At 48.2% G+C, this 72,089-nt stretch overlaps 1 long non-coding RNA gene across 1 annotated transcript; it reads right to left on the reverse strand.

The window, feature by feature from the left end:
- Positions 1–19,769: 19,769 nt before the first annotated feature.
- LOC140916838 (uncharacterized) lies at positions 19,770–41,251 on the reverse strand. Its single transcript, XR_012160667.1, has 3 exons — positions 41,110–41,251; positions 21,095–21,470; positions 19,770–19,971 (listed from the first exon to the last, which is right to left on the reverse strand). It is a non-coding gene; the product is annotated as an uncharacterized lncRNA (long non-coding RNA).
- Between the last annotated feature and the right edge of the window lie 30,838 nt (positions 41,252–72,089).

The following is a 72,089-nucleotide window of genomic DNA, read 5'->3' on the forward strand; positions in this document are numbered from 1 at the left end:
TTGGTTTTTTTGAATAAGGCCGTTCTCTGCCTCCTAGTCACCCCCCGTCACGCAGAGTCAGAACAGTCAAAAGGGACTGTAGAGGGGATTAGTATCCAGATCACCCCCAGATTCGCCCCGCTAACACCTCTGACACCGGATAAGCACCTCCAGGGCAGAGTAAAACTGAAAAGCCAGACCAGAAACGTGATTCCAAGCCCTTCCCCCTCCCTCTCAGGCTCCAAGGCACAAGAGCAAAACCACAGAGCATGTGCTGCACACACAACAATCCCAGCGCGCACACAGCCTAGTGCGGACACAACAATCCCAGCGCGCACACAGCCTAGTGCGGACACAACAATCCCAGTGCGCACACCGCTTAGTGCGGACACAACAATCCCAGCACACAAACTAACAACCCTCCCAAAAACGGAGGCTGTATCTGAGGAGAGGGACTCTCCAGAGCTTTCCCCAGAAAGATCATTGCAGCAGCAAAGGACAGTGTAAAAAGAACGAGGAGGACTTGAGACACCTTAGAGACTAACAAATTTATTTGAGCATAAGCTTTCATGGGCTAAAGCCCACTTCATCAGATGCATGCAGTGGAAAATACAGTAGGAAGATATATATATATACACACACACACACAGAACATAAAACAATGGGGGTTTCTCTAACTCTAACAAGACTAATTGGTTAAGGTGGGCTACTATCAGCAGGAGAAAAAAAACCTTTTGCAGTGATAATCATGATGGCCCATTTCCAACAGTTGACAAGAAGGTGTGAGTAACAGTAGGGGGAAAATTAGCATGAGGAAATAGTTTTTACTTTGTGTAATGATTCATCCGCTCCCAGTCTTTATTCAAGCCTAATTTAATGGTGTCCAGTTTGCAACTTAATTCCAGTTCTGCAGTTTCTCCTTGGAGTCTTTTTTTGAAGTTTTTTTGTTGTAGTATTGCGACTTTTAGGTCTGTAATCGAGTGACCCGAGAGATTGAAGTGTTCTCCGACTGGTTTTTGAATGTTACAATTCTTGACGTCTGATTTGTATGCATGGATTCTTTTGCGTAGAGTCTGTCCGGTTTGGCCAATGCACATGGCCGAGGGGCCTTGCTGGCACATTTACCAATGTGATATGGGCCATCATGTGCCCTGTTGCTGCACGTTAGGATGAGGGCAGCAGGCACTGCACACCCACCCATGGTATGCCGCCCCTGGACAACACCCGCTACCAGGAACGACTCCTCCCCGACGTACCCCGCAGCACAGCTCCCGAGGCCATTCCTCTCCCAGGCGCCGAGAACAGCAGGGCTCAAACACATTGTGGCACGGAGCCTTGGTGGGTCCATGCTGGCCGACAGCAATTCGAAAATGGCGCTAGCCCACCCGGAGAGGAAGCCCAGGGCAGAAACAAATAAATTGTGGGATTTTTAAAAAAACGTGAACTAGCCTGTCTTCCATTATGCGTCCCAGAATGCATGGCGAGAAAAATTCCAGAATGCACACTGCTCAGCAGTGACGCCAAGGAGCAGGGGATACCCCCTGAGAATCCCATGCTCTCGTTTCGCAGCATATCACCACTGTGTACACAGTGATGGACATAGCGAGTCGGCACACCATCCCGGATACACGCTGTCACTGTGGCATGTGTAATGCGCATTACCTGATGCAGAACACCCTGTGTAGACAAACCCTAAGCCTCAGAAGAGGACTCAGCTTTTTACCTAAGCAGTTTTTGCATGGAAGACAAGTGTTGATTACTGTGTATCTGGAACTATGACGGTTATGTCTGATGTCCCAGGCAATGCTGTAGGACAGTAACTGTGCTGGAATACATCCTGCTGCAGCCAAACCTCCACCTCCAATCTAACAGAGCTGCAGACGGCCAGGGGCAGGGCAAAGGGCAGGGGCAGGATGCATATGGAGTGGTAGTTAACATTATGATGTGGTTAGGAGTTATACAACAGGCCCAGGGGGAAACGTCCTCAGTAAAAACCTGATAAGAAGAAGGGAGAGCAGAAGAATGCAGAGAATCAGAACCTCAGACCAATGCTCACTCACTCACTGGAACGAACCCCAGGAAAGGGAATCAGTGCAGAGCACTGTCATGGCTCCAAGCCAATGCTAAGTGACAGACTGAGGCAGTTTTAACCATTGATACTAAACTGGGAGGAGTGGTAGATACGCTGGAGGGGAGGGATAGGATACAGAAGGACCTAGACAAATTGGAGGATTGGGCCAAAAGAAATCTGATGAGGTTCAATAAGGATAGGTGCAGGGTCCTGCACTTAGGACGGAAGAACCCAATGCACAGCTACAGACTAGGGACCGAATGGCTAGGCAGCAGTTCTGCGGAAAAGGACCTAGGGGTGACAGTGGACGAGAAGCTGGATATGAGTCAGCAGTGTGCCCTTGTTGCCAAGAAGGCCAATGGCATTTTGGGATGTATAAGTAGGGGCATAGCGAGCAGATCGAGGGACGTGATCGTTCCCCTCTATTCGACATTGGTGAGGCCTCATCTGGAGTACTGTGTCCAGTTTTGGGCCCCACACTTCAAGAAGGATGTGGATAAATTGGAGAGAGTCCAGCGAAGGGCAACAAAAATGATTAGGGGACTGGAACACATGAGTTATGAGGAGAGGCTGAGGGAGCTGGGATTGTTTAGCCTGCAGAAGAGAAGAATGAGGGGGGATTTGATAGCTGCTTTCAACTACCTGAAAGGGGGTTCCAAGGAGGATGGCTCTAGACTGTTCTCAATGGTAGCAGATGACAGAACGAGGAGTAATGGTCTCAAGTTGCAGTGGGGGAGGTTTAGATTGGATATTAGGAAAAACTTTTTCACTAAGAGGGTGGTGAAACACTGGAATGCGTTACCTAGGGAGGTGGTAGAATCTCCTTCCTTAGAGGTTTTTAAGGTCAGGCTTGACAAAGCCCTGGCTGGGATGATTTAACTGGGAATTGGTCCTGCTTCGAGCAGGGGGTTGGACTAGATGACCTTCTGGGGTCCCTTCCAACCCTGATATTCTATGATTCTATGATCCACCCTGCAAGGAGCGTGCCGTGTAACTGCTTGGCCTCTGGTGTAGCGTACTTTAGCATTATTTATATTGTGACATTGCCTATGGACCCCAGTGTGCTCGGCGCTGCACAAACACGGAAAACAAAGGCCATCTGTGCCCCAAAGCACTTACAGTTGAAGTCTACAGACAACGTGAGGGTGCAACAGGCCGACGGGGTAGCACAATGAGTTCAGCTGGTGGTGGCTTTGCAAGAGCTCTGGAGCTCACTGTAGGCTGCTTTCCTGTGCTAAAAGGAGTTGATATCACATCATTTCATAAAGTTTACATAATTTACAAGATAAAAATTGTAGGCTGTCCCACTCCACCTCAGCCTCTCAGTATTTCCATCGCACAGAGATCTGAGTCTGTGTTCCATCAACAGTATAGAAAACACAGAGCCAGGCCCTCGGCTGGTGTAAGCCAGCAGCGTCCTCACTGGACCTGCGCTAATTCACACCAGCCAAGGACAGGGACTGTAAAGTTCCCCATCAGAAACTGAGCTTAATTTTGCTGCCAGTTCATTCCGTTCCTTTGTCTGGGTGATCTCCATCTTTTCCCAATCATTTGTGCAACGTCGGCTACATGCAGAAAGAAATGGATGCCAGGCTATGAAGAGCAGTGACTTTTCTTCAACCATTGCAGGGATCCAAGTCGCATCCCTAAGAAATGATTCACGTGGAAAATGGTGGTGACCGCTGGGCTCTCCTCCCTGCTCTAGTCTAGCGGGATTCAGTAATGCTTGGCTTGTAGCGCAGGAATAACTTCATCGTCAAATATCTCATCAAACGCCTCACAGGACAAGCGTGGTGAGAGCTGGAACTCTCCACGTTAGAGTTCAGTCTTGGACTGGCAGCTAATATTGACAATTCACCTTGAAGTTTACCCACAAGCTCCTCCGTTTTAATTTCTCTTAATTAACTACCCCTAGGGCTTGATCCCAGCAAGGAGCTGAGCCCTCTGAACCCAACCCAACAAAGCCCTTAGCTGCATGCTTAACCGTAAGCACACGAATGGTACAATTGCCTTCAACGGGATAAGCACATGCTGAACTTGAGCATGGGCTTACATGCTTCGCAGGATCAGGGCCAGAGAGCACAGCTCCCGAGCATTCATTTTAATAGCCCCTAGAACAGCCCTGCGTCTGGGGTCCTGAGTCTGGGGGCTGCTGCCATACAGGGAATATCCCCAGGTAATGGGCCTCCCCCAGTGCGCAGAGCTGGCAGACGGGCCTTGGACCCCTGCTCAGAGCCCAGCGCAGGCACAAATGGCTCTGAGGTCCTCCAGCCAGGTCCTGCCCCCTCGTGGAAAGCAGGGCACAGCCAGGCTGCCTCGGGGCTCTGACCGTGGAGCAGTGAGAGGCCCAACGAGGAGCAGGGCTGGGCAATCGGAGAGTCAGGCAGGTGACTTACGGTCACCCCTTTACCTGACCAGAAAGGGGCTCGGCTGCAGGACACAAGGCGTCCCCTCCTTTCCCCTGAGCTTCTGGGCATGCTAACGCCACAGCACGCCCTGACCCAACCGGCCTGGGAGATGGAGAGGCCCGGGCGGGGCTGGGCTGGGCAATCGGAGACATGTCTCCAGCATGGCAGTGCCCATGCAGAGCGTGGCAGGGAGTTAGATTGTAAAATGAACCTCACGGAGCACTGAGACCAGCGTCCTTGTGGTCCCCCGGGTCAGCCGGCAGGTTGTGATGGTGGTGACACGACCTGTGCACCGTGGTGTTGGGTGATGTGACACGAAAGGGGAACAAGAGACGTTTCACGCGGCACATTTGTAACCTGGGAAGATCAAACAATAACTGCGGGGCAACAGTCCCAGCCCTGCCATGGAGTTTTCCATCCGACGCTGTCAAGCCCAGGAGGTGGGTGAGCAGTAGTCACATTTTTCAGATGGGAGAACGGAGGCCTGCAGAGACTAAGTGACTCACCTCAAAGCTTACAGTGACGCTGTGGCAGAGTCAGGCATAGAGCTGAGGAGTCCTAATGCCCTGTGCGCTAACCACTAGCCCCTACGGGCATGAGGAAATGCCAGCTCCCAGGGGAACACTGCAGCGTTTTGGACAGATACAGGAGCAGACTTAGTGCTGATTCAAAACCCAGCCGCCAGCAGAGATGAGGGCTACCCACAGAACCCAGCCGTTTGGATCTACAGCTCTTCAGACTTTTCTCTCGTTTTCAGGAAGCCTTGGGCAAATTGCACCCATGCGTTGAATTTCGGAGAGGGAGCTTTCTTGCCCACCGTTCTATTGATCTGGCAAAGTGGCTGCCCGCCCTGAAATCTGGAAGTACATTAAGGAGCCCAAACAATTCAAACCAGTGTCTGCAAAACCATGCCTGCTGCCAGCATCCACTGCACTAGCTGAGCAGCGGAGAAGGTTCTTTCATTTCTGAGAGTGAGTGTCAGAAAGTAGGGAGCACTGGCAACACATTAAAAGCGAATTCAGTCATTTACAGTAAAATCAAAAAGGGCAGAACAATGACTATGAAGTAAGGTTAAAACACCTCGTTACAGGAACAAATTGTTCAACTGACATAAAAATAATGGAATTTATGTCTGTGCAGGTTTGAGCCAAGTTATCTGCAGTGCCATTTTCCTGTCTGTAGGCTCAGGCAGCTGCATTAAATAGCACGGTCTGATTTAACTTTGCATAATGTTTGGGCATGATCCTGAAACCTTGATTCACAGAGGGCCCAGTTTTGTCCCCACGGCACTGAGTACGGCCTAAGGCCTTGATCCAGCAAAGCACTTCAGCAGCAGCTTGACTTTAAGCCCTTGAAAGCCAAGGAACTACTCACATGCCGCAGTGATTTGCTAGGCCACTTTCCTTTGCAAGAACACGCGCTGAAATCAATGGGAGCAGGTGTGTGAGCAAGGTACTACTCAAAAGGAGTAAGAGTAGCAGAACTGGGTTGTCAGGTAGCCCTGCTGGAGTCCCAGGGATTCTTTGCAGCGGGGAGGATTACTCGTGTGAGTCAAGGGTTCAGGGTCAAGCCCTTTAGGACTATCTAGCTTCATCTCTGGCCTGGCCTGCCAGCTGTTTGAGGGCATGTTGCTGCAGGGTGGCAGAATCTGGCCCTTAGACTGTATGGTCTTTGGGACAGGGAGCTGCATTTTCTGCTTTATCTGTGAAGCACCTGGCATGGCTGTGTGCGCTGCAAAGTGGTGAAAAGGAAAACTCCAAAACAACCCCAAATCCGGCACTGGCATCACAGACTGGCAGAGCCAGCCCTGCCTAGGCTGCATGCCCCCAGGCCTCCCGTGGGCCACCATGGCCCAAATCAAACGTGACTTTGCACCACTAGGCCTCCCCTTCTGAGCCTTGCTCCTCTAGCTGCTCTGGCTGGATCCATGTCCTGAGACTAGATTCTTTGCCATACTCTGCGCAATTAGCAAGGGAGCTTATGGGTGCCTCCTACTCCTTTTCCTAGCACCCGCGCCGTGTCCCCGTCTCCTCTTGGCTCTCCAGCCGCACTCTCCTCATGGAATGATAGATGGCAAGAGGCACATCACATCAGACCTGGCCTGGGCAAGGCTCTCCATGCTCCAGTGCTTTGCCCAGGTTAAAACGGCTCAAGCCATGGGGCTGCCATCACTCCCCAGGCGAGACAGACAATTCCAGTGGGTCCTATGCTGCCCCATGGGGTGAGCCGCTCACCCCCTCTCCTCCGGGCAGCCTTTGGCTGACATCTCCTTATCTGTGCTGGTTTTAAAAATACATTGTGAGGCACTAAATTACCACGGTGACGAGCACAATATAACTTCATGAACAAATAAATATTTAGCTCTTTTTAATCGGGCCTTGTAAGTCAGACCCTTCTGTCCCGTCATCATTTCTGTCCTGCTCCCTGCTCCCAGAATACTGGCGATGTCTCTCCTGGTCCCAGTACTGCCCCATCACCATTGCATGCTTAATAATCCCCAGCACCACACCAGCCATCCCAGGCTGTCTCCCAGTGCCACCCATGTTCCCCCGACTTCACTTCTGCTGTCAGTTACTGTCTCTCCTGTAGCTAGCCACTTGTTTGGCTCACGTCACTGCAGTGTCTGAGCACCTCTCAAACTTCCATCTCTCTGGCCTCACCCCCTAGGCCCCCTGGTGCAGAGCAGGGCTGTGATCCCCATGGTACAGAGGGGAACAGAGACACAGAGACTTTCCCCGGGTCACCCAGGGAGTCTGGCGAAGCAGGGAATTGGATGCCGCTCTCTCAAATCCCAGTCCAGTGCCCTCCCCACTAGACTATCCTCCCTCGCGCCTGTGCGACCCATGCCCTCTGCAGTCCCCTTCTCCTCACCTTCCCTCCCCACCCACGACCAGCCAGAGGGGAAACCTGCAAAGAGTTTTCCAAACTTCCAAGAGAAGCCTGAGAGGAGGGAGCGCAGTCTAGTGGGAGGAGCATGGGGAACAGGAATCCCTGAGTGTCCATCCCAGCTCTGATGCATAGGGGCACAGGTGCCGAACTCTTGGGAGCCCCTGGAGAGTTATATCATGCAGCTGTGAGGGGAGCGAGCCAGATTTCCTTAGGGGCCCAGGGAAAGAGGAGTCTTTCCTCCGCAACCTCTCATGTGTTTCCCTCTCCCAAAATGCTGCTCCCGCAATTCCCCTGCTCCGCAGGCCTTTCTCCCCTGTTGTGTTGTCCCAACACACACCTCCCCAGGCACCTGTATCACAATTCTTTGGGCATCCCCAAGCGGGGATCACTCTTAAGGAGTCCTGGGGCGACCCAGTGAGCAGGGCGAGAGCTGGGGGTGGAGAAGCCAAACTGCTATGGAGGCCTAAGCTCTGTGCCCCTTGCGGATGTGCCAGATCTCAGGATACCTGCAGGGTTTGCGTCGCGGGCTAGATCCCTGCTTTCCTCCTGGGGGCTGACGCCCAGACTCTGATGACAGAGAGCAGAGGAAATGCTGCCAGGGGACGGTCCCAGAATCCCTGCAGTCTGTGCTGATCTCACCGCACCAGGGTTCGACTGGCCCTGTCTGCGGATATGCCAGGCTCCTCAACACCCAACACAAGGCAGAGCTCACGGGGCTCTGGGCCAAGGGGCCCTCCCGAGGGAGGAAAGGTGTGCCAGCAACACCACAACGTAACAATAGTCTTCTTTTTAGAAACAGCCCAACCACCAAGGGCCAGAGCGTTTGGGCCTCTCAGCCGTGACCTCTTCATTCACCAGCTCTGCCAGCGGGGAACTGGTCCCTCTGGAGATAGGGCTGACCCAGCTAAGTCAAACCACGGACCTGGGGCTTAGCAGGCCTTACAAGCCAGCCTGACACGAAGGGGACGTCTACACAGCGAGCGGGAGCCGTGGCAGAGAGGCTCAGAGCTGGGGACTCAGGCTCCTGCTAGGGTGCTAAAACCAGCTGTGTAGACGTCTGGGCTCAGGCGGGAGCTCGGGCTCTGAAGCCTGGGGAGGGCAACGGGCTTCAGAGCCTGATTGCCAGCCCGAGCCACGAGGTCTGCACGAGCCGGAGTCTGTGGGGAGCCAGCTCGGGGCAGGGCGCAGGTCGGCCAGAATGGGTTCCTCCACCCAGGGCTGGTGAGAGGAGGTGAAGGGCGGACAATTGTAGCAGGGCCCCAAGCTCAGGGTGGCCCCTAAACATCGGTAGCATCTGTGTAAATAAAATGAGCTGGGAGGGGTGGGGAACAACCGAACATGATGTAGCAGGGCCCCAAATTTCTCTCGAGGGGCCTGACTACACACACAGTGGTTCTTGGCTGACCCCATCCTATCCCCTTATCCTATGATCCAAGGCTGCTCCCGGCTGCTCTGTGCAGGAGCGTGCAGGGTTGCCACAGGTCCAGGTTTCTCCAGGATCGTCCCTTTTTTGCGGTGGCTGGCCTGGGAAATCTGTCAGGGACTCAGTGCACACAGCCAGCTGCCCAGTTTTACAGGCTCAGGACCATCCTGGATGGCCCAGGTGTTGTGCCTCAGAGGTGGCAGCCCCAGAGGAGTGGGAAGGGACAGCCCGAGGAACCTGCCCCTGGTGCAGCCCCCATAAGGGCCCAGGCACGATTGCAGTCAGGGGAGGACCCAGGGTCTGCTCCCTCCCTAATCCGTCAGGGGGCAAGATGCTCCCCGAGTGGGGTGGCTAGGAGGCCGGGCCATGGCTAGCAGAACAGCCCTGGCACAGCAGGGGGTACAAGCTCCCCACAAGGCCTGGGCCCGAGCAGCACGACTCAGCCCAAAACCAACTGCAGGGGGGCCCCACGGAAGCCTGAGCCGAACTCCCACCTTCCTCTCCTTACTGGGAAATGTCCCCTTGGCTGTGATCGGGGCTCCTCTCGGGCCCCAGACGGAGGGGTGTAACCCCGCTGCTGCCTCCGCCTGGCAGCGAGCGAAGAGCCAGGGACTGACCGGGCTGGAGGCCCAGACAGACTCTCCCTCTGTCCGCGGCTGGGCTCAGGCAGGCTGCCAGGCAGGCTGCGGGGGAAGCTGCGCTCTGCACCCCCGGGAGTGACACAGCCTTCGGGAAAGAGGAGGGGAGAGAGAAAGAAAAGATTGTTCTGGCATGGGCCAGTGGAAAAAGGAACAGAACAGGGGCGCGAAGGGGAAACGCCAGGACTGCCGGTGGCAGTTTAGCCTGAGTAAGGACCCAAGGTGAAGAGGAGCTTTGCTGGGGCACTCACCTAGGGATCCTGGGGACTGCTGCTATTAAAGATCCTGGGGAAGTGAGAAGCAGTCACCCTGTGCTCCCCTTTACCCTATGCCTTAAAGCCACAGAGCTCTCCATCCTAAACTAACGGGAGCCTCTCAGGGATGATTTATGGCAGACACCTGGCTCCTTCGACCCCCTTTGCCATATCTTTCCTCAAGCCTTGCTACAAAACAGCAGCACCCGAGCCTGGGAGGCTGCCGGGAGGCTGCCTGGGAGAGCATTTCCTTCAGCCCTCCCAGAAACCACAGGGGAGAGGACAATGGGCCTCTCTTCTGGCTGGGGGGATCCCCTCCCCTGAGAGGGGCTGCGGGGAAGTTGGCCATCGCATAGACAAAGTATCTCTATTTTAAAGCCTCTGTGCGCGATGCCCCAAATTCCTTATTTTATTGGGGCGGGGTGCAGGAATGGACACAAATGGGGCTGCTTCGCTAATAAATCTTAAGAGCCGTGGAAAGTTTGATGCAGCGAGAGCACCCAGACAGAAAATTAAAAAACTAATAAAGCCCCCTCCGCATGAGGGCATTGGCATCAGGTCAGCTCTCCTTCTCCAGACACCTAATAAAGAGACATTCCAGGACACGAACTCATAAGGGAAATCTGCGGGGGTCGTAGAGAACAGGAAAACCAACCATGGTAACAGATCAGTATCTCCAGTACACTGGAAAGGAAGGGGGAAAAAAGTGAGAAGTTTTCTCCTCCCCCCATCAGGACTGGAGAGGCTTGGGGGAGGCGGGGAACACTGCATGCCACAGCAGAAAGACAGACAGGATGCTGACTGAAAGGGCTGCAAACAGATTCATTCAGGCACCACTGAAGACGCAGGCCTGGCTAGAATAAAAGGGATGATGCGACGCTAGCAACTGAATCCTTTGGGTCTTAGGACCTTGTGCTGCCAGCTATCTATTAATGATGAGGGAACATCACAAGGCTCAGGGGTTACAGGAGGGCTTTGAAAGGCTCAGCCCCATGCCTCTGGCTTGGAGATCCCCTGGGAACAAGCTTTTCAGAGCCCTGCCCCAGGTCCCTGCCCTCCAGATCTTACCGTTACATGGGTTCAATTCTGCGGCCTTTATTCATGCTGATCAGCACTTCCACCCTAGCCCATGGGGACTCACCGCACGAGGAAGTGCAGCTCGGCTTGAGTCCGAGTTGAGAATCAGGCCCAAGCTACACAAGTCACTTCACATCTCTGTGTGCCCGTACCCACATCTCGAACACGGAGTGACCCAGCACTCACCACCCTCTCAGCTGCTGCATGGATCCCTTCACTCTCCTTTGGAAAACAGGATGAAATTATTTGGTGCAGTGCTGGAGACTGGCCTTGCAAAGACACCTTTTCACCTTGGAAGGGCTCTTCCCCCTCTGCTACAGACACGCTTCTCTCCAGTCTAACCAGATCTCTCTCTCCAGGTGTTTATGCCACGCTCATCACAGTGGGATGCGGAGATGTGAAGGCCAGAAGGGGCCGATATGATCCTGTGGTCTGACCTCCCGCATCACATGGGCCAGAGAATCCATCCTGCTCCTGCACGGAGCCTGTAGCAGCACCGTGGCGATGGTACCGATCCTCCCTTACTCTAACTCTCCACAGCAGTGAATCACTTCTTCATCCGGAAGAAGCAGAATAATCACACAAAAATGTACAACTCTCTCCTAGGACATAGAAGAATTCGCAGCACCTGAGCTTCTTTACCTAGATTTTCAGAAGCACTCAGCACCCAGCAGCCGAAAACCATCTGGGGCAAAAATTGGGGATTGGTCCTGCTTTGAGCAGGGGGTTGGACTAGATGACCTCCTGAGGTCCCTTCCAACCCAAATATTCTATGATTCTATACACTAGATTTGATTTGATTCTATCTCTAGTCCTGCTGAGCTGCAGCGGGGTGAATGCTCAGTGCAATGGGAGAGCGGTAGATGGAGGGTTCCCCTTCGCAGTAATGGTGCTGAGGTGCAGCAGCCGTCAGAAAACACTCCTCCTTGGCCACGTCCCGTGAGCCGATGGCTGTGAGACGGGGTGGTGTAGGGCGGCGTAGGGCTACTTATACTAGCTCTAGGCCATGTGCGGATTCTCCTACACTGAGGGATTCTTCCACCGTCCAGAGAGGCAGACCTGGCCTCAGTGGAGTTAAGGGAGGAAAAATAATAAATCCCAAAGAGATGGTGATGCAGAGGGAAGCCATAGGACTGGTCCATATGGCAGGAGATGCAGGGGAAGGGCCATGTAGAACATCTGTCAAGTGCAGCACAGTTACACGTCAGCATCAGTGACTCACAAGTGCTAGGAACAGTCACTTTCTGGCCACCCACCCCAGCCTAGTGGGTGCGGGCTGCTGGGGGGGCGGCCACTATACAAAGCAGGGCTAGGCCTTGAGGAGTGAAAACCAGGGAAGCTGAACCATTGTGCCAGAGCTAGCCCCGCGTCCTGGAGTCCTGTCCTTCCCCAGCACAAGTCGCAGCAGAGAGTTCACAGGCCTGAGAAGTGGGGTCCCCGGAGGAGCCTCCTTCACCAGCGCTGCGTTGTGGTGCACCTGGAAAATACAGCTGTTAGTACACACCGACACGCACGTCTCTCCCTGGCCGCTCAGATGGAGGCCCCACTAATCCCTTCCTCACTCCTAGCGCGGGGGGACGGCGATCCCTTTCCTATTACTCGAGTGACTCCCTGCCCGCCTCATTTCCTGCCTTCTTGCCTGAATCTTCCTCCCTGATCTGCCCCTGCTGCTCCTTCTCCTGCCCGCTGCATTGTCAGAAACCAGACACACAGAATCGTGACGTTATTTTCGAAAACATGAGATGTATTTCCTTACCCACCTCAAGTCTGTTAGAAATACAAACCCTACCCTGATGGCATTCCCCACAGGTGTTACTCGCGTGAGTATGAAGAGCCAGGTGATGCCTCCGTGAGCTGCTCCGCTTGGGGGAAGATCCCTCCCACATTCCCTGGATCACAAAGGCCATCCTGGCTCCTGGGGCTTTATACCCAAGCCTCAAAAAACCAGCTTCCTCTCCAAACTACCCTTGGAGCGGCTCCTCTGCTATCTGAGAGTGGTCCCGTCTGAGCCGCCAGGACTCCGGCGCCAGTGCGGGGCCCACACCTCAGCGCCTTGCGCAGCGTCACCTCCTCTGGCCATTATCTGAAATCTGGCTAGGGCAGAGGGCAGGGAAGGGGGGCTGGGCTAGTGCATTCGTTAGCTCTAAAGCAGTCGCAGAGGACCCCATGGCTGCTGCCCTCCCGTTAATGAGGAGTGCTGTATGACTCATCTCGACTTGGGTCAGGGTCCTGGCTAAAGAAAGCCATGTAAATCATTTTATATAGTTTACTTAATTGAGCTCTGCACAGGGGGTGCCTTCTTAATGGGATTTTGGCACCAATTACCTCATTAGGAGAGAGGAGCTGCTTTTATGACAGGTTTGGGAAATTAAAGTGCCTGAGCGACATCCTTCAGGGCCATTACTTGTCGCAGGGAGCGGCAGTGACGGGGTGCAGCAGCCACGGCTGCAGACTGGGGGCACAAGCCCAGACACGGCGGTTCCAAGAGCGAGGCCAACAAGGGAGCCTGAGAGTAACTGCAGGTGGGCATGTCAGGACTCCCAGCACGGCCTGGGCGAACGCTCTGAAAGGGAAGCTGGACTCCCCATCAGCCCAAGCACCGTGGGTCTGTCTACACTGCAGCGTAGAGCCGTGGGGCGTTCACCCCCGGCTAGCTGGGCAAAGTGCAGGTGCAGGCAGGAATCCATAAAGGTGCAGCGGGGGCGTGTGCAAAGCTCAGGGGGCCTGGGAAGGTCCACAGGTAGGGCCTATGGGCAGAGGGAGACAGCTGGGGGTGAGGGAGGGAAGGGTAGATTAGTCAAGGGGCAGTTTCTGGGTGCGCAGTGAGCCCAGCACTGCCAAGGGCCCTGTGCATTCTGGAGACTTTCTGGTCATTTTCTCTGCTTTTTGCACCCTTCTGAAATAAAATAACCTCTGGGTAGGAAATAGCTTATGGAGTAGCGATGCCCTGTGGCCCCCTCGGGGGCTTGGGGAAAAATTGGGCCGGGAACGGTGCTGTGAAAAACGGGGAACCATAGGCAAGTGTTGCCTGCAGCTGCACGATGATGCGAGGAGACTTGGCCGTATGCTCAGCATTCAGCCAGCGAACGCAGCCAGTGCCCGCGGGGTGAGAGCGGCTGCAGGGCAGGACGCGCCAGCCAACACGCCGCGTGCACTCAGCCAATTTAGTTTATTACAGGCAATTCAGCAGGTGCGTAAATAACTCCCCCGGAGCGCTCCTCCCACTCCATCCCCAGGACCTGGCGGCTCCATTTCATCACCCCCGCCTGGACGCTGTGTTCTCCGTGGGCTGAGCTCACAGCCAGGGAAAGCAACTGCAGGTATCCAAGGCTTAATGGGGCAGGCCCCAGAGCAGCAGGGTGAGCAGCAAACCAGCCTTGAATAGGATGAATGAATTGGCTTCGGTTCGGGATGGGATGGGGGCGTGCGAGCTGCATGGCTTTCTCCTTTCTGGAGCAAACCCTGGTGCCTCCTGCGGGCAGAGGGCGCCTCTTGTGAAGGGGAACATGGGAGACAGGGCTGAATTCTGAGACACCAGGCTGTGTTGTGAAACCTGCATGATCCAGACTCATTCCTGAGGGCCCCCGTGCCCCAGTGGGGAGCGAGGGGGTGATGGGGAGATTTACTCACCACTGGAACGCCTCCTTGGGGATTAGCTCTGTCAGTCTGGCGCCCCTTCCTGGGGGTGCGCCGTCTGTCTCTCTCTCTTGAGACTCAATGGCTCCCTCTTCATGCCATGGCCCTCCAGCCAGGTCACTGTAGTTTACCCTTTCTGGGGGCGCTGTCAAAGTCTTCCACCCCGGCCCAGACAGTTCTTAAATCTCCTGCCCTGTCTGAGCCATACCCCAAGTGACTAGAACGAACAGTCCCGGACAGGCTTCGAGGTCACTGTCCAGATTCTGCCCCTCATTCCGAGGCGGGCAGGGGAACCCAGGCCCGCCCTCTACACCGGGGTCCAGTCCTGGGCTCTATCTCCAGCAGCCAAGGTCTGCACTACCATGAACCTTCCTATCCCACCCCTGGACTACGACCTGCCTTGCCTGTGCCCGGGTCGCATTCCCCACCCTTCTAGCCATACCCTTATCTCCTGGGTCCGCTAGACAAACCCTCCCTCCTGGCGCCGACCCCTCTCTCCCTTGTCCCCGGGCAAGGGATGGCAGCGCTCCCCCTGCAGCCAGCTCCCTGGCTTTGTAAAAGCCCTTCCTGCTCCTGCACAGGTGAGGTGCCTAAATTAGGGCTCTGTTCTCAGCCTAAATGTTCCCAGGTTTGCAGTTTAATAGGGTAATTGGCCCCTTGGGCCTACGTAAACCCCTTCGGGGTGCGTGTGGGCAGCACAGTCCATCACGGCGGGCTTGGTATTGGCTTGAGGGGTTCGCTGATGGAGCTTTCTCCGTGTGGGCCCGCTGACTGTTCCTCCCATACGTGTGGGAAGTGGGGGCACAGAGGGGATGGGCCCTGTTCCAACACTGAAGCCTGGCTACACCGTTCCTCCACTGCCCGCCCTCCGTGCCCGCTTCTGCTGATCCCCCAGCAGCCCGCCCAGTCATCGGGCCGGGCACTGGGCAGAGCATGGTGAGAACGGTCATTAAAACATGGCACGAGAGGCCCCTGCAGCCTGGTCGCTGTGAGCTGTCCAGGCTGAGAGCCAGCTCTGAGGAGCTGGGGGAGCACGCCGGCACTGCGGGTTTGTCTGAGCGCGGCCCCTCACTGGCTTTACCAAGAGCGCAGCCATTCGCTTCCATAAAGAGCAGGTGAGTTCTCATTGTCCGTTATTCTGAGCTGTGCATCATCATCTCTCACAGGACTGGCCCCGTGTCAGCAAATAGAGACACAAGGTGGGGGAGGTAATATCTGTTACTGGGCCAACTTCAGGTCCCGACTGAAGAGGAGCTCGGTGTGGCTCGAAAGCTTGTCTCTCAGAAGTTGGTCTAATAAAAGCTATTACCTTCCTTACATTGCCTCTCTAATACCCTGGGGCCGACATGGCTACAACACTGCAAACAATATGTACGAGGAGTCGCATTAAGGCTACATAGCGTAAAAACCCCATATGGGAAAAAACCCTTGAGGAACAGAAATTACTGTACATCCCATTCCATCACCATAGGTAGTGTGTCTAGTGGTTAAAGCAGGGGACTGGGAGCAAGGACTCCAGTTGGGGGATGGGGGGGAAGAGGGTCTGTATCGAGTGGTGCTAGCAGTAATTCAAGAGTCCTAAGTTTTAACCTGAACTCTACCACTGATTTATGTGTGGCCATGGGTAAGTCACTTAACCACCTTTGCCTCAGTTTACCCATTTGCAAATGGCATATTATTATTTTTGTATGTATTATTGCAGGAGCCCTAGTTCCAGACCTGGACCCCACTGTGTTAGGTGCTGTACAAACACAGAATAAAGAGACAGGTTTCTGCCTAAAAAGAACTGCTTCTTTTCCTCACAGGCATGTTCTGACTATTCATAGAGAGCCCTGAGCTACTTCAATGAAAGGTGCAAATTGTGACTACCAAGTTTTATACTGAATTATTCACTCATTACTTGTAAAAATGCAAAAAGAATTTTTTTTTTTTAAAAAAAAGCATCTTAAACAGATGTTTAACCCCCCTGTTGAACTGAATATTTAAAAAGTAAAAGCTTGACTTCTCTGCTGAGGCCTGGCCTGCCAGAGCCCAGCCTGGAGTTTTATAGCCAATTTATAACACCCTGAAAATAGCGGTGGATAACAGAAATGCTGCCATAACCTGAAGCTGAAAGAGCAACTCACAGTATTCTTGCATTTTCACTGCTGCTCCCCCAGCCCCTGTGAGTCTCCCAGTAAAGAACCCATACGGCTGGCTCAGCATCCCCGGGAAATGGCAGGGGCCGAGGAGAGGTGAAAGAGGTTTGCACATATCGTATTACCTGCCCCCACACGCTCCCTAGGCTGTCATGGCCCCAGCGCATCCAGTGGTGTTTGCTGTCACAGACAGCCTGATAATGAGAGGAGGTCTGGTCACAGGGAGACCCCTATGTTCCAAATTGGCCGTCCTCCTCCACACGCCAAAAAAGAGGCAGAACTGTTCAGTTGGTTGTAAAAATTAATGAGTTCAGATACAGACTTGCTTTATTCCGGTCCAGCTGCGTAACCACGGCGATGCTGTCCGGCACACTAGACAGTGACATCAGCTCCACACCCCTGTACAATGCGACTCTGTTTGATCTCAGAAACAAGATCAGACTCCTGGGCTTTTGCACATCCTGCTTCCTACATATGTAAAATCATTTTGTTACCAGCCAGGAGAGTTCATGTGAACCCGTCTCGCTGTGCAGCTGAAGCAAACAGAACATGCCCCCGTCGGCACTTCTTTTACCAGATGGAGGTCTGGGGAGAGAATTCTGAGCTGCTACTTTGGCACAGACGGCGAACTCTTCAGGGCAGGAAGGAACTAGGTCTTCCTATGCATTTGTACAGCACCTAGTGCAATCGGGCCCTCAGCATGATGACTGGGGCCTCTGGGCACTACGGGAATATTAATGTTAAATAAGAATCATTGGTATTTCTTCATGCTTTATCCTCTGCTGCCCCTGGTGCTAACTGCTACAATGCCATGCCAGTCTCCCTTCAGATCCCTCTTTAGAGCTTCCCTCCGCTGGGAGGCCCACGAAACAGGAGCTAATAGCCGGTGTCTGGTGTGCGGCGACGGTTGCCGCAGATGCTGATCTGTTCACACATGAGCCGTGAGCAGCCCCACAGCCAGTGGGATAAAGTGGAGCCCGCTAAGTCTTGGCAGAATCGGGGCCTCAGCTCATAGGTCAGGGACGGTCATTCCATGCTCATAGAGTACCGAGCTCATCAGGGCCATGAGGATCTACACAACAGCAATAGCAATAATTACAGTTAATTAGCCCCAGTGACTGGCACGTTGCCAGCAGCCCAGCAGACTGTAATGTTTTTCTTTATGCCCAGGACACACCCTGCCCCCTGCTCATGTCTCTGTTGGTCTCCCAGAGGGAGCCCGGAAGGGTCAGAAAAAATTTAACCTCCCACCTCCAATAAATAACACACATATTTCAGTTCAAGTTTCCTCCATAGAGACTTCAGCAAGGGGAGTGGGTGAGGAATTACGGCCACACAGGTGCTGGACTGAGAACACCAGCTCATTTCCCATAGGACACCTACAGCTGTCACATGGTAACTGCTGGTTACTCTTCAACTGCAGCTGGATTTAAAGCAGCAATGTGGAGGGAAAAAGCTCCCCCCATCCCATCCCCAATCCCTTGAGTCATCCCAGCTCACTTGAGCCGTTATTTAGAATATATCACAGTGCTGACCAGGAGCATCATCCCTTTGAGTCCCTTCTCTCAGATTCCATTCTCCCCTTTTTTGATTAACCTCCTACAATGCAGGTTTATTGATTTTTTTTTATGTATGTATGGAAGTGTTGTTTACTACTTATCATAACACAGGAACTAGGGGTCACCAAATGAAATTAATAGGCAGCAGGTTTAAAACAAATAAAAGGAAGTATTTCTTCACACAACACACAGTCAACCTGTGGAACTCCTTGCCAGAGGATATGGTGAAGGCCAAGACCATAATAGGGTTGAAAAAGAACTAGATAAATTAATGGAGGATGGGCAGGGTTGGTGTCTCTAGCCCCTGTTTGCCAGAAGCTGGGACATGAGCGACAGGGGATGGATCACTTGATGATTACCTGTTCTGTTCATTCCCTCTGGGTCACCTGGCACAGGCCACTGTCGGAAGACAGGATACTGGGGCGAGATGGATCCTTGATCTGACCCAGTAGGGCCATTCTTATGTTCTTATGTTTAAAGTTTAACTAACCCCCCCCACCATCTAACTGTGCTGTCCCCACTACACCATTCACCCCTCTTCTTCTACCATAGTATTCAGGCTCAGAACCTGACAAACTGCAGGCGCTGCCATGTGAAACAATCTCAAAGTTCTGCAGCCATGCTATGTCTGTAAAGAAAGGAAACGGTACCTTGGCTGCTTTGTTCCAAACACTACAAAGCTGTGTGGGCACAGGGGCTGCCCTCATCCATTCCAGATTTCCAGGCCTTTTACATAGACCCCATGTGGGGCTCTTTCTTCTTTCCAAGGCACCCAACAGGAGTCTTAGTTACAAACCTAAAAGATGGATCCAAATATCTCCAGCAATTTGGGACATTAGACATTCAGATCCAGAACCAAATTGTGCAGTGCGAGCCCGTGTCTATGTGAATGGCAAGCCCAAGGAATTCTCACTCATACAGGGTTTGTTACTGTTATGAAAACCAGCCCAAGTCAGTAGGGAGCTTTTCTGAGGTGCCACAGAGCTCCCATGGGAATGTCATTGATGAACCTGCCAGGACGCATTGGTTCTCAATGAATTATTGTGAGACTTTGGGTGTTGTTGGAAATTGACCTGCAGGACAGTGACATGTGAACGTGCCTGAACCGAAACTGAATAAATGGTGCTGTTGGGCCCTGTCTCCGGAAACTAGTTGAGTTTGGTGCAATGCTGAAAACATGCTCTGGCTCAGAGTTCGGGGCAGTCTCCTGTGGGAAGTCCCTTCAAGACACACTCTGGCTGGATCCTATGGTACATCTTTAATGGGCTGTCTCATCCCCCTCAACTGCACAGACCCACACTGCAGCGGAATGCAATTTCAGACATAAACTTTGCATCTTGAGCTCCTTCATTAGGACTGGATGGGGCATCCATTGCACACATAGGTGAGCACATTCTCACGGTAATCAGTGGGACTGTTACCCGCACAAAATTCTCTGTCACTTGCACACTCTAGGGCACGCACCTCTACCTAGTTCCTAGGGCTCAAGGTGTAACCCTCTTAATTTAGACACTCTAACTTTACCTGGAGCCTGGAGGAGTAGAGCCCGGAGCCAACGGAGGGGTAAACCCCCATTCTTTCTGGACTCAGAGCAAACACCCATTCCCTCTGGACTCAGGTCTTAATCTTTTGAGGGTTTACAGGGTCTTTTACCAGTGAAAGAGCCTTACACAGTAATATCCTTAATATCCGTTTATTAACAATCACCAGAACAGAATGCACAGGTTACACATACAATGCTCACCACTCCCAATAAGGCAGATGAACTTTTCTTGATGGCCAGTCAGAATCAGGTCCATCTGGGGGACTCCAGGTTCTGCACGGTGTCATTGGCAGAGTGTTGAGGTCTGGCAGCTCTGATCTTGGGGCTGTGTCCTGGAGTTGGTTCCAAAGAACTTCCTTAAATTTGGACCCCAATTTATAAAGTGAAACTCGAGTCTTGCTTAGCGGTACTTTAACCAATCATTTTACTAAAATATTACTAACCAGTCCTAACATTGCAACAAAATTCTCTAACCAATCATACCCCACCACCTTAATTAATTTACACCCAGCAAAATTAATGATGTAACAGACAGAAACAATTGAGGAACCAGGGATCATACAGACAAACAATAGAGAAGTGAGGACCATAAAGATAAAACATTAAAGAAATGAGGATTTCACAATCACAACTATTGATAAGTGATTTCTTGTCAGACAGATGCTATCAAACTAAGTTTTCTTTAACCATCTTAAGATCTGTTTACTTATCTGGTGATGGCAGGTGCTATTAGGACGGGGTCTCCTTCTTAGCAGCCTGATATGAGATTTTAATGTAATTTAGATGGACTGTGAGGATGTGACTTCCTGCTTCTTGGTTTATGGCTGGTGCTCTCCCAATCTGGCTGCAGACAAAGGCCGTAGGCCTTACCATATGGCTACAGGAAAAGGCCTCATCCTTACAGGACTCCTTGTACAGGTAAATGCTTACCTCTGAGAGTGACAGTTGTATGATTCTGGCCTATCTGTATCGCTCCCAGGACTAGAGGGAGAAATGTACCAGACAGTTTTATTCTGTTCTAAACTACTTATTTAACTCATAGCTGCTAGGAGAATTACCCATAATGTTGCCCATAGAAATGACTATGACACTCTGTTGCTTGCTGTCAGCTCTGTTCATAGATTCATTATGGGTAGGGAACCACTTACAGAAACGGCAAATGTTTCCGTGCTGCAGGCCGCTCTGACTTCTCTAAAATCTGTTTTCTTTTGAAGCAAATTTTGACTTGGGTTTTGTGTTTTCTTAAAAAAAACAAACAAACCTCCAAAGTAACCACCCTCCAGACATTTGACTGTGAACAAGGCAAGCTGCCTTCCATTTTGAATGGATTTTCCGTTTGTTGGTTAGTAATGACCACAGCATTCCATTCTCTGGATTACTTTGAGAACAGGGATTTAAGGCCTAGCAAAGAAAACAGCCTCCCACGTCACAATTTTCCAATCCTGCCAAGTTTACAGCTAGCACACAAGGCGATCTTACCATCCATCATTTTGTGTCAGATCGGCCACTGGACCTGCAGCACCAATAATCCAAATGAGCATATCTGAGGAGAGCCCTTCGCTGCTCCGCCCTCACTTGTTTGAAAACCTCGCCTGAATAAACAAAATCTGAAAGGGCCAAGGCTGCCCAAAAGGAAACTGTAAACGATCCCATCTGTGAGTCTTGGCTAATATCTCCTCAGACGGAGAGACAAGGAGATTACAGGAAGAAGAGTCTCTCTTCGCTCAGGAGGAAATACTACTGCATTCTAGCATCCACGCTGCTCCACCTTCCATTCCTCCAGCGCCGAGCTTTCTTCAAGGAAGGTTCATTACGGGGGAACTGCAACATGAGCCTTCAAAGAGAGGGACACCATCTGAAAGGAGAAAAAACAACAACAACAAAAAATGACGCCAAACCAAACTGAACAAATTCAAGCTGAGGATACAAACATGGAGGCATCCAAAATTAGAGGCTAGTTTTGAAATTTTGGCTTAAAGGGAGTTGGCCAACTCGACAGTCAGGAATAGCAGCACTCAGGCCTCCAGACTCACCTTCCCTCACCCTTGCCCATTTCTAGAACAGCCCCTCCCTGGTGGTTCTGAGATGTGCATTGATCATCCCTCGCAGTGACATTTCAGAGCCAGAGCTGCCGTCGCACTTCCACCTTCCAGTTGCGGTGGCAAGAAATCTTGGCGCACGGTGACAGAGATGCTCTGGTGCTAATTACAGCTGTGCCAGACGTCAGAAGCAGTGGAAATTGTGAGGGCGCTTGTTCCTGTTAGATTTCCAGTTACATTCTACAGACATCAAAACTGGGGCTAATTAGTCATAGCACTTCAAAGAGCTTTAATGGCCTCAGGATGGGCCCCGCAACCCGACGCTGGAACTGAACAACAGACCTCTGGGCAGTTCGAAACACAGATCTGAGTTTTGGAGCTTGAGTCCAGCTATGTAATAACCAGAGCTGGATGAGCATCAGAAAATGTATTAATCAAATAAATTATCCTGGGACTAATTCTGTCAGCCAGTTAATTTATTCAGTGAATAATATTCAGCCAGCAATCTGCAGATGGGACACATACTGTACGTGACAGAAGCAACATTCATTGAAGAATTATTCTCTCAATGATTTTTAGCTAGCTCCAGTTAAAATGAATTAAACTCCCACATGCCCTAGAGAAAGTATAGTGTTAGTATTTACAGTATTTTTCTACAGATGGGGAAACTGAGGCACAGCGGGGGGAAATAACTTGCCTAAGGACATAGAGAGACACAGCTGCTGGGATTGGAATTCAGGAACTCCTGGCTTCTGCTCCCTAACCTACTCTCAGCAAAACCACTGGTGAAATCCTGGCCCCATTGAACTCTATGGGAATTCTGTCATTGACGTCAATGGGGTCAGAATTTCACTCATTGTTTTTCGCTGGTTATAGTAAATTCCAGGGAGACACAGTATAACAAGTCACACCTCCACAAGTGTGTGTGAAATGGTGGAGCAGGGCTAAAGTTCTTTGTGGGGTGCCCATCACTAACTTTCATGGCTGGGATTTTCAAAAGGGAGTTAGGCCCCTGAGATTTGAGCACCTTGACTCCCCTAGGCTCCTTTGGAAATCACTTCCTACAGCTCTTAAGGTCAGAAGTGAACTGTGCTTGAACCAGCCCCTTGCTATGAAACAGGGCTACGGACGTTCGCTAGGACACTCTTTTTGTACCGTTTGGAGTTCCGTGGAGGAAAAGCTGCTACTGTAAATAAGTTGAAGTATTTTTTACCATAATCATCACCACCACAAACTGGAGATGAAGAGACTTAGGGCCAGATTCGGCTGTTGACTTCACCAGTGTAAAACCAGAATAACTCCACTGAAGTCAGTGGAGTGACTGGATTTACACTCCTGTAACTCAGAAAAGAATTTGTTTCCTACAATCTTAATCTAGTACAACCACTGTCCAACATGGGACTGACCCCCCAGTGTTACCTCTTGCGTTCTGTCTAGTTCAGGCCATGGTTTGCAGGGCTAAGGACAATAAGAAGGCATTTTTAAAGTATATTAGGAACAAAAGAAATCCTAGCAATGGATAGGTCCATTATTGGACAGAGGTAGAAAATTGTTAATAATGACGCAGCAAAGGAAGAAATATTCAATAAATATTTCTGTTCTATATTTGGAAAGAATCAGGACGTGAAGTATTTCCAGCTTATTAGTAACTAAGGAGGATGTCAAACAACATCTACAAGGGATAAATATTTTTAAATCAGCATGTCTAGATAACTTGCACCCAAAGGTCTAAAAGAGTTGGCTGAGGAGATCCCTTGTCCACTGATGTTAATTTTGAATATATCTTAGAATACCAGGGAAATTGCAGAAGACTGGAAGAATGTTATTGTTGTGATAATATTCAGAAAGGGAAAGCAGGATGACACAGGTAACAATTGGTGCCAGGAAAAATAGAAAAGCTGATATGAGACTCAATTAATAACGAATTAAAGGATAGGAATATAATTTTTGCCAGTCAACATGGTTTTAATGAAAATAGTTCTTGTCAAACAAGCCTGATTTCAGTCCATGATGAGATTCGATGTCACTGACAAAGGAAACTGAATAGATGTAATAGACTTAGTCGAATGCCTTACAAAAGTCTAAGTACTGCAGGACATTCTGGTTAAAAAGGCAGCACTGTGCAATATCAACAGACCCCATTAAATGGATTAAGACCTGCTAATTTACAGATCTCAAAAAGTAGTCGTCAATGGGGATCAGCCTGGAACGGGGGTGTTTCGAGGAGAGTTCTGCAGGTTCATCAGGTCTAGGAGTAAATATCAAATCACAATGGAAGTTTGTGCATGACCCAAAGATTGGCTGATGGGTAAACAATGATGAGGACAGGGCAGTGATGCAGAATGAGGGTGATTAACTATTGGAGCAAACTCTTCAGGGAACTGGTGGATTCTACATCTCTTGATGTCTTCAAATCAGGCCTGGATGCCTTTTTTGGAAGATATTCTTTAGCCAGTCACAAGTTATTGGGCTCAATATTGGGGCACTGATGCAACCGATGCTGGGATACTGTGTCCAGTTGTGGCATCTGTAATTCAAGAAGGATGTTGATAAATTGGAGATGGTTCAGAGAAGAGCCCGAGAGTGATTAAAGCATTAGAAAGCCTGCTTTACAGTGATAGATGGAAGCAGCTCAATCTATTAGTGAGAAGGTTAAAGGGTGACTTGTTCACAGTCTGTAAGTACCTATGTGGGGACCAAATATTTAATAACGGGCTCTTCAGTCTAGCAGAGGAAAGTCTAACAAGATCCAATGGCTGGAAGTGGAAGCTAAATACATTCTGACTGGAAATACGATGTAAAATGTTAACAGGGAGGATAATTAACCCTTGGAACAAACTTACCAAGGGTCATGGTGGATTTTCCATCATTGAGCATTTTTCTATCAGGACTGGCTGTTTGTCTAAAAGATCTGCTGTGGGAATTTTTGGGGAAAGTTCCATGCCTTGTGATGCACAGAATGCCAGACTAGATCTAACGGTCCCTTCTGGCCTTAGACTTTATGAATTATGAGCTGCTAGTACCAGTGCACTCTCCTCAGTGGTAGGACAGCAAAAGCAGGGGATCTTCCCGTGTTAATTACAGTGCATAACAGAAGCTGGTCTCAAGGTCAAGCAGAAGGAAACGAGCGCTGCTAATGGTCACTGGACAGCATTGGCTGTATGATGGCATTGGAGCGGGGTTTTCTGCTCCGTGTGTTTAGCTTGAACTAGAATATATTTACACCCCCCACCCAAAAAAAAAAAAAAAGCCCCACAGCACACCACGCTATATCTGGTGGGGACACACAGGGGAAGTCCAGCAGCAGTGCAGACAACGAACAAACTTTTCTATGCAGTGGCCACACTAACTATCAAAGGGCTGCGAGGGAAGGCCGTGCCTGCTCTGTGCTGGAGAAAAGCCCTTTTGTGCCAGAGATAAAAGGGAGATTGTTTGAGATTGGCTCATCCTGTTGGCTTATATCCCCTAATCTCCATAATGTGCCCATGCCAGGACTAACGTGGGAGCTGGCTGTCCTAGTGTTAGTCATGTCAGGTGGAAGCAGATCTCACCAGATCGCAGCAGCCAACCCCTGACTCTTATCACAGTTCTTAGGGAATTGGGGCTTCCTCTGGGGCCTGGCCATCTCTCACCTACGCAGAGTGCTAAGAAAACTAGAGGAGGGCTTGGATCAAAATGCTGGGCCTCACCTTTTCCCCTCCTTGGCACACTGCTCCTGAGCCAAGACCTCCTTCACTGGAGTGTTACAAGAGTTCCCTTCCGTGTCTGCTTCCTACTTGCCTACAAATCAGAGCCAGGTTTAGCTTCCCTGGCTCCCTATGGAGCACAGCCACGTGATGCCCCCAAGTCAGCTGGCCCTGCAGAGCAAACCAGGTCAGACCTAAGCTCCTGAAAACATTTGGTAACAGTTGTGCCTTTTCCCATTAAAATTTCATTACAGTGGGGACCTGCTAACTCTGCAAAATTGCAGGGACAGCTTTCAAATGTTGCCAGCATCACACGTCTTCCTGTAACACAACTACGTTGCTGTTTCGCATGCCACTTTCCTTCATCTCCCCAATAGCCTGGTGCCTGCTGTGGTCACATCTGCAGCGTGTGTCCAACATGCCCCTGCTGTACAATCTTACCTTTGTTTTGTTGTGTATATTTTTTCCCTTTTCACCACAGGTCATGCAGACTCTGCAATGATAGCGCCTTGGGCAGTGACCTCACATGCTCTCACATGTTAAGCAGGATCAGGATAGGGATAGGGTACAGAGGGCCCTAGACAAATTAGAGGATTGGGCCAAAAGAAATCTGATGAGCTTCAACAAGGACAAGTGCAGAGTCCTGCACTTAGGACGGAAGAATCCCATGTACTGCTGCAGACTAGAGACCGAGTGGCTAGGAAGCAGTTCTGCAGAAAAGGACCTAGGGGTGACAGTGGACGAGAAGCTGGATATGAGTCAACTGTGTGCCCTTGTTGCCAAGAAGGCCAATGGCATTTTGGGCTGTATAAGTAGGGGCATTGCCAGCAGATCGAGGGACGTGATCATTCCCCTCTATTCAACATTGGTGAGGCCTCATCTGGAGTACTGTGTCCAGTTTTGGGCCCCACACTACAAGAAGGATGTGAAAAAATTGGAAAGCATCCAGCGGAAGGCAACAAAAATGATTAGGGGGCTGGAGCACATGACTTATGAGGAGAGGCTGAGGGAACTGGGATTGTTTTGTCTGCGGAAGAGAAGAATGAGGGGAGATTTGATAGCTGCTTTCAACTACCTGAAAGGGGGTTCCAAAGAGGATGGCTCTAGACTGTTCTCAGTGGTACCAGATGACAGAACAAGGAGTAATGGTCTCAAGTTGCAGTGTGGGAGGTTTAGGTTGGATATTAGGAAAAACTTTTTCACTAGGAGGGTGGTGAAACACTGGAACGCGTTACCTAGGGAGGTGGTGGAATTTCCTTCCTGAGAGGTTTTTAAGGTCAGGCTTGACAAAGCCCTGGCTGGGATGATTTAGTTGGGGATTGGTCCTGCTTTGAGGAGGGGGTTGGACTAGATGACCTCCTGAGGTCCCTTCCAACCTGGATATTCCGTGATTCTGTGATCAGACCTGGTCAGCGTATGGGTGGGAGACGCTCATGGACCTTGGCCGCCAGGGTGCCGCAGGAAGCAGTAGTGCTGTTTCCGTAGGTGACTCCAAGGCCCCAGTGAGGTGCTGCAGGAAGTGGGGTGGAGGGGCCGCTCTCCCGTCCCCGTCACTGCTTTGATTCCAGTCCCCCAGCATGGTGCTAAGGACTCTCGTACTCTGGCCATCCTCGTGGATTGGATGTTAAATCAAGGTCCTTGTCACGTCTGATCACTAAAGATCCCATGGCCCTTTCCATAAGAGCAGTAATAAGTAACGAGAACTAGTAATGATAATAATTGGTCATTAATAAGGGGCTTAGCCCTGGTATCCTGGCCAAACACCAGCTTGAGTAGCTGCATTCTGCCTCTTTAAATCCCCCTCCCGAAGAGTCAAATGGACACAAGCTTCTTCCTCGCATTCCATCCTGAACTGTTGTGTAGACTGCTGTCCTGTCCATGCGTACTGCACAGTCTGTACTGATTCCTAGAGCCCTGCAAATCTGCGGCTGCCTGCTTGATATCTGCGGCTATCCGGGCACCATGTTTGCAGATGGCAGATCGGATGAGGATACACATTTTGTGTCGGCGCAGGGCTCTACTGATTCCATGCACAGAACTTCCACTGTGTCCCATGATGTGGAGCAAAGAGAAAGGTACCCCGTTGCAGCTACTCGCTAGGCAAAGCTGCTGTTAAATGTCATTTACTTTTTGCAAATCCAAACAGAACCTGCCGGTCTGTCTCTACAGCCATTTTAAAAGAAATGTTCATGAAGTCAGTAACCCTCACCCCCATGTTAACTGAGCAGCGAAGGAGCTGTGGGTGGAGTGGACAGGCGGCACGGCTAGGCCTTGAATAATGAAAGCTAACACAGTTGCTTCAATGCACCCTGAATTAAAATGAAGCTGTGTGTCACACTTGTTAAATATTGGGAGAAGGGATGTTGGAAAGGGCACTTCGGACACAGGCACCAAGCTGAGGAAACAAACAGGGTTTTATCAGGACCCGTGGGTTGTTGTCCTATCTCTGGAACGAAGCCAACTTTTGTCCTTAACTTCACCAACCAAGTGTGAAGAAACCTGGGGAAGGAAGTTTCTCGTGGTAGCGAAATGTGATTTGGGAGATGGCACCATTTGGACTGCCACCTCTCTGGCAGTCACTGACGTGGCACCCTGCCCAGCAGGGATGTTCACAAGCACAAATACGACTGTCCTGACCTTTGCTTCCCACACTTATGTCATCCTATGGCAGGGGTTATCAATTATTTTTTTTTTCAAGGTCCAAATTTCTTGGTCAAGGCATAGTCAAGGTCCAGACTCCAGAGAGAATAATACAAAAATAAAACAATAGTGATCATAAGTAAATAAAAAGATGTTGTGGTCTGTTCAAAAGTGCCTGGGGCTCTGGATTTGGCCCACGGTCCGCCTATTGACTACCCCGGCCCTATGGCCTTTGGAGTCAGGGATTTCTAAAGACTGATTTCCAGAGGGGCTCAGTGCCTGCATTTCTCACGGACTTCAAGGGGAGTTGTGAAGGCTCAGTGCTCCTCCATTGCTGCGAGAGGGTTAAATCATGATGATCGTTAGGGACAGGAGAATTAGTCCTCATAAAATAAGCTATATATGACCACCCAATCCATTGAGGACTACAGAGGTTTCTGTGTGGTTCATTGCTTGTGGGTAGCCAGGGTGGGTATGTTCACATGCGTATCACTGGTACGAAACCAAGCACAGAATGTATGCCACCCGTACACGCCTTCTGCCTGGAGAGCAGTTAGGCAATCACAATGCCTTAGTATGCCAAGACAGCTCAAGGTGCTCAAAGACGAATCCACATGTCTAGCCTGCAATGCCAAGCAGCTAGCTCAAAGTGGGGAGAGAGCTTGGAGCTGGGGAGCAGAGCTGGGTGGGAAATGGTTTTCCCATCCCAGGAGGATTTTTGAGATTTGAAAAGTCTCCCCAGCCTAAACTGTGATGAAATCTCAAAATCTCAAAAATGTTTATTAACCAAAAAATCTGGAAAAAACCCCAAAATTTGGATTGGGTCAATTGAAACGTTTTGTTTTGATGTTGACCTGCTCCCCCTTACTCCCCCCCCCAACTATGAATTAACTTAAATTTCTAAATGAAAAGTTGTTTTGAACCAAAATGGGATGTTTGGACAACTTTGAAACCCACCCCCCCCCCAATCTTTTTCAGAACAGGAGAAGTCAAGGACCCTCAATCCCTTCTCGCAAACAGTTTTGGTTTCAAGAAACTGGCATTTTCCAATTAAAAAATATTTTCGCTGGAAATTTCCTGACCAGCTCTACCAGGGAGTCATTAGTTTAGATTTGCCAATGCAGGAATTTCTCAGGAATGACAAAGCAACTTCCAAAAAAAAATATTTTTTTTAACAAAGTTTTTGGCTGAAGCATAGTGTTTGGAAGCAAAAGGAGGCTCCGATAATGGTACCAGTTGCTTCCAGCAGGTTGTTTTGCCCCTTTGCGCCCTCAGAGTTCCCAAAAAGCAAATTAACTATGATATCAATGAGTTAGGCTTAAACCTTTGATTTACGGTCCTCCTCTGCAGGGGAAAAAAGGAACCTATTTATCCTTTCTAGGTTAGCTCATTTTTAATAGCATGCATGCAGTATTCGTGATAGAGGCAATGTCCTTCCAGATGAGCTCACACACACATGCCCTGTATACAATATAAGAATATAAGAATGGCCATTTTGGGTCAGACCAAAGGTCCATCAAGCCCAGTATCCTGTCTTCCGACAGAGGCCAGTGCCGGGTGCCCCAGAGGGAATGAACAGAACAGGGAATCATCAAGTGATCCATCCCCTGTCGACCATTCCCAGCTTCTGGCAAACAGAGACTAGGGACACCATCCCTGCCCATCCTGGCTAATAGCCATTGATGGACCTATCCTCCATGAACGTATCTAGTTCTTTTTTGAACCCTGTTATAGTCTTGGCCTTCACAACATCCTCTGGCAAAGAGTTCCCCATCTGCAAACCTGCCTCAGAGTTTTTAGAAGCCAGCACCAACCAACCAACAACAAGAAACTGCTGAGGGATTACATGAGGTGAAGGCTGGAAATCTGGTGGACCTTTCCCAATATTGTTTGTGCTGGCCCCTGACCACAATTCCTTCTACACACCCCACTCTGGCACTCACCCAACCACCCCCTTCCCCTTGGAAGAGCGAATGAAGAGGTAAGGAAGGAACTGGAGCCTGGTTTATTCCCACTTGTGCTTTCTTGCATGAGTTTGTGTCAGGCTTTCTTAAATGCCAAATGCAAAGATAAAAACAAGTGATGAGATCTCCAGGGAGAACAAAGGGGTTATTCACGGGGGACGAGTGAATCTCGGAATCACTGGGCCAGATACTCAGCTGGTGCTAACTGGGGTCACTGCACTGAAGTCAATATTGCTACGCTGATTTACACCAACTGCGGATCAACCAGATTATTTGTATTCCTGTAGCCCCTAAAAGCCTTGACTGAGGTTGGACTCAGTTGTGGTAGGCCCCCTGGAGACCAGGGTTTGGTCTGTGTTTGTACAGTGCCCAGCATAATGGGGTGTGGCCTCTAGACCGTACTGCGGTAGAAACTAATATCAAGCGCATCCACACTGGAGGGTTGGTCCTGGGAATGGGCGACAGGGGATGGATCACTTGATGATTCCCTGTCCTTTTCATTCCCTCTGGGGCACCTGGCATTGGCCACTGTTGGAAGGCAGGATACTGGGCTGGATGGACCTCTGGTCTGACCCAGGATGGCCGTTCTTACGCTTTAACTATGGCAGTGTGACTAAAGCAGTACCAGCTGCATGTGTAGACAAGCCCTTAGAAGGTGCCTCATGTTGGTATTGCTTATTCCCCTTTCTGTATCACCTGTTTCTGTCTGGGATGGGGGAAAAGCTACACGGCCACGGACACAGACACACACCTTTATACCGGCATAAACTGGATTCGCTCTAGAGCTTTTACTGGTATAACTATTTTGATTTTTTTTTAAAAATCATATCCCTAAGCAAAAGTGTGATAACAGTAAAACGTTCCAGTGTCCACTGGGCCTTCCTATCATAGATCCCTTCTTGGCCCTACTTACCTCCTGCCTGAAAGGCTCACTGACTTCCAGACATGAGCTCCAGGTGGGAGGTGGAGCAGATGGGAAGACATTTGCTGAGTTGAGGAGAAAACCAGGTGCCAGAGTGGGCAGAGACAGGTGTGCACGTGCCCAGGAATCTGGGGGGTGTCTGCAGGGGAGTTGGCAGCTGAGGGTGTGTCACGACTCCTGCAGGCAGGAAGTAAGGACAGGTCAACAGCTGGAGAGCTGGGCTGGGGCATTTTGAGGGGAGTTGGTTACAGGAAAAGGTCACTGGGATTGTTGAGGACGGGAGAGATCAGCAGATGTGGGGAGAGTCTGGCTGCAGACAAGAGCACTGTGTTTGTCTTCAGTGCAACAATTTGCTTGGCCAGGTTGAGAATTTTGAAGGGCTCCTGATTGGAGAAGACCTGAACTGAGTTGGGAAATTATTACCACATTCTGTGTCTGAACAGCTACATCAGCGCTAGCAGTAAGAAGGGTCAGGCGAATCCCGTGACATGCAAAGTTCTGCAGAACTCTCAGGGCCAGATCCTGATCTGGTGTAAATCAGCATCTCTCTGCTGAAGTCAGGGGAGCTGCTCAGGATCTGGCCCTCACACTATTTTTGGGGGTTGTAAACCTTGTTCCGAGTTTGCAAACCTGTCTACGTTTTCCATGGGCACTCGGGCAACAAGGACAGGTGCAGTGCTAGCTGGGCAGCCAGACAAGACAGATGAGAGACACTCATCACCCCAGAAAGCCAGTCTGGCACAAAAGGGTACCTACCATTCTGCGTAGAGCTGGGCGGAGAACCAAAATTCTGTTTCATGGAGGGTTCTGAGATAGCGATGGATTTGGGGTTTTTTTCTGATTAGGGATGAAACCTGAACATTTCAAAGTTCTCTGCAAAAAGAACATTCCAGAATTTTTGAGTTTCTTTTTTGTTTAGGTCAATCAAAGCGTTTCATTTTGATGAAATCTAAACATTTTTCTTTTGTTTTTGACTTTTTTTTATATTTTATAATACAGAATATTAAAGAATGAAACATTTTGTTCCCAAAAATGGTCATTCAACACTGTCAGAACTTATTTCTCCTTTGTTTCTCTGATACAGAATTCTGGGGAAACACGTGATTTTGCAGGATGTTGATTTTGCCAGAACTGCAGTCTCAGATGGAAAATGGTTCTGTTGACGTTGTTCTCCCCAGCTATAATTCAGTGTACATCCTAAGCCAAAAGCACCCGGTTAAATTCCATGTCTATATGCTGAGCCAAAGGCATTACACCAAGGAAGAATTTAGCCCTCAGCAGTTGTTTTTCATTATACTTTTCCCACCTCCTCCTTTCTGGTCCTTCTTCCCTTCTCTCTCGGATCATCACCTCGTCTGTATACACTTGTATTTCTCTCCGTCCGTCTCCTTCATCTTCCACCTGGGTATATTTCCTTCTTCCCCTCCCCCTGAGCAGGGCACCAGCCCAATATCCTCTGAGCTGAGGTTCTGAAAGGAGATGAGTTGCGTTTCCCCAGCGAACAGGTCTGGCTGTGGTTATCAAGGATTCCCTTCTGGGTGCAATGTATGAAAAATCACAGAACGTCCTCACCTCCACCTCCTCTCCTCGTGCTTCTCACCTTCAACAATGGCTTCAAAAGCCCCCTTGAGAAGGAGGTTGGCCAGTGAGCTCATTCACAGCGAGCCATTTTCCTTTCACACTGATTGAAATGTTACTCCTCCAACTCCCCCTGAGCACAACTGGCTTCTCAGGGGCGGGCGTCTTGACAATGCACCTGCACCTCCTGGAGGAAATGCAGACTGCTCCTCGGCTCGCTTTATGGACGTTCTAAAGCAACTGGAGGTAAAAGGGTCTCCATTTCCATACCTAGGCCTCTACTCATTAGCTAAAGTGGAATAAATTCCTTTTATCTGCATACTTGTTTTCAAGGATAATAATGTCCTTTTGTCTGCGCCTCCTTTTACTGTTCCCAAGCTAGGGTAATTGCTGATCGTGGTTGAGTTAATACATATTTACAGCCATGTAAAGGTAGTGAAGGGCTCCTGTAGTTTTATTTGGGCCATTTTATTTAACCAGCTATAAAGTCATTAACAAGTTGTTCAGTGGTAGCTGTCCCTGGTATTTATCTTGTCCCCACGTCTTGGGAGGAATTTAGGGCAGGCAGATGGCTCGGTGACGCCACCCTCCCGCACCGGAGACTCCCAAAATGGGAATGGAAGGGCTGGCAAGGGCCACACTGAGCACTCACTTGCCTTTCACACTATTTTTTTTAATTCAAAGACAAGGCGGATTTCTCCTGTGAAAGGGCCCAGTACTTAGCAGGAATTCGGCATCACTCCGTGGCCACGCTCCAAGGAACACATTGCTATGACAGCCCACACACGTGGCGGAAGTGGTGCTTTCGAAAGCACGGCCAGCGAATTAAGGCTGGTTACCTCCTGATTCAATGCTCGGCAGTAGCCAAACATTAGGCTAACCCCTCAAGAGCTGAGGCAAACAGGCTCAGCCCCAGCTGCGGGACGGGAGGGAGAGCGGTTCCAGGCAGCTGAGAGTCAAACAACATCCAGACTGGAACAAAGAGGAGGGACCCCAAGGCAGACTGGGACTTAGGCCTCGTCTGTGCTCTGGAGATAACCCATTCCGGTGCTGCCGCAGGCTCGTCTGACACAGCTACGGAAAACACAGCTCAGGGCAGTCCATCGTTCCTGGCCAAACTGCGTCTCAGCTGCATTGGGCCATCCACACTTGCTGCCACGCTGCATCACTGTCTGTGTGGCAAGGCATTTTGGGAAAGCCAGGGAAGCTCTCCCATACTGCCCCAGCGTGAATTCCGACAGGAAGAACTCTTCACCCTAGGGGGAAACGTTGAAAGGAAAAACCAGCTTTGGAAAGATTTCAGGCCCGGATTTCTGCAGTGCAGTCTCCAATCTGACCTATCCTCTTACCTAAAAATCAACCCTTCCTGCACCTTGATACCAGTGCCTAAAAACTCTGAGTGAGATGGGGCAGAATTAGAGCCAGGCAGATAATTTATTACAGACATTATCTGATTAATTTTGCCTTGTTTTCCTGCCATCCCAACTCAGATTAGTTTCTGCAGATGATTCTTGGGCCCTAGCTGGTTTGCCCACAGTTTGTTACAAGTGTGTAAAATGCAAGCTGTTTTGATTGGACACGAAGCTCCCATGGCACGGTTCTGTGGCCTGGGACTAGGACAGTGTAGTGCTGAGAATCAGGTTTGCAGAGCAAAATCTGGCAGTCAGGAATCCCCAGGAATATTCTGCAATGTTCACTTTGACTTGGCTGTTATGGTGAATGCTCCCGATGGCAAACTCCCACTTGCTAGACTTGGGGCTCTTTGGATTCAGTTATTATGCTTTTTCCAGGTGTCCCAAATCACTGTGCAAAGAGTGTGTGCGCTGAGAGATTAGTATGTGTAATCGGGGGAGGGGGGGAAATCTCCTCTTCATACAGTGGGCTAATTAACTCCCAGTTTAGATGCAGAATCATGATGAGCTATTGGCTGCAGGAATGTTATTCCCAAAGGGAAGCAAATACCTTGTCGGAGTGGTTAGCCCCATTCCCTGGCAGTGAATTCTCAGAGAAAATTCCACTCCATTCTCCTGCTGCTGGCTCCAGCTTAGCGTCTGTTCAACCTACTTCTCCTCTGCATGCATCTGAAAGAGCCATTCAGACAAAAGCTCCACATCTGAGTCTATTTGCCAAGTGTGCAGCTGGGTCAATTTGCAAAGACAAAGGAAAGCTCCTCTGTCAACAGGTCTTAGAGCTCAGGTAGCCTCAGTGAAGAGAGGGCAACAAGTCAAAGTACTTTCAGAAACTATCAAACCACACTTAAATCCCATCCAGCAGAAGAGGCTGGGGCAGCAGGAGGGATAAAGAGAAGCTCAGAGCAATGGCCTCGGCAGCAGGATTTGTAAGCCCACCAATTAGTGCTATTAAAAAAGATAATTAGATCTGCTCCATGGAAATGGAGGGAGGAGGCAAAATGCATTTTCCATTTAGTTTTATTTTAATGACTCTAAGTAGTGTCAGGAGATGCCAAAAATGCATTATTGAAAATATTAGCGGCTCTCTTGGAGGATGTGAGTTCATGGCAGTTCAAATGGGAGGTCGGGAAGGCAGCTCTTTATTACACCGGAGACTGTGTTTTTCTGCTCTCTATCATCAGCCAAATGATACGTTACAAGTAAAATAAATTGGAAGGGGTCAGATCGGGACAGGGAAATTCCACCTCCTGAACACCACCCTTCCCCACCTCCAGAAAGCTTTTATTTCCAGCAATTATTAACTTTATGGGACTGGCTTGTAGAATTTAATAGAAATGTGTAAGCTTTATAGATGCATCCTATTGAATTGCGTAGAGGATGATGTTCTTTGTGAGGATTCTGTAGGATGGACCAATCAAGCCTATAGATAGGATAGAATTCTACAGGGTTTTCACATGAGAGATTCAAGGGCAGAAGGAGGCGTTTCCTTAGAGATAACCCTTGTCTAAAGGAACAAGCACAGGGGTAGGAAACCAGAGCTTCTCAATTCTCTTCCCACCTCTCTCACTTACTGACCTTACAAACACTGTGCATTTTATAACTGTTATGCAGCTAGGGACTGACTGCCCCAGTCAAGTCAAAGGGAGTTTTGCCATTCCTTTCAGTGGGAGCGGGGTCAGGCCCTTAAGACTCACATTACCCCTGTGAAGTAGGTAAATATAAGAAAGGACGATGACACGATAGATGCCAGGAGCAATTCCAGAACCTTTACCATCTCAGTAAGAATTGGCTAGATAACAGTAGTTAATGTGTGTAAACCACTGAATATAGATTGACCTTCTCCCCATTACCCATAGCTTATCACCTGGCTATGTACGTCAGTGATTTCCATAACCACCACGTGCTGTGGGGCCATCATAGGCTTCTTACGGATGCCCAAGTACCAGGGGACAAGTTTATGAAGCACAAAGCACTCAGAGAGCTCTGACAAATAGCTCTCTCTTCACATCCTCTGCCCATCACTGTCTTTCACTGTCGAGGAGGTAGGCAAGGCCCTCTCACTCAGGAGAGCAAGAAAAATCATAGGGCCTGATGGCATCTTTCCAGAATTTCTTAAAAACTTTGGAGCCAAGGGATGGAAATGACTGGCAGCACTGTTCTCTAACAGCCATTCCTCCTGGTTCTTCCCAAGGATCTGGTGTGAGGCTATGGTCATTGTCAAGCCTGGGAAGCCAACCGGTAATTCCCCACCATATTGGCCCGTATCATTCCTCTGAACATCATCACGCAAGCTCATGGAGAGATATATTACTGTCAAGGATCATGCCGCCTGTAGGAGTAATGTTATGGAGTGAACAAGCCAACCAGGCTGCCACTGCACTCACAAACTTAACAACACACTGAGGCAGGATTCCAGGGAAACCTCAGGCCTGGGGCAGCCTTCATCAACTTATCTGCTGCCTATGACACTGTATGGAGGAACAACCTTCTCCTGAAAGCCAGCAATATTATCCCACCCAATGCAATGATGACATTCTTCCGAGACATTTTGACCAATCTTAGCTTTCACATTTTCCTTGGTGACCAGGGCAGCAAGCCACACACTCTCAGCGCTGGCCTACCACAGAGCAATCCTGTGTAATATCCACCCTAGAAGCAATCCTGTGTAATATCCACCCTAGCAACCTTCCTCGAACATCACCATGGAAATTTGGCTATGCTGGTGACATTTCTCTGACTGTACAGGCACAGGATTTATCTATTATAGAACAAATCCTAACCAAGGACCTTAGAACCATGGAGGAATATTTCTTATACTGGTATCTAAAACCACGCCCCCCCTCCCCCCGCCACGGCTGTGGCGTCAATATTCCGTCCAAACAATCGAAAGGCTAGGGCAGAAACTCATGTGAACTCCTGTGGTCAGAAGATAAGACATGATCCTAGCCCCAAATATCTTGGTTTGATATTCGACGGACACCTCACATACCACTGGCACCTGACAAATATCCACAACAAAATAAAATATGTGTAAATCTCATCCAGAAATGGACAGGAAAGACCTGGAGGACTGATGCAAAAACTCTGCAGATCTCCTCACTGGTCTTTGTCTACTCCACAGCAGAATACTGCTTTGTGTCTGGACACACAGTTCCCACACAGGGCTTGCTGACTCTCAACACCACCATGCAGATCATTACAGGCACAGTAAAACCAATGCCACAAATGTGGTTTTCCATACTGGTGCACATCCATGCACTCCAAATCCACCATGACGTGAGACTTCTTTGGAAGTTCCATTGTATTCAACGGAACAAGGATCTTCCAGTACAGGAAGACCTAAATAATACATCGAGATTCTGACTCAAATCTAGAAAACCGTTTTGGCTTGCAGTGTGAGAGCCCAAACACCCAGGGTTCTCCCCCAGAGGTCAATGGTGAGCAAGATGCAAGGATGCCAACATTCCAAACACACACTTCCTCAAGGACTCAACCAAATTTTAAAGAATCCTTATTGTGGTTACAGGGACAAACCATCCCGATGTGTAGAAAGAATAGTAAATATAGCAGGTGACCAGCTTGGCTTAACAGTGAAATCCTTGCTGATCTTAAACACAAAAAAGAGGCTTACAAGAAGTGGAAGATTGGACAAATGACCAGGGATGAGTATATAAATATTGCTCAGGCATGTAAGAATGAAATCAGGAAGGCTAAATGACACCTGCAGTTGCAGCTAGCGAGGGATGTTAAGAGTAACAAGAAGGGGTTCTTCACAGGTATGTTGGAAACAAGAAGAAAGCCAAGGAACTTGTGGGCCCCTTAGTGAATGAGGGAGGCAACCTAGTGACAGAGGATGTGGAAAAAGCTAATGTACTCAATGCTTTTTTTGCCTCTGTCTTCACAAACAAGGTCAGCCCCCAGACTGCTGCGCTGGGCAACACAGCATGGGGAGGAGGTGGCCAGCCCTCCGTGAAGGAAGAAGTGGTTCGGGACTATTTAGAAAAACTGGACACACACAAGTCCATGAGGCCAGATGCGTTGCATCCGAGAGCGCTAAAGGAGTTGGCGGCTGTGATTGCAGAGACATTGGCCATTATCTTTGAAAACTCATGGCGATCGGGGGAAGTCCCGGACGACTGGAAAAAGGCTAATGTAGTGCCCATCTTTAAAAAAGGGAAGGAGGAGGATCCTGGGAACTACAGGTGGGTCAGCCTCACCTCAGTCCCCGGAAAAATCATGGAGCAGGTCCTCAACGAATCAATTCTGAAGCATTTAGAGGAGAGGAAAGTGATCAGGAACAGTCAGCATGGATTCACCAAGGGAAAGTCATGCCTGACTAACCTAATTGCCTTCTATGATGACATAACTAGTTCTGTGGATGAAGGGAAAGCAGTGGACGTGTTATTCCTCAACTTTAGCAAAGCTTTTGACACGGTCTCCCACAGTATTCTTGTCAGCAAGTTAAGGAAGTATGGGCTGGATGGATGCACTACAAGGTGGGTAGAAAGTTGGCTAGATTGTCGGGCTCAACGGGTAGTGATCAATGGCTCCATGTCTAGTTGGCAGCCGGTATCTAGCGGAGTGCCACAAGGGTTGGTCCTGGGGCCGGTTTTGTTCAATATCTTCATTAATGATCTGGAGGATGGCGTGGATTGCACCCTCAGCAAGTTTGTGGATGATACTAAACTGGGAGGAGTGGTAGATACGCTGTAGGGTAGGGATAGGATACAGAGGGCCCTAGACAAATTGGAGGATTGGGCCAAAAGAAATCTGATGAGGTTCAACAAGGACAAGTGCAGAGTCCTGCACTTAGGATGGAAGAATCCAATGCACTGCTACAGACTAGGGACCGAATGGCTAGGCAGCAGTTCTGCAGAGAAGGACCTAGGGGTGACAGTGGATGAGAAGCTGGATATGAGTCAACAGTGTGCCCTTGTTGCCAAGAAGGCCAATGGCATTTTAGGGTGTATCTGTAGGGGCATAGCCAGCAGATCGAGGGACGTGATCGTTCCCCTCTATTCGACATTGGTGAGGCCTCATCTGGAGTACTGTGTCCAGTTTTGAGCCCCACACTACAAGAAGGATGTGGAGAAATTGGAGAGAGTCCAGCAAAGGGCAACAAAAATGATGCGGGGTCTGGAGCACATGACTTATGAGGAGAGGTTGAGGGAACTGGGGATGTTTAGTCTGCAGAAGAGAAGAATGAGGGGGGATTTGATAGCTGCTTTTAACTACCTGAAAGGTGGATCCAAAGAGGATGGATCTAGACTATTCTCAGTAATAGCAGATGACAGAACAAGGAGTAATGGTCTCAAGTTGCAGTGTGGGAGGTTTAGGTTGGATATTAGGAAAAACTTTTTCACTAGGAGGGTGGTGAAACACTGGAATGCGTTACCTAGGGAGGTGGTGGAATCTCCTTCCTTAGAGGTTTTTAAGGTCAGGCTTGACAAAGCCGTGGCTGGGATGATTTAGTTGGGATTGGTCCTGCTCTGGGCAGGGGGTTGGACTAGATGACCTCCAGAGGTCCCTTTCAACTCTGATATTCTATGATTCTATGAAATAACCCAGAGGTTTTCATTCCCACAGAAAACATGGTCCGCTTTGATTCACATCCGCACGTCACGTGGCAGGTGCGCCTGCCTTCTCCATAAAAGGGGCCTGTGACACAGTCCTGTTTGTGACTGCAGAAATGGACTTCGAATTATGGAACACCTCATTGATCAATGTCCCAAACAATCCAAACCCAATGGTATCTCTGCCATCCACTGCAGGTCATCTGAAGTAATTAACTGGATTGCCCATCGAGACTGGAACATTTAACATGGCTATTTCTAATACAAAAAAGGAAGAAGAAAAAAAACAAACTATCTTCAGTTTCTACAGGAGGAAGCGGAGTCTCAGTCAAGCTAGGACCAACGTTTTCAAAAGAAGGAGAATCAATGTTTTCTGACTCCTGGTTTGGATTGATGCAGAGTATCTATATAATTCTATACGCTGGTTTAAGAACTCCATAGACAGGATCTCATTCTCTCTTAAATTCTATAGGTGTTTAAAGTCATTGCTACAGAACCCTCTTTGTTTCATACTTTTTAAATTCTATGGACTTTTTCCACAAGGGAATTTAACAAGATCTTGGTCTTGCTGATGTATTTATAAAGTTTTCTGTGTGCTTAATAGTGCCACCAACATTTGAAATTAGTGTAAAAACTGAACATCTGAATCCGCGGGCACCCTCAGCCTTCAAAGCTTTGGGCTGAGAAAAGAAAATAAAGGAAAATTTGAATGTGTGAAACTATTGCAACTTTGAGGATTTCTAAACTTCTGAATCACTTTCCTTGAAACTTGGCTTGTGACTTAGATATCAAAAGATTCTCAAAACAATCTATGTTTGAGCAAAACCTATGGTATGAGCAAAACAGACTGGGTTTGAACATTGTAAAGTTATGCTTGGGCAAAATTCCTTTCAGGAAAAAATGGGTATGGGTTTTTTGTGTGTTCGAGTTTTTACAAAGGAAAACACACACAGAACTCAGAAACAGCTAAAAAGATTTTGCTGAAATTGCACAAAAAATTGCCTCTGGGCAGAGACCAGAAAACAACATATTTGGATGAAATTTGGATATTTTGAGTTAGATAAGCATTCACAAATTGAAACAACAAAAACTATTATTCTAGCCATCAGGCATGTCTAGTAAAGACATACAATTCAAACATATTCTAAGTTTGGAGAGGCAGAGCAAAGATTTGGGGAAGGTGAAATACGAATAAGGGAAAACAAGTAACGTTAAATTTTTTTAAATTTCATTAAATTTGATCCAAAATAAAATTCTGTCTAGCCCCTTTCTTCTTTCTTATATGTACTGTCAGGACACAGATGTATAAATATATGATGTTCTTACCAAATGCCATATTTTTTCTTTTAAAGTTAATCATATTTATTTTTATACCTGTCTAGCAATATAGCACGTGTAACACTAATATATACAATCATACCATACATATGTATTTTATACATAATGTACATTTTTATTTTCAGATAATAAATCACATGTATAAATCTTATTAATCATTTAAACAGCCCCCTTATAATACCGCTGGAAAGATTTTCCAACTCAAACACCTTTTAAGCTGCAATGACATCATGTCTGTCAGGACATTGTTATATAATGAAGATTGTAAGATATTTTCCCCTATAAAATCACTGCAATAAAGTTTGTTGTTATAGTCATTAAATTCAAGTTTTCTCCTCTTACCTTTCCCCCACTCTGGAGCCATCCATCATCAGGTTGAAAAAACCCACTCTTGCCAAGGTGAAATAGTTCGGGTCCAATCATGAAGTCTCCACCCTGGCAAAATGCCCATCAAGTTCAGCTGGAGTTATGTACAAGTCCTTTCTAAGTAATCTTTTAGGGGCCTTGACCTCACCTAAGCTGTAAGAACTAGCAGGGAGAGCAGGAGGAAGAAGTAGTTCCAAGCTGCATCTCGGATCTTGAACCTGAAAAAGAAAAAGGTTTCATCTCATGGAAGTGAACACCTTACCAGGAGCCACACTGACAACCTTTGTGCATGCAACACCCCGTACCGCACCATACCTCCAAGGAAGACAAGGTAGAGAAAGCTTCACTCTCTCAGAGCAATAGCATCAATGGACGTTTTGCCTGCATGAGAGTGTCAGGGCTTGGTCAGGATTGGGACCCCTACAAAGAGCCACTGTTTATGAACTTTTGTTACAAGTAGACAGCAGATGCTAATGGTTGGACAGTGGAAACCTCTGGCCTACAGAAACAAAGACCAAAAAACTCAGGGCATTCAGAAAGTGCCCATTTCATTCTAAGAGCTTAGAGCAGAGCTTCTCCAAAATAGCTGTGCCCTGTGCTGAGAAATTCGGGGTATCCTTGCATGGCATTCAGCATCAGTAGTCCCATCTCCTACAAACTACACTTCCTAGCAGGGCACAGCAGCCTGAGAAATAACTCTTGAAAATTGGAAGTGGAAACACTAACAGGGTTCAAAAAAGAACTAGATAAGTTCATGGACGATAGGTCCATCAATGGCTTTTAATCAGAATGGGTAGGGATGGTGTCCCTAGCCTCTGTTTGCCAGAAGCTGGGAATGAGCGACAGGGGATGGATCACTCGATGATTCCCTGTTCTGTTCATTCCCTCTGGGGCACCTGGCATTAGCTACTGTCGGAAGGCAGGATACTGGGCTGGATGGACCTTTGGTCTGGCCGTTCTTATGTGTCATGAATGAAAACGCAGATGCTCGCTGTGCCGCTGCATCTTTCTGACAAGCCTGAATAGCAATCAAAATTATTTCCTCCATCTGTGCATGAGCCCAGATTCTGCCCTCCATTATACCACTGTAGATGCAGAATACCCCCACGGACTCCTATGGGGTTGGTCCAGCTTCATGCTAGGACCAAAAACTGTGAGCAGAATTTCAAGCAATGTATGCTTTCCAATCACGTGTGGAGTAGCTGAGCCAGTTCTCCGCAACAGTTCCATCTCCATGTGACAAAGGCCGGGATGATTGTCCTAGACATGGTGATAATGAAAATAATAAGCAACAACAACAAGAGCCTAATTCCCAAAGTTGCTTGTCAAGTGCAAGTGGAGCAATGCTGTCTTGGCATCTGCTGCTGCTGGGACATCCAGGTGCAGCCAAGGGTCTAGTATGGTCCTGTAGGTGTTTGCACACCCCAGGAGCAAATGGCAGGTGTCCTTCTACCCAGGGAGGCTTAATTCATCTCAGCTAATTTTAGCAGTTGCTCTCCCAAATCTACAGGTATCACAGCAGCCTTGTCTGGACTGAGCCTCAGCCAGCTAGGCCCCAGCCAAGCCCCAGTTTAATTCAGACACTAGGAAAATTGCTTAGCTGGGCCAGCAGGTTCATGGAGCTGGGTGTCTTCAGCGAACTCATCATGACAATCGCAGAAGAGGGGAGAAAGGAAAGATCCTTCCAACTCCTAGAGAGCCCTCAGGCTGGACATTTCCCCTGGGATCTCTCCACTGAAAGGCGTAAAGCTACCCCAAGGTGAGCCTTCCCAGCTAGGGACAGCCAATCCAGTTTGTCCAGATCATTTTGAATTTTAATCCTATCCTCCAAAGCACTTGCAACCCCTCCCAGCTTGGTATTGTCCGCAAACTTTATAAGTGTGCTCTCTATGCCATTATCTAAATCACTGATGAAGATATGAAGCATTAGGGCTTGCATCATACATGGACATGAACCCTGGAACTTTGGGAGAAGGTTACATCTGAGTCCAAGTTCCATAGCTGATCCTTATCTCTGCAACAGGCTGACCCAAAGCCAAAGCTCTGAACTTCCCCAGTGTTTGGGGCTCAGAACCAGATTTTGTGGCTTGGGCCCACAGGTTCCTGCATAAGCCAAACGTGCAGCCTTATTTCAGAGTTGGCCAAGCTTGGCATCTGTCCAACAGTCACTTTGGGGTGAGAGACAGTTAGTTCTCTCACTCACTTTGGGGTGAGACACAAAGTTCTCTCCCCATTTCTCCCATGTCAAACAGTTAACTTTGCTGAAAAGTGAACTTCACAAGCTTGCTGGGTTTGTCCTTTGTTTGGGCAGGAGGGGGCCAGGGAAGGGGGATGGAAATGGTTTGAATTTTTGACTTACAATTGTCCTTCCAAATTAACACACAAAGTCTATGGCAGGCCCTGGCTTACCCCAGCTGCAGAGTCGCCAGTAGCTTTGTTTCTCAAAGATCCCCTCACTGACATGAAGCCAATTAACAGAGAGACAAACGCACCTGCCTGAGTCTAATTACAGCCCATCTAAGGCTCACTCAGAGATTAGGACCCCACAGGGGCGCCACTCTCTTCCCCACAGGCCAATTCTAATGATGGGATTATCCCAGCAGGCGCTGTTTGGGGACATTATCACCTCTTGTTTAGTCACAGAGGATTCCTGGGTTTCTTCTTACCCTGATTTTCTTACCCTCACTAAAACTGATGCACTTTCCAACCCAGAGAGAAAAGAACACAGTACTTACTGCACACGGAACAATTAAGCTATTAAGCTAACTTGGTTGATGAGTTCAGTTTTCTCCCTAATACATTTCTAACGACTTCATCCAATAAATCCAAAGTGCCAGCAACTGGGGGAGAATGCTTGTCACCATAATGTAAAGACGAGTGATTTATGTTTCTGGAGAGGACACAGACAACCTTGGGTGATTTATTAGTATCATTCACTATATTGCCCATCTCTTTAATTATTTGCTCTACAGGGAGCCTCAGAGATGCTCGTAAAGGTGGCTGGTTGTCAAGTCCAGATACTTACTGTTTGGCTTGGAATGATTTTCCCCCCTCCTATCTGCAGCTTCAGTGTTCTTGAAGGAAGCTCCAGTTTGACTTGCTTATGTTGGACCTGCTTCACCAAATGACATCGAGTGAGTATGCAGACTCGAAGCCACAGAAGTTCTGACAAGGTTAAATCCAAAAATCTGGATGCCCATCTATCCATCGGTTTTTATACAGCATGCGTCACCATGGCTACCTAGCACTTGTTATCTTATTGGATCCAAATCTCTGAAATGCCTCAGGCTCTTGTCCATCGCTGATAATGATGCTTTCCAGTGGGAACAGACAGCAAGAATTACAGTGGGGATGACAGCACGAACAACCTTTCTATCAAGGTTTGCCCAGGGTGTCAGCACACACACAGAAGTTTGGGAGCCAGCTTGCTAGCAGCCGTAGGGCCAGGCATGAAAGCAGTTTCTAGCATGTCTGCCCCAAGGGGACAGCACAACCACGAACTGATGAGGAAGATGGAGCATAGTAATACAAATCATCATTTGTACAATACAATCCAACACAACACAATAACCATTGAAGAAAATGGGGGAAGGAGAGAAACGCCAATAGCTAAGAAATGGACAATGAATGTGATCCTTCCCAGAGGGGATAGAAAGGCAAAAATGACAAACCTGAGTCAGTCCATCCCTAGGGTAAGGGCGTCCCACATATTCCTCTTGGAGAATGATTCAGGCTGGGGTTTTCAAAGGAGCCCATGGGAATTAGGCACTCAGACCCCCCAGTCTAAGCACTCCTGAATTTCTGGGAAAGTTCACGTCCAAATGCTGCTTCTGGACCTCTATATCTATAAGGGCCAGGGGCAAAACCCCAGATATAAGGCACCCACTGGCCTTTACAGTTTGGACCCATTTCTAGCTGAACACACGTTACATGCCTGTCCAACAGTTACTAATCAGGGGATGGGCAGACCAGTTTGGAGAAAATAGGATCCCACCTGAACATTTGTCCTAAATTCAGATCAAACCTTTCTGGAGGTTTGAGAAAGATAATTCTGCCCAACCTCTGAACTTCCAATTCCCAGCCAGGCCTGGAAGGACAATCATTGGAATATCACAAGTAAAGCTCTCCTCTACTCTTTCCAGGTGGCTCCCATGGCAGGTATGGCTGGAAATTAAGCATTTTTCTGAGATTTCCTGCCTGGATTTGCAAGGCTACAAGGTTTGGAAAAGCTCCGAAGAAACTTCCAAAGTTTCAATACTTGAACTGAACTCAAATTCCAAACTTCCCGAGGCTCACCAATTCCTCTAGTAAAATGAATGAAAACTACCTACAACGCACCTCTGTTACAGCTGCCAAACTCTGGATTCCTTTAACTCGAGGTTGTATGTGTGACACTCTGTACCTCAAAGTAGCACCTTGGAACCCTCATATTCACCAGGGGGATACGATTATGATATATCTTGTACAAAGCATACCCTATGAAGTATCATTTTAAAAATCTTGATCTGTTGAACATTAATATCCTGTTGGATTGTATGTACTGTCCTTGTATGTGAAGTTGTGAAGTATTGCTAGATGTGCTACTGAAATACGTCATGAGGTTGGGAACTCCCACAACCAGCCTTTCAGGTTCAAAAAAGGAATAACCATCAGTAGCCAGACAGCATTAATGGCTCATCAGGAAATGAATCGACTATCCCAGATGCTCCTTAGAGAAGGCCTGTGGGGACTGCCTGATCCCCTCATCACAGCAAGGATCTTTCCAGCAAACTGGAAGAAAATATAAAGAAGGGGAAATGACATCATCACCTGGCCCTTCTCCTGTCTCCCCATCTCAACACCTGGAAGAAGGTCTGGAAGAAAAAGACTTTGAACTGAAGTCCAGCCTGTGTATTGAGGAACTGTAACCTGCTTGTACCATCTGTCAGGGTGAGAAAAGCTGTATGATTCAACTCTTGCTTAGACTGAAAATGTAGGACTTAGAATGCATGTTTCTATTTTTATTTCTTAAGGTAACTAGCTTTGACTTTTATGCCTAGCACTTATAATCCTTTAAAATCTATCTTTCTGTAGTTAATAAACTTATTTTAATGTTTTATCCTTATCAGTGTGTTTGTCTAAAGCGCTTGGTAAATCTGCTCAGATTACAAAGGCTGGGTCTTAACCCCTTTCCTGTGAAGAAGTGGCAAACTAAGTAATGCACTTAACCGGCCAGGCTTCTGACCAGTGCAAGATTGTACAGTCCTAGGGTGCAAGATGAGGGAGCTGGGGGGAACTGGCTGGAGCCTCCCTATTGATGGTTCACGAGTGGCTGGGAGATCATTCATGGAACTCAGCTGGGTGTGTCCCTGCCTGGGGATGTCTGTGTAAGTGCAGGGCCTGCCAGAGTTTTGTGCCTTGACTCAGCATCAGTGTGTGAGAGGGACACCCCTGATTGGTGGGACAGAGGGCTCAGTGGTCCCACAGTTCAGGTTACACCCTGGGGATCCTGTCACTGGGGGGGAAATCCAATTGTGAAACGAGTGAAAGGAAATTAGAAGCAGTTTGAGGGTCAAGAGTGTATCAAAGAGCTGCTGAAAATTCTAGGTTGCTTGAGAAACTGACAGTACAAGTGGAACTGCTAGAGCAGGGCGTGGCTGTAGGATTGCCACCTGACTATGCAAAGGACACCGCCTCATCGGGATGTTCTTCCTCTTTCCTGCACCATCAGTGCTGTAGCAAGAAATCTGGAGGCCCACTGTGAGAGGACCTATGGGGGGCCCCCTTTCCATTAGTAATAGTCCATTCCCAATTTAATCAAAGTATGCAAATAATAACCTATAGAAATCCACACCTAGTAAACTGGCTGCAAATACCTTCAAAGCTAAACACAAACATAAATAAAATGTCTGTTGCATTTTACTCGTCAGTGGCTAACTACTGAAAAAAGTATAAGGAGTTTTTTCTTGCCTGAGTAATGGAATGCTCTGTTGACAAATTCTTTTATCACGACTTGAAAGTCCAGCGTCTTGCAATTGTCAGTGTCTATGGACACTGCAGCCCATCCTATCAAATGTTCTTGAGACTTGGTCAACCTCAAATAATAAGTTTTTATTAACTTAAACTTTGAGCAACTTCTTTCTGTAGGCACCACAGAGACTGGAGTTGTGAGAAGCACTTGCAGAGCAATACACATGTTTGGGTTCACTGTGGACAAACTGCTCCTGGAAATGAACTGAAGTGTCTCAACTGCATCTGCAGGCTTCAGCAAAACACCAGAAGGATTCTTGAGTTCATGTGCCAGGTCATGCCTGTTTACATGCACGATATTGACATCAGAACTCGTCAGAGCCCATTCCAGGTTACCGAACACATTTTCCAGTTCACTCGTCGGAAAAAAGTTTGCAGTGTTTTTCACATTGCGCAGGAATCCAAACATGTTCACATGCTCTCATGAGAATTCAGAATGTTCTGCCAGCTTCATGAGAGCAGTGTCCATAGCAATATTGATGAAGTCCATCAATGGCTACTAGCCAGGATAGACAGGGATGGTGTCCCTAGCCTCTTTTGCCAGAAGCTGGGAGTGGGTGACAAGGGATGGATCACTTGATTCCCTGTTCTGTTCACTCCCTCTGGGGCACCTGGCACTGGCCACTGTCGGAAGGCAGGATACTGGGCTGGACGGACCTTTGGTCTGACCCAGTCTGGCCGCTCTTATCTTGTCAAATTTAAATCTCTTTTCTGCATCTCCAATGATTTGAACCTCTGCTTTGTTGCAGAACAGTTTCTTCTTTCTGCGGACTCATGTTTCAGCTAGCTCCACAGGCCCTGACATTTCCTTTGTGATCCGTTTAGCAATTAAAGTCTCTTCAAATCTATTTTTATGATAATTCTGTATTTGTCTGAATAACTTCAATTAATTTGCTATCATCAAGACCAAGCACTAAGCTCTGCATTTTTTTGCTTACTATATGAATTTTAAACAGTAAGTTCTGCCAAGCCACAAGTGAGATGATGAACTGAAATGAGGAGAGATCATCTGCCAGTGATCCAGCTTCTGCATGCTATTATCTTTTGTTGTTTCTCTCAATTTCAACAGAGCTGACTGCACACTTCGTGTCTGAAACCGCCAGACTTTGACACTTTCCAGTTTGCTCTCCTATCTTGTCTCCAAGTGAGGCTTTAATGTTATTTTCACACAGGATTTCAAAACCATCCACTTACTTGTTGAAGCTGTAAATATAGTGTACATTTGTTGAAGAACACCAAGAAAAGTTTTTGGCCAGTTTGAGGAATTTGCTGTGTCACTCAACACTAGATTTAAGGAATGTCATCTGCAAGGAACAAAAAATGCCTTTTTGTTCTTTTGAATTAAACAAGCTTGCACACCTTGATGCCGTCCTCTCATGTTAGCTCCATTTTCATATCTCTGTCTCCTGCTATTATCAAATGTCATACCATGTCTGGATAGCACTTCATCTGACAAAGCCTGTCTGGAAATTTCCTGCATATTCAGAAATGATAGGAAATGCTCTTCAGTGATGACTTCTGTCTCTTGGATCTTAATGTATCTCAAATTGACAGACATTTGTTTCTTGTAACCGATATCGGATGTGCAATCCAAAATAATGGAGTAATAGTTCCTCTTGGTTTTGTTGTTAATAACTCTACCTGTTACCTTTTGAGATAACTTCAAAATGACATAATTTTATATAGTAGGGCTAAAGTGATGGTGTCTTTCTTCTCCAGAGAAGAACTGACATAACATGTTCCTTCACCACAGACTCAAATTTAGCCAGTAACTCAACTTGGCCTACGAAGTTTAAATTTCCACACTCGTTAAGTGTTTCCATGGACCCATGAAAAGGTAGGTTCTGTTCAACTAAGTGAAGAGCAGTGGCCACAACTGTTTCAAATATACCTCACAAGTGTTGTCTCTCAATTTCAAGCAATGATTGTGAAGTCTGGTCAATTGCAGATTCAGATTTCAGACCTATTTCCAATTTGCTCCATTTCACCATATTTCGGATGTGAACATGCCTTTTCTCATGAGTTCTGAGAGTTCTGTGGATATACTGCCATTCCCCAAACCCACACCGATGAGACTATGGCTACCAACACTAAATCATTTGCAACAAAAACACAACACTGCATCCATTTTCCCAGAACATATGAGCCAGTGTAGTTGTACAGTTTCTCCATTTTTCAGTTTTCTTACATAATTTTCTTCTTCTGTTGTGACTTGGAAAACTTTTACCTTTAATTTGCAATGGTCAGTATTTCTCTAAGATTATTCTTGTTTTGTCATCTATGAGTTTGGGCCATGCTGAAGGATCACGGATGTTAAAAAGGGACACCGGAATTAGTAGAATGTCTCCTGAGCTGTGGCTGTTCTCTTCAAAGTGCAGTGATATTACAGCAGAACTGTCAGACAATGTTTCTTGCTCCTGATTTCTTCATGCAAGTTTAAGCGTTTTTCTTGATCAGTTTCCTGGACTGGTTCTACATTTGAAGAGGTGCCAGGAGTCAACAACCTCTCAAGTGCACCTTTATGTCTTTTAATCCGCTCCTTCTTTCTATTTTTTCCATCTGTGCCCTCTTGTTTACCCTTTCTCATCATAATACAATAACAAGAGAACATTCAACTAAATCGAAAGGCAACTTTTTAGGCTCCATCTGAGGCAAAGGCTGTGAGACCCTCCACCCTCCCTGATCTAGTGACCCTGGCTAGGGCCTCAGAGCACAGCAGTCCCTCCCATAAATAATAAAACCCCTCATTGGGTTTCATAGAATCATAGGACTGGAAGGGACCTTGAGAGGTCATCTAGTCCAGTCCCCTGTACTGAGGCAGAACTAAGTATTATCTAGACCATCCCTGACAGGTGTTTGTCTAACCTGCTCTTAAAAATCCCCAATGATGGAGATTCCACAACCTCCCTAGGCAATTTATTCCAGTGTTTAACCACCCTGACAGTTAGGAAGTTTTTCCTAATCTCCAGTCTAACCCCCCCGCTTGCTGCAATTTAAGCCCATTGCTTCTCGTCCTAGCCTCAGTGGTTAAGAAGAACAATTTTTCTCTCTCCTCCTTGTAACAACCTTTTATGTACTTGAAAACTGTTATCATGTCCCCTCTCAGTCTTCTCTTCTCCAGACTAAACAAACCCAGTTTTTTCAATCTTCCCCCATAGGTCATGTTTTCTAGACCTTTAATCATTTTTGTTGTTCTTTTCTGGACTTTCTCCAGTTTGTCCACATCTTTCCTGAAATGTGGCGCCCACAACTGGACACAATACTCCAGTTGAGGCCTAATCAGCACGAGTTTGTTAGTCTTTATAATCAAAGAGCATCATACACCATACACCTAATTGTAAACAGCAGCACCATATGTAAAACTCATGGCGATCGGGGGAGGTCCCGGATGACTGGACAAAGGCTAATGTAGTGCCCATCTTTAAAAAAGGGAAGGAGGAGGATCCCTGGAAAAATCATGGAGCAGGTCCTGAAGGAATCAATTTTGAAGCACTTAGAGGAGAGGAAAGTGATCAGGAACAGTCAGCATGGATTTACCAAGGGCAAGTCATGCCTGACTAATCTAATTGCCTTCTATGACGAGATAACTGGCTCTGTGGATGAGGGGAAAGCAGTGGACGTGTTGTTCCTTGACTTTAGCAAAGCTTTTGACACGGTCTCCCACAGTATTCTTGCCAGTAAGTTAAAGAAGTATGGGCTGGATCAATGGACGATAAGGTGGATAGAAAGTTGGCTAGATTGTCGGGCTCAACGGGTAGTGATCAATGGCTCCATGTCTAGTTGGCAGCCGGTATCAAGCGGAGTGCCCCAAGGGTCGGTCCTGGGGCCGGTTTTGTTCAATATCTTCATTAATGATCTGGAGGATGGCATGGATTGCACCCTCAGCCAGTTTGCAGATGACACTAAACTGGGAGGAGTGATAGATACGCTGGAGGGCAAGGATAGGATACAGAGGGCCCCAGACAAATTGGAGGATTGGGCCAAAAGAAATCTGATGAGGTTCAACAAGGACAAGTGTAGAGTCCTGCACTTAGGATGGAAGAATCCCATGCACCGCTACAGACTAGGGACCGAATGGCTCGGCAGCAGTTCTGCAGAAAAGGACCTACGGGTTACAGTGGACGAGAAGCTGGATATGAGTCAACAGTGTGCCCTTGTTGCCAAGAAGGCCAATGGTATTTTGGGCTGTATAAATTGGGGCATTGCCAGCAGATCAAGGGACGTGATTGTTCCCCTCTATCCGACATTGGTGAGGCCTCATCTGGAGTACTGTGTCCAGTTTTGGGCCCCACACTACAAGAAGGATGTGGAAAAATTGGAAAGAGTCCAGCGGAGGACAACAAAAATGATTAGGGGGCTGGAGCACATGATGTATGAGGAGAGGCTGAGGGAACTGGGATTGTTTAGTCTGTTACCTAGGGAGGTGGTGGAATCTCCTTCCTTAGAGGTTTTTAAGGTCAGGCTTGACAAAGCCCTGGCCGGGATGATTTAGTTGGGGTTGGTCCTTCTTTGAGCAGGGGGTGGGACTAGATGACCTCCTGAGGTCCCTTCCAACCCTGATATTCTATTATTCTATGTAACAGGTCCCTGCAAGTGTAAAGCAGAAAGGGGAAAACTCTCCTGCAGCAGGGAATAGAGTATCTCTAAGGACAGAACTGGGTGTGGGGAGGACAGTTCCCAACCAGTTATGGCTAGGGAATGTACCATCTCTGGAGGGAACACAGTGTGTGTGTCTAAGGAGTTCAACCACAGTGTATCTTCTCTTATTCTGTTTACTTTGTACCTGCAGTAGCACTGGGAGTGTACAAAGGGCCATACAAATACCTAGTATCACAGAATTGCATGACCTTTAGTCTGCTCTGCACCAATTGAAATAGCCTTGACGCTAGGGACTGGATCTGAGGCCCCTGCAGCTGTGGGGTTCGCAGGGTAGGTTGCTACAGCACCGTGCACCATTTGGCTCACTCCTTTCGGTGACAGGGAGCTGTCAGTGGATCTCGGCTTTGCTGGAGAACTGTAGGAAGAGGCAGCTATGGAAGTGTGATGTAGGCAAGAGTGCTGATGCTGGTACCATCTCCACAGCAGATTCGCAGTGAGATCTTGGGAAAATTTCGAAGGTCACCATATTCAGAAATGGCCACTGATTTGGTGGTGGTGGTGGTTGGGGGGCTTCTGGGACATCATTGGCCTGATTTTCTGAAGTGTGGAGCAACCCACAGCTCCCACAGAGGCTGAAAATTCCTGCCCACGGTGCCTCCAGCTGGGCATGCAAATCAGTGGCCACTTCTGAAATCAGAATGGTAGCCCTGTTAGTGCTGAAAATGTTTTTCTTAATCCTCCTACGCCTCAGTCTCCCCATCTGTAAAATGGGAGTGACCCCCTCCCACTTCCCCAGAGCCTTCTCGGGGCTCATTCATGCTTGGAAGACCTTTGGGATCTTAGGGGAAGCATGGGCATGCAAAGCCTGAATATTATTTGGTTTACTACAGTTCACGGGCTGGGCAGGTGACTCAAGGCTTAGACGGCCTGGCAGCCTCTCCTCTTGCAGGAGACCTGAGCAGACATTCCAGAAGCTTACAGAATAGCTAGTGCACCAGACTAGACGCAGAAAGGAGATACTTCCCGAGCCATGGCCTGGCCGGTGAGACACCAAGACAGGGCCCCACATGGGCTGCACGTGCTCGGCAAGGCTCCAACAGACCAGCCGCAGTAGCCATGCTGTCTCTTCATTATCATCTGACTGGTGGGCTGAGCGAGGTGAAGGCTGCCACTTGTATTTTGTCCTGGGCCACAGAGACATTTCTGATGAAGGGCCCAATCCTGCAACTTGCCAGGTGGCAGCAACTCCCATTTATAGCCACTGGGATTTGAAGGAACACAGCCCCGTGCAGGAGCAGCTCAGCTCCCTGCAAGTTTGGGCCCTGAGCGCTCGGTCCATTGGGAAATGCCACACCCAGGCTGAGTGCGCATGGTTAGCCTGAAATGAGTTCTCCCATAGGCACCTGAAAAGGAGGGTTTACTTTCAAAGGTTATTGTTCCGCGCCTGCAGGCTGTGCGCATATGCTGCTTCATTAGACGCCGTCCCTGGCTCAAGGGTCTCACCGAGTTGTGGTTAAAGTGCTCGATCGACGACCAATAACAACCTCTGTTATAACAAATGACTTCAAAATAGCTTTTAGTTCCTTAAATCTCCCCTTTACGGAAGCCAGCCTCTGCTCACATAACATTTCTCATTTTGATTTTTCTACAGTCAGCAGCATTATGGAGGGATCGCCTTTTGACAACCGAGACCTAGTCATACAAACAAAGAAGAATTTTTGTTTCTGAACAAAACAATATTAAGGAGTTCTTTTTCCCCCATGAAGAAAGCACTATGAGTAGAGTTGGTTGGGAGTTTTTCAATGACACATTGTTTTCATGAAAAATTGCTGATTCATTGAAAAGAAAACTTCTTGTGAGAATTGGGTTAGTTTCAATAAATTTTGCTACACAAAAATTTTATGAAAAATGAAACATTTTGGTTTTCTATGTAAGCAGAATCTGAATGAGCTCTCACCTGACATCTAGTGGTGAGCTGTGGAAAAGGACTTCAGGAGCTGATCTCGTTTGCATGGACACACTCACCCTGCCTAGGTGCTCAGCATGATGGGATTGCCTAGAGGCCTTTGATCACACGGAGGGCTTGGAGGATATTTGTTGCAAGTTCCTTAATGCCAGACAGCAAAAGGGTGAAAAATACATCTGATGAAATGAGCTGTAGCTCACGAAAGCTTATGCTCAAATAAATTGGTTAGTCTCTAAGGTGCCACAAGTCCTCCTGTTCTTTTTGCCTATATACAGAGGTTGGAGAAATTATTACAGAGAGCCATCATGAGGGGAGCATTGGTTGTTTGGCAAATGGACCAGACTAGATTGGGTCAGATTGTGAGAGGAGTTCAATACAAGAACCCAACCCTACTCCACCTTCGATTAAGGGAATGACAAGAAAATCCACCGAGGTTCGAGAGGAGGAGAAGGAGAGGCAGGCAGCTGATGGGGTCTGGGAGGTTCAGTCACACCAGGCAACTGGCACAGCATCCATGTGAACACCCAAGGCACTTATGGTGAATCCCCAAGAGGAACTTACCCAACGTTGCAGGTCCTGACAGAGCTGGTTTTGTGTTGGATTGTTGAAAAGGAACCTGTAGATACTGAACCTGGCCTTTGTTGCTGCTGTTCCACCTGGCAGAAGGGTTGGTTACCTTTTCGTTTAGAAATTTAAGCAGATTATAGCAAATATTTTTTTTTAAAAATTGAAAACTGGCCAGTAGCGAAACAAAACATTCACAAAGGATCTAAATGAAACATTTAGATTGACCTGAACCAATTTTTTTCTAGTTCACAAAACTTCAAATTTTTGACTTGCAGTCCCGATTCAGGAGGGAAAAATTTCTGACATCTCAAAAAAGCTCCAAATCTGACATTTTCTTTTTTAGCATGGATCATTAAACTGGATTGCTGTGGTTCTCAGATACACCTGAGAAAGCAGCTCTGCCCTATCAGTTCTTTTACTGGATAATAACATTGAACATTCAAGCCTTTTCTGCACCAGGAGGAATTTACAAATAATATTCCTACCCATACTAACCCCTGCTGACAGACTCCTGTCTCTACACACACCTCTTGACCATGGCTTCAGTTAGACTGGCTTTCAGCGGGAATAATTAAAATGACGGCAGAAAAGGGTGTGTCCACTGGAGTCTTGTTTACACCAGGTCTCACACCAGTGCTAAGAGCTGAACTGGTGGGCATGAGCCCCGGTGGGAATTTTATTTGTCTGATTTATGTAACATTTTCAAGATGTATTTTCATCATGGATGCAAAACTCTTTACAAAACAATCTACACAGGAATCACTGCGCCGAGTACTAGTTGGAATGTTGAAATGAGCCCGCACCAAACAGCCCTGAGGTCCTGGGGACGGTCTAGGGTGACCAGATAGCAAGTGTGAAAAATTGGGACAGGGGGTAGGGGGGTAATAGGAGTCTATATAAGAAAAAGCCCCAAATATCGGGACTGTCCCTATAAAATCGGGACATCTGGTCGCCCTAGGAGGGTCAGATATGGATCCACATTCTGCAGCTCCTTTTGAAACACAGCATCTCTTTAATAGTGCATAGCAGCGGCAGGCAACAGTTTGGGAGGGGAACTGTGGAGGACAATGCGTGAGCCTTAATTAGCTCCCCAGTCTGGACCTTGGTGGGGGTCCCATTTGAAAGGCAGGTTTCAGAGTAGCAGCCATGTTAGTCTGTATTCGCAAAAAGAAAAGGAGGACTTGTGGCACCTTAGAGACTAACACATTTATTTGAGCATAAGCTTGAAAGCTTATTTGAGCATAAGCTTGAAAATACAATGTATTTTCCACTGAATGCATCCGATGAAGTGAGCTGTAGCTCATGAAAGCTCATGCTCAAATAAATTGGTTCGTCTCTAAGGTGCCACAAGTCATAGAATCATAGAATTCTCCTTTTCTATTTGAAAGGCAGATGCTCCTCTAGCAACATATCCCTTCACAGTATTGTTGCCATCAACACCTCCATCTTCAGCAGCCTGGATTTTCTTTGGGAGTCACCCGCCCAAATGCACCCCAATCCCAACTCTGCTTAGCTGGCGAGAACTGACAGGAACATAGAATGAAGCTCCATTTTCTTCAAGGCCAGAATAAATGGCAACGTAATAGCAAAAAATCTTGTCAAGTGCAAGTTATTACAATGCTTGAACCTCTGCTGCTTTTATCCTTATCATTTTGGAGAATACTGAGGTTATCAAACAAATTTAAGCAACCACATCCCTCCACCACCCGTGCTTTGAGACCAGTGCTAGGCGAGCTCTGGAAGAGTGCAGAGTACTTTTGTTATGTCATGTGACTACATTATATTTAATGAGAACAACAAGGGAAGAGTGAAGCATCCCAGTGCATGAGGCTGTATCCTTTTGGAAAGCAATATTAGAACTTGAGCAATGCAGCTGATTGTCTGAATAACTTGCAGCTACAGTACAAGGGAGATTAGTTACTATTTTATTCTCATGGACCTACACTTGTATTTCTTGTGCAGCCAAAATTCCCCTTGACTTTAGGCCCTATACATGCATATATTCTCTCCTAGTGCAAAGCACCATCGAAGCACATCACAGTGAACAGCAAACACAACACACAAGAGTCATTGGTCAGCAATCTTCCTGCACACTTTGGTCTTCACACAGCCTTAAGAAGTGCACCATACTGCTTCCCGTCCACTCAGCCACATCCTTGAACCACATTCGCCGCGGGCGCCTCCTGCCCTGGCATCTGGCTCCAGTCCCTGCAAAACTTGCTTTGGCAAACTTCCTCCGCGCATCCTATCCACATATCCTGCAAACTCCAGCTTTCTTCCTCTGATTGTCCTGATGATATCAGGCATCATTCTCCTTATGCTGTAGATTTGGGCCATTACCTCCTCATTATTTGTGTGCAAAGTAGAACTAACATGCAGCAATCACCTGCAGCATTTCAACTAGAAGGCAACAAACCTCTTAAAATCCTGTTTCCTTAAGGTCCCAGTCTCACATGCATATAGCAAGATGCCAGAGACAAGAGACTGCGGCAATTTCATTGTACGCTTCCAAGTAATACCTTTCATTTATGGACCTAGGACAAGTCATTAACTAAACATGGCTAATTACATAGACCCTCCTCAACCTTTTACAAAGGGCTGTTGACAGGTCAAATTAGGGCTAAAGTTTAGGTTTTGTAAAATTAAACTTTTATAAAAACTTCTCTCGAAAGAAAGTCCCGTCCCTCTGATTTTGGTGAAAACAGATTTTGTGGAGATTTAAACATTCTCCTGCAGTGTTTGCAACTCATCTATTGCAGCATTGTGTGAGAGAAATTAACTAGTCTAGTCTAATTATCTGATGGGAGAGTAAATAATCAGTATTTATTGGTGAAAATAAATGAGGCTTTTAGAAATATTTCCATTTTAATAATTTAAGGTGTTGTTCTTACCACCACCAAGGCAACTTCTCTTTCTATTATGATGTGATCTGTAACCTGGCAGTGTCTCTTTAATCTTCGTGCAGACTTAATGATATATTTGTGATCGATTAATGTAGCTGCAATATACGTTTTTGAAGGGATGGGAGAGGGTACGGGGCTAATGTATTTTGATGAGATGTAAAAGCAGAGGCGATGAATTTATCGTTTAAATAATAATTAAAATGATATTTTCTAAAGACTGACAATTTTCCTTATGTAGAGAAAGAGGGAGAAAGACTCCTAGGTGAGAGCCACTGGGCACCTGGCGTAGGGCATCCTCCTGCTCCCCAGGAACCACTGGGCATTTTGCAAGGCGCACACTCTTCCTGCGCTCCTGGAAAGGGCTCAGATGCTGTGGTGACAGGGGCAGCGTAAGAACCTGAATAGAAAATCAGCATCGTCCCATGGACTCGAGTGGCGCTGGGCTCATCTACGCCAGCTGAGAAACTGAGCCTCGTGCAGAAGGGCCACGTGCGCAGGAATTAGCCCTGTGTGACATTCCCTGAAGCTCTTCAAACAAAACTCTCCTGTCCAGGCAGCTGCAACTCTGCCCGGTGTGGTACTTATTAGCTCAAATTATGATTAGAACCCCCTCCCCTCCAAAACTTGACTTGCTTGTTTAAATAATAATAATAATAATAATACAAAAGGATTAGGGGGAGCTCCCAGACATCTGTGCCTGGCCTAACTTCCCAGCATGTCAGACAAAGGCAGGAGTAAAGCAGAGGCACCCTCAGCCCAAAGGACAAAACCTCCCCAAACCCCTGAGGTGAAGTCAAAGGCATTGGCAGTACTTGACATGGCACTCAAGTTTGTTTACCAACTTTTCAGGGCCTCAGGACTCTCTCAGCGTAGATAAACCAGAGGAGACGTGAGCGAAAGCTATTTCCCCAGAACTCTGGGAACGCAGCAGACCATTACGGTGAGTCCAGTGCAAGGCAGGGTTATAGAACAAAGCAGACCAGCCTGGCTGTAAATACGATGCTGACCATAATGATAATGCCCTGTCTTCTTCACATCACAGGTTGCAGCCTCAGCTTTACAAAAACGAACAGGCCCCGTATCCCTGCTCTGAAAAGCTTTAGAAAAGACCTAGACAAAAGGAATGATCGGCTGAGAGAGGCTAAGGGCCCGGTTCACTCCTTCCAGCAGCGTGACCCTACTGGAATCAGTGGAGGGAGGAGAATCGGGCTGGGATCATTTCAGTTACCTACAGTCTGCTGCATCAATTTGATTCTACTGTGTTTGCTGTTTATTACTCAGGGGCAAACCCAGCCCCCTCCCTGTGGTGCGCAGGGCTGCTCTGAACTCACAGCGCTGCACGGAGCCCTCCTCTAGGCAAGCCCCCTGCCTGGCAGACGAGGGGACAGGATCCAGAGCAGAGGCTCCATTCCTAGCCTACCAGATGTGGGCTGGGATACTCAGCCTGTTTAACACACTTCTGCACTTGGGAGGGGATTCCTTCCCTTTCTCCCCAGTGTCAGGACTAGCGGCTGGGGCTGCCTTTGCCCCAGGTTAGTGCTGGGGGTGGGGGGAGGGCAGTGCACTCTAGAGGAAATGGTGCAGTGCCATGAGTAAACCCGTGCTGAGCAATTCACCACATGGCTCAGGCAAGACTCCCTGGGACCTGCCCAGCTCTGTGGGAGACTCACCCCAGGTGTCCGGGGTGGCAGGGTGGTTAGACATTTGAAGTCCAAACCCAGTTTTGTTGAAAGTTTCACTGATCAAAATTTCACCAGCAGGCAAGAAAAAATCTGGCTCTGTCTGGTCCAAAGCTCCTCCAGTCCTGACGAATCCCTCCGGCAGGTTAACAACACCGCGGACTCTCACTGGTTATTGGCTGCCAACACGACAGACCCTCAATGGCAGATCAAAACCTGAGGGCATGAAACTTCCGTGAGGGGCACACACAGTACAACCATGAGGGCACTCTGCAGCACCCCCTGGCAGCACGCGTGCGTGTTGGCACTTACAGCCTGTGCCCAGCTGGGTTCCCGTGGCCAGTTGTCGGCAATAGGCTGCAGGGAACAGTACGTGTGCCTGGCTCAAAGGCGAGTGTGTTGGTGTGAGGGGTATGTGCCCAGCAAGCAGCCGGTAGCTCTTGAAGGGGGATGCACTGCAAACAAGAGGTTAGTGTGGGGAGTTTGGGAGCTTGAGTTCAAATCCCAGCTGTGACACAGGTGTGCCGTGGGGTCTGGGACTAGGCACCGAGGCGCTCAGTGCCCCACCGTCCATGCTGTAAAATGGGGATAGTCTCACTTCTCAGGGGCACTGATGGGGCGATCGTGCCCTCCTGCTGAAAATGAGAGAAAATTCAGGAAGTGTAAACATGGTCTCACATGCGAAAAAGGGTCGGGCTCCCTCCCCTGTAGAATGTGGTTAGGGAGCTGTGTCTCCCACCCCCCCGCCCTCCCCGCACAGGCCACCCTCCCATCGCTCCGGGGCTCGGGGAGCTAGCCTGGGGCAGGAGCTGGCGGCCGCTGTGGAGGGACTCTGGGCTCCAGCGGGCGAGGGTGGGGGGTGGAAGGGGCGTGGCCTCAGACGGAAGGGGCGGGGCTGGGGGCTAGCCTCCCCCAGCCGGTGGCTCATGCGCAGCCCATGTTGGAGGGCCAGGATCCCTATTCCCTGCTCTCCTCTGCCTTTGGACCCATTCTTCCATTGCCCCCCTGCCGCCAGTGTGGGGACGGCTGAGCTGAACGACGCTGCTGCTGACAGCCCACCTGCCCCAGCCCTGGTCCCTGCCGCCTGGCTATACCCCTCCAAGTCACATGCAGCTTCTACATACGTGGGGTGTTGCCAACGCTCCTCCTCCAGCGTTAGGTGGGATTAGCAGACAGGCCTTCCCCGGCAGGCCCAAAGGCTGAAGGCGAAACAGGATGCTTATGTGGCAGATGTAAAGTGTTCTGTAAGTGCTGAGGGGAGTCCCGCAGGCCTTTCTTTCCTCCTCCCTAGTGTGCGACTGTAGAATACCCACCTTAGGCGCAGAGTGAACATGAATTAACGTAACCCACTGGCTAAGTGTCTTGCATCCCTCTCTAAGGCCTGGTGCACACAGAAGATAATAGCCTACTACCACTGACAGCTAGCAGAGTTACCCCGTCGGCTCAGGTGGTAGAGGCCTGTGCTCTTGGGACTGCTGGTCTAGGGATCTCTCCCTGCTGGTGCCCCACAGTGGAAGTGGTTGCTCCAGTAATTAAGGGGCACTGAACTCCACAGAACTGGCTCCGCTGAGTGGGTGTGCAATGGTGGGCAGGAAGCTAGAAGACAAATCTGTGCCCCACGAGGGCTGTGCTGACACAGAGACAGATGCCGGGGATTGGACAGCGCCCATGGACCTCGGCCCCCCACGGAGGGAGAGCGTCTCCTGCAGCCCTGATACTGTAGTAGTGGCTATCGAGCACCTCCACTGCTACTCCATGGCCTCTCAGGGCAGGCCCCCGTGCCACCGCTGTCCTGGCTTGGGTACAGGGCTTGCCCCTACATGACCGGAAATTGGTGTCAGCTCCTCAGGCCGAGGAGTGTCGGAGAGGAAAGTTTGGCCCACACCGTTCAGCCTCGTCACCACCCAGAGGTGCAGGAGCTCCACAGTGGTGCAAGGATGTGGCTGTGGCTGCCGAGAGCACAGGTCATCTGCCATCTTGGAAGTTGGGGCTCTGGCCTGCAGGGAGCAGCTCAGGATGTGGCTGGCTGCTGCTAACCCCGGGCTCTCCTGGTGTTTGAATGAAGGTGATTTAGCTGCTAAATACAATCTCTCTGTGACCTTAAGGACAAGCACAGCCCTCCTTTCCTGCTGTAACCTCTGCCAGTGTGAGCTACCACACCCCCTCCCTCTCCCTTTCAGCCATGCACACGGGGTAACTGTGCTGAGTATTGCCCCAGCTTTAGAGGTTTTCCCTCCATCACTGAAATGCTAAAATTGGTAGAATCCAGCAATTTTTATGTATATGTTCAATTTGGCTGAACAAAGTCAGTGTTGTTAGTTACCTAGCTCTGCTGCGTGCGGTTGGGTTCCTTATAAATGCATCCCTGTAGATAGCAAAACATCTCCAGATGAAACATAAAACTGGCAAATGGACAAGCCCTCACAACATTGACTTCATCTGCAATTATTTCATTCTTAAAGGGAAAGGCTGCTCCTTGCAGACAGTTCTCTGGAAATCAAAGGACCACAATGGGTTTATTTTGGAAGTATCTTGAAAAGGACAAGGTTTTACCACTCCCTTCCTTGGCTTTCCTGCAGTGTGTTGTGTGTAATGGTCCAGAGAAAATCAATTGGACACTGCATTTTAAGAGATAAGGGTTAAGATTTTACTCTGAGTAACCTGGCGACCCCAATCAATCTCTGTTCCCCAAACCTTCTGAAGATTCGATTCTCCAGTCAACAATTAAGCCCCAATGTCCAAGAATTGCAACAGCTGTTCCAATCAAAACACCTTTATTAACTATTTATTTTCTGATGCGTATCAAGAAGCCATTAGCCAACATATTTAAGGAGGAAAAATAGGTTACTGCTTAACTAACAAATCATTCCATCTAACCTTCAAGGCATTTCGTTGAGGGACCCTTTCAAGTTGATAAAAAACAGGTAAGTTATGAAGGTTCCCAAACGTCCCTTATGATTGATTTATGTTCTTTTTTACAAAGCTTACAAACAGCTTGCACCTGCCCAAGTAAAGAATAGCACCTTCCAATGCCTAATAGTCTATTAACCCCCAACCCCAAGTGCAGCAGTGTGTGGAGAATGATAAGATAGGGGCACAAACTTAGACAAACAAACAAACCCACTCCTTGAGGGAGCCTGTATCACCTGAGTCTCTTTGAACAACCGGCACAAACTGGTGTCATAATCACTCAAACACCAACTGAATTTTTATTTTAAAAAGGTCTTGAAATCTGGAAGGTTACAAATAAGTTAAATGTCTCCTGAACAAAAATAATTCAGAGACTGAACTTTGGCGCTGAAGCCCACACCTAGTTATAAAATGCATATTACTTACCAAGGGGGACTCCTTTATACAGTCTTCCTCCTCCATGGCAAAAATTATACCTGCAGGTGAGGATATGAAGCATCCATCGAAGTCAATGTGAACCAAAGGCCTGAATTAGGGTTGGTACACGGTCCAAAACAGGACCAATAGGTACACGGTCCAAATTAGGGTTGGTACACGGCCCATTTTTACTTTTCAAGCTAATGCATCAAATTCAAAGTTGGTCTCCCATTGTCCAAATACCACACACCAGAGAAACGGTACACATGGACTTACTCACCCACATAAGTGTTTGTAGAACTGAGGCCCTAGCCATTTGCCAAATGTCTGTATTATTTACATCCACATTAGAAACAAAAGAGAATTCATGAAGTATGTAACTAACTACTGTGTTATTTTAAATTGTGAATGACTGGTTGGAATGAGCAAACATCACCCAGCCAGATTTATCCAGGGGATAAAGATTGGGGTGAGCGTATCAAGGAGCTGAATGTCTTAACTCTGCTTCCTCCGTTGAAGTCGGGGGACAGTTATCACTGACTGCAACAGGAGCAGACTTAGGCCAACACTGTGCCTCTGAAAACCCAACCCCTAGTACAAATTATTTACTCATTTCTTTAAAAAATATCCATTGATGGCCTTTGGGCCCAAGCTTACTGCCAGGGAAGTCAGTGTCAAAACCCCCATTGATTTCAGTTGAACAAGGACGAGGCTGGGCATGCGCAGACATAAATGGCTAAGTCCTTTTGAGCCATTTCAGCCTCCACCACATGTGTTGCCCATCTGAGCCAAAAGACTTCACAGGTTTAACCACAAACACCACCACCCACAAACCACAAGTTCGAAAAAGGCTGGTGCTGCCCGTGGGTTCTGGGCTGTGTAATTCATGGATGTTTAGGAAGTTCCTGCGATGGAAAGGACTGCAGAAGTAAAAAAACTACGATTTAAAATGACAAATCAGTGCCATCTCCAGGTGCATCTATAAAGCCAGCCATGTGGAAAAGCAGCATGGTTCACTGGAAGGGAACTAGAACGGGAGTCAGGAGTCCTGGATTCTGTTCCTGGCTATGCTGGGTGACCTTAGGCAAAGAACTTTCCCTGTCTATGCCTCTGTTTCCCCTCCCAGCTGGTGGCTGTCTTGTACATCCAGACTGCAAACTCTATGGGGCAGGAATGGTCTCTTACTTAGACACGAGGGCCCCGTTTTCATTTGGGGCTCTAGACACTACTGTGATACAGCTAGACAGGAACAGAATGGCTAGGCTAAAATCACGTTAAATGAGCACACGTGGCACTAGCCTGGCCCCCTTGTAGGGCTGATGAACCTCCCCTGTCAGCTCCGCAGTTCAGACACGTGTTCCCTTTGACAGCGGACTCTCCAAACTGGTTCCCCATCACCCAGCGGAGATGCCTTATGCCTGTTGACTACTTACTGCTTTTTCCGTCACTGAGCTGTGAGGAATTTCTTCAGACCTTTATAAAAAGACACATTCCTCCAGGCCCCATCGGGGGCCATGGCATTTGGGACATTGCTCTGCAGCGTGGGCTCACACATTTTGTCCCTTTACAGGTAGGACTGGGGCTGGAATTCTAGGGGCTTGGTCAATAAGAGCAGCAGAGGAACCCACACGCACGGGGGAAATGTTTTGCTCTGGCCGTGGCATAGCATTGCAGATGCCAGTGGGGCAGAGACGATTGCTCATGAATGATAATAATTCCTCTAGCTCTTTTCATTCACGCACTGACTGAGGCTCAGGAAGCCCGGTGCGGTATGAATCGAACAAGGGATGCTGTGTGCGCGCTTGGGGATGGGAATGGGAGATAGCGCCACAGTGAGACGGAGAAAGAGAGATTTAGTAAGTGACAAAACCCGGTAAAATAAAGCACGATCGGCATTTGTTTCAAACGCCACTCAGGGGACGTTGCTGGAATTATTCCGGATGCAGTCCTTTGGGCAATTGCTTTTCTTATGGAAAAAAACGCAGTAAGCCTTCAGTTCCTGACCCAATGTGGGAAGAATTAGAAGGGTAGAGGCCCTGGGGTAAGGATATATGGTGTGAGAAGTAGCGACACACCTCCTGGCAAGGGGAAAGCATTCCACCCTCTGTGTAGTTGGAAATATTAGGTGCACATGGAAGGGCTGAATAAGCATCTTCAGATTGTTCATCTTGAAAAGGGAGCTTTTCATTCTGGCTGTTCTGAGGCACAGAGGAAATACGCTAATCAGCCTGAACATTCGTTAGCCCTAAGACAGAGGATCCAACCTCTGCTCATTTCCTCCAGATTTGCACAAGCGTGAGCAAGAGCAGAATTTGGCCCATGCAGACCAGTACTCTAGGATGCGATGGCATCTTCTCAAGTCACGGCTGTAACAACTGAGCTGGCCAGTCGGCATGTCAGAGACAGAAGAGATGTGGTGGCAGGATCAATGATGTGTCACTTCCTATAAGAATAATCAGGTGCTGGTCTTTTAAAACAAAATATTTCAATTTGGCCCATCTAGGACAAATAAAACTCCCAGTGTCACTTTTCTCCCAGCTTAGCACATTCATGATGGATCGAGCTCCCATCTGGATATGATTAAAAGCTTATTCCAGTGTCTGAAATGCTCTTTATGGAAGAAAAGTCTCCCCGTCACAGGCACAGCCCAGCCTGGCTCTATTACCCAGTCTGTGGCCATTTCTACTTGTGCCATTCGCACACACAACTTGTCTCCAGTTTTGATTGCACTGCAGGGGTGGCTGGGGAAAGTCACTGCATGTCTGAAAGCTTGGGAATTCAGCAGGCCTTACATAGAGTGGGGGGGAAAATAAAACCAAATTGGTGTGACATAATATACAACCACCAGAATGAGATCTGTGCACGCTGGCCCTCCCTTTGAAGTCAGTTGGAGATTTGCCATTGGCTTCAATTGGAGCAGGATTGAGCCCCTTGTAAGTAGGGGACTGAGGGTCATGGGCCCGCTGCCTTCGGGGGAGTCTCTGTCTGCAAGGGGTGAATTTGGCTTTATCGACCAGTACCTTGAGAAACACATTGCCTCCCTACACCCTCCCGCTTTGAAATAGCCTTTGCACCACAAGCAGGAATGGCGCTCGCATCGCTGACACCCCACCTGCCTGGCCCCCCAGAACACCTGCACCGAAAAAATCAACCAGCCACGCATCTGGGAAAAGCAACTCCCGAAGCAGAGTTTTGACTTTGTAAAGGGGGAAATTCCAGAGACTCCCGTAGTGACCGTAGTTAGTACATCAATTTTAGGTGGAAGGCACTCAGAGAGCAAGCTAACACCCTAAGGCAGACAGACAGACAGACATGTTCCGATAACCCTTTATGGGGAAAGTTCACCCCTCCAGCAGAAAGCCTGAGCAACGAGGCTCTTTGTGGGGGCACTAACATGGTTTTGGAAAGAGCCCGAGCTCCTCCCTGAACCAGCAGGCAGACCAAGGGCTGGAACTCCGACTCTTGGGTAGAATAGCAGGGCTGTACACCTCTCACACAGGCTGTTAGGACCCAGGGCTCTTTCAACGGCCTGCCCGGTCCCACTCCCACCCCTATATACGAGTGAGGCTGGGGCAGGATCCCTTTCTGCTGTGCTCACAGCCTCTGCACAGCTGCCCCTCCACCGCTTCCTCCCTTTCTAGCCACCGAGAGCCAAGTTTTCAGAAGATCTCAGCACCCAATGTGTACCCAACATGCAGAGCAATAGTGACAATCTGGCCCTGACTGTGGGCGTCGTGCTGTCTGGAAATCCTAGTGCCGAGAGGGGTTTTGCGTTTTGGTGCAGAGATGGCTCTGCATGGGGCATCTCATTCTATTTCATTAAAACGGACTGGATTTGACCAACTCGTTTCCTTTTCAACATTGCTGCACTTTGTTTCCTCTGGGACCTGACGCTGAGAATCAGCAAGTTGGTTTTGCTCTCAGACTCTCCTTCACTAGCATGACCACATGGTGTCTGGTTTGCAAACGCTGAGGGGCCATGTGTATTTATTTAGAAACTGCTGCTTCCATTTGAACAATGGGGTTAAAAAAGGCACAGAAGCCTTTCAATTGGCTGTAGGTTTACCTTTGTTTTATCATATCTAAATTGAGGGCCAGATTTGCCCTGCATGGGTTGTGTTCAATCCAAAACTCAAGGCAGGAAATGAAGGAGCCCTGAGAGCAGAGGGAAAGCCATTTGGACATATTTGGCATCCTTATGAGGGGGTCCCCTAGCAAAGAAACCAATGATTGGATGAGCCAGGGAGACTGAAATCCCTTGTCACCCGCAGGGGTATTCCAGCCTTTATGGAAGTGTCCTAAACAATCTACTAGGGATGAAACCAATCCGGTTCTACAGAAATGTAACAGGTAAAACTCTATACATTTAATAAAACATGAGCTCCTATCTATTGGTTTTTAAATGATTCTATAGAATTCTCAAGCAGGGTCATAATTTTCTGTCACGTTCTACAGGGCAGCCCAAGGGCCTGTTTCTCTCTGTGGGAGGCAATGCTAAGGCACCCTGACAGGGTGGAGGGGGTGGATAACACAAGGGTGACTGTTTTGTCGAATACACTCCTAAGCCTATAAATCCATGCTCAGGCAAAGCTCCCATTGAAACCACACGGGAGCTGTACCAGAGAAGGGACCATGGGATCCGGACCAAAAGGAGGACACTTCTTACGTTCCAGAAGGGACCATTGGATCATCTAGTCCAGTGATACTCAGACCTCAGTGGTTAGGAGCCAAATTAGTGATTCACATTACCCAAAAGAGTGTGAATTCATTGTTTCATTTACTATAGTCCTACAGTCGTATTTAAACAGTATGACAGGGAAATATTTAGTTTATATATATACAAAATTCTCACAGCAAAATAACTGACCAAGTATTCTTATTTTATCAACTACAATTGGTTAATGACATAGTAAAAGCCTCCTGATTGGTTAATAATTAATTCAGACAGTGTTTTAATAGCATGTGCTGCAAAGAGCAGCAGGAGACACATGAAGGAGCCGCTCAGTCTGAGTATCACTGACTTAGCCTGACCTACTGCATAGCACAGGCTGAGAACCTCACCCCATATTCACTCTCCAGGCCATCAGCCCAGCACCTGCTATGAGCAGCAAGTGCAGGCAAATATCTGTAATAGGTCTGAAAAATCATATTCTTGTATTGACATGCCATGCAGCTGGGTAAGAGCTGCTTGGCTGATGCTCTGTACTGAGGAGCTGTCACGTGGCTCAAACCTCATCTCAACCCTCATGTGCAAAACTCGCAGAATAAGTCCAAGATTTTCACTTGAACCTAGAGGGACTTGATTGCCAGAAACAGAAGAAAACAAAAACCCAGCCCCCGACAGCTCTAGAAATAACCTTTTAGGGCCTGATCCCAGGCCCATTGAAGTGAATGGGATTTTTCTGTTGGCTGCAATGGGCACTGCATCAGGACCCTAGTATTCAGCCTGGTCTGTTGTGTACTGATATCATCTCTATCCCAGTTAAATGACTCTCCAGTCTGACAGCAATCGAGCGAGAGGCTGGTCCAGCCAGGAATGGGTGCCGCTGCTGTGGGGAAAGCAGGAGTTAAACAAACCCAAACCCAATGGAGAGATTAATTCCACGGAGAGCTAGCTTTTTGTTGAGCATGGCTTGTGCCTGTTTCCCATTTCAGGATGTCATTGCGCCAGATGTTCCCATCACAATGTGCGGCGGTTAACGATTCGATGACACGCACAAGCTGTAAGGGATTTGGTTATGCTACGAGGAAGCTGCAAAGTTTCTCAAACCAAGTGCGTCAGCTTTGATTGAATCCGGATGAGGTAGCGGCTCATTCCCCAGAGCCCAGCAGGATGAGGGCACTGGTGTTTTCCTCTGTGAAGTACCCGCAGCATGAGTGAGGGGTCTCCAACACCTATCGGTTACAGGTAAAAAGAGTAACAAAACTCCGCAGTGTAGGGACACCGGCTCAAGGGGGAGTTTATTTGCTTGGTTCTGGGGCTACAATAAACTTCCAGCCCATTCCAAACAGGAACCAACAAAGTCGACGAGGGTGGGGAGAAAGGGGCAGCTGCCCCAGGGATGGAGATTTAAAAGGGCCCAGGGCTCCTGGCCACCTCCACTACCGCAGCAGCGGCTGGAGCCCCGGGCAGCGCGGGCCAGGCGGTGCGGATGGCCTGGCTGGGGGAGTCTGACCCTCAGCCCCGCCCCTTCTGCCAGAGGCCCCGCACCTTCCAGGGGCCCGGTTCCGGGCCCCCGCACCGGTAAGTGCTTAATGTTACTTTCACCCCTGCCCAGAGCCCAAGCAAAAGGCCTCGGGGGGATTGCAGGGCGGTGCTGAGACAGCACTTCCTCGCCCGCCCCCATGGCAGAGTTAATCCTGTCCATGGCAGCTATGTCAGCTGGAGACAGGCCACAACCCCTGCATCCCTACTCTCTGGGGTCTCTAATCGCAGAGCCATCAACCCCATTCCTGCCCAGTTCCAGCCCTGTGCTGGCCTCGACATGGCTGCCCAGCCCATGCCATGCAACGAAACCATGTAGTTCTGTGGTCTCCACCCAGGCATGACTGTCACCCGGGGGCTGCAGTACACGGCTGCTGGACTGGCCTGCGCTGGGGCTCCCTTAAAATCAGCAGGGTCTCTCACGAGTCTGTCACAGCAGTCAGGATATCTCCCCCCCCCCCCCCATCCAGGACTCACGCAGGCCAAGTCTCCAGCTGATAATGCAGGTCAGATCCTGACGTCCCCTCCACCGAGGAAACCCTGAGGTAGGACTTGCAGCTTGGGCGGACGGCGGATTAGCCATGGGCACAGCAGTCCCATTGGCGGTGCAAGGCAAGGCGGGAATACGCCCTCTCCCTTTGCCCAGTTCCAACCCCTCAGCCTCTTCGGCCCAGGCTGCACGTCCAGCCGGCTCAGAAGCAAAGAAGAAAGGGCCTTTGGGCTGAAGGTGTTTTCCATCATAGTGAAAGCTGTGTCCAATTGTATTGTAGGAAGCAGCAGGTAGCTGTGAAAGGAAGGGTCACTCCTCTGAGCAGCTCAAGACCCTATTGTGCAGCCTTTCCCTGCAGGTGAAAGGTCAGCCCTCAGCCAGGGCACTGACCCTTCACCTTTCTGTTAAGATTGTCACAAGGTAAATTAATCAGATTTATGGCGTCAAGCTTGGGCAGCATCGTGATCCTTTCAGCCCTTTCTCCCCTCCAAACTTCTTCCATAAGAACAAGTTCTTTGTTTACCCTGCACTTACAATTTTACGTTATTTTTTGGGGGTGGGGAGATGGTCAAATGTGCCTGATAACCAAATAGAAACCCGCTTTGGTAAGTGCTTGCCCAGCAGGTGTGGGGTGTTTACTGAGAACACAGCTCAGTGCCTTAAAGCCGGTTTCAAACCTCCACTGTGTCACTTAACGGATTTATTTGTTGCATTCAATCAAATACATCCTAAAGTGGGACCAGTAGCTGAGGCTCATTTGAACGTTGAGATGCAATTTTCACACGGTGAGAATAAGCATGGAACTAAAACAGAACATTGAAAAAAGAGATTTCAGAAGAATAGACAAACCTTCCTGAATGTGAACACAAGGCACAGTTCACGCCCCTTTAACATATCGACCGCATGTGGGACCGTTTATACCGTTATTTTCCCTGGTCAGTCAGTCTGAAATGTCTTTGGTGCACTCAGCATTATTTGATTTTCTGAAGGGGACTGTAAAATGGCAGCTTCTGAAGCAGCATGGTGCTAACTTGAAGCGATCTCTCAGTGTGAGAGAGCGGGGAGGCCGTGCAGAGGTTACAGGTACTTTTCATCCAGCCAGGCAGGAGAGCTCCAACTTCCTGCTGCTAGAAATTTGTCTGCAAATTTTTCTCATTGAAAAGAGTGACGGGCCCGGGAGGCGTCGGTTGATACGATAACTTGATTAAGGCCAGTGGCCGATGACATAGAGTCGCAGAGCCAGCTCAATAGAATGTGTGTTCCCAGTAATTCCCCTCTCTTTGGGAGACTACAATGTGATTATATGGTGACTTTCCAGGCTCAGGACAGTGGTTAGGCACAAAGATTGTCAGATTCTTCACTGTCTCTCACTACACACATGTATATAAACTCAGGATTGGGTTTCTTGCTTAATGATTTTTTATGCACAAAACTAAATGCAAGACAATAAAGTGCAACATATACACTGATAGGGCAGGCAGAAAAAACCTCAGCCAGCTCCCTATGGCTCCAATTCAGCAAAGCACTTAACCACGTGCTTAAAGTAAAGCATGCATTTGAGTGCTCTGCGGAATCACAGCAGGGCAATCGACATGAAATGTATCAGTCTAACTCGCACAAAAATATAGACTAGATCTCCCTAAATCCTTTGTATTGATCATGTCACTGAAAGGAAACCCTTTCCAAGAGAGCTAGGTTTGTGAAGCCATCATACTTCTCTATGATGTTTAGCAATGCAGACGAGTTTGCGCATTAATCTTTTGCCCATTACATTTGCATATCATCCAAAGATTCCTTGCACATTGGTTTCATGCGAGTGGTGTCTCGTAGGATGAAAAATGGGGATTGTGTAGAAAGTACTTGATCCACCATTAAATGGAGCTGGTTTTCCCACAAAAGCTTGAACATTATGGCACTACCATATCACGTACGTTTAGGGCTTTATCTTGTATGGGCCTCTATGAGCAAGGCCCATCTCCACCTTCAGTAGCGCAAAGAATCAAAGAGGGGTCCAACTTACAAGCTTTCCATCTGGATCTGAACTTCACAGTAGTTCAAAGCACTTTGGATCCAGTGATCTGGTTCTTGCCCAGCTCTACAAAAGCATCAGCCAAAATTTTCAAAAGCACCTGAGGATTTGGGCCACCTCGATTCTCAGGTGCCCAACTCGAGATAGCCTCAAAGGTCCTTATGTTCAGAAAGCACTGAGCCAGTAAATCTAATTTTAGAATTACCTAATCGAAACATTAGGATTGCTGAAAATATTTGCAATTCACTGAGCAAACCCCCAGCACTCAAAGTTTGCACCTTCAATTTCTTTTTTGCACATGCGGACCAATTTTACAAAAAAGAAAAACAAAACAAAACCAAAACTCTGAAAAATTTCATAGCTGCAAAGGTCAAGAGGGACTTTATGATCATCTCAGGACCTCCTGCGTCACACGGGCCAGAGAACCTCCCCAGTAATTTCTGTATCAAGCCCGTAACTTCGGTTTGAGCTAGAGCACATCTTTTGGGCATTCAGAGAATTTTGTTCTAAAATAGGGACTTTTTTGTTTGGGGGGGAATGGGTGGATTTGATAAAACCATGGTTCTGTTTTAAAGAGAAGACTGAAATCTTCAAAATTTCAAATTTCAGCATTTTGTTCTCAAGATCAAGTTTTGCATTAAACCACGTAACATTTAGGAATACCACCTGCACCAGTGCAATCAATCTGTTTGCATTTCAGGGACACAACATTCCATGCAGCGAAATGGAGAATACTTTTAGTGAAAAAAATACTTGAGGATTTCAGGCCCACACTTCTGAGCAACATCTTTCCAATGTACATCAGCTGTGATTGTTTTCTCAGACGAAACAGACAGGACCAAACATTCCAGTAAATGAAGGAAAAGTTATGTGATTTTTTTGGCCACTGTCATTATTTTCATTTCCCTCCCAAACCCCTTCACTCCCCCCCACAAAAAAAAATTATTGAAAAAATACCGCAGCAGATGTCTGGCCTGTTTGATCTTGAGCCTGAATAGAAACGAAAAGGGATTCAAGTCTCTGATTATGGAAAAGAAGTAGAAGAAAGAAAAAAAATTCTAACAAGGAAGTCATGAAGGAGAAGTTTTGGCTTTGATCTCTCCATTGAACTTAGGGTTTTCTCTTCCCCTTGCAAAGCTCTGCTGTTGTGTCGCTGTTCTGTAGGATCACAGGGGCAATGTT

Source organism: Lepidochelys kempii, chromosome 9 (assembly GCF_965140265.1).
Source record: "Lepidochelys kempii isolate rLepKem1 chromosome 9, rLepKem1.hap2, whole genome shotgun sequence".
NCBI classification, from domain to species: Eukaryota; Metazoa; Chordata; order Testudines; family Cheloniidae; genus Lepidochelys; species Lepidochelys kempii.